General features: G+C 36.4%; 2 protein-coding genes, 1 long non-coding RNA gene and 3 other non-coding genes across 7 annotated transcripts; 2 read left to right on the top strand and 4 right to left on the bottom strand.

Moving 5' to 3' along the window:
* Positions 1-29,654: 29,654 nt before the first annotated feature.
* Positions 29,655-38,992, top strand: LOC120276314. 2 transcript variants are annotated; one of them, XR_005541210.1, is made up of 5 exons: positions 29,655-30,169; positions 30,257-30,501; positions 30,697-30,784; positions 38,398-38,474; positions 38,883-38,992. It is a non-coding gene; the product is annotated as an uncharacterized LOC120276314 (long non-coding RNA). The 2 variants fall into 2 exon arrangements; XR_005541209.1 differs by lacking the exon at positions 38,883-38,992 and having other exon boundaries at positions 38,398-38,833.
* Positions 38,993-48,705: 9,713 nt separating this feature from the next.
* LOC120275190 lies at positions 48,706-53,091 on the top strand. The gene is made up of 3 exons (XM_039281710.1): positions 48,706-48,853; positions 51,816-52,175; positions 52,272-53,091. The coding sequence occupies exons 2-3, from the start codon at positions 52,119-52,121 to the stop codon at positions 52,710-52,712; spliced, it is 498 nt and encodes a 165-aa protein (XP_039137644.1). The 5' UTR covers positions 48,706-48,853; positions 51,816-52,118; the 3' UTR covers positions 52,713-53,091.
* Positions 53,092-54,350: 1,259 nt separating this feature from the next.
* LOC120276471 (ubiquitin-60S ribosomal protein L40) lies at positions 54,351-57,396 on the bottom strand. Its single transcript, XM_039283223.1, has 5 exons — positions 57,248-57,396; positions 57,066-57,152; positions 56,804-56,906; positions 54,858-54,924; positions 54,351-54,594 (listed from the first exon to the last, which is right to left on the bottom strand). The coding sequence occupies exons 1-5, from the start codon at positions 57,348-57,350 to the stop codon at positions 54,568-54,570; spliced, it is 387 nt and encodes a 128-aa protein (XP_039139157.1). The 5' UTR covers positions 57,351-57,396; the 3' UTR covers positions 54,351-54,567.
* Positions 55,380-55,473, bottom strand: LOC120276586. The gene has a single exon (XR_005541301.1). It is a non-coding gene; the product is annotated as a small nucleolar RNA Z266 (small nucleolar RNA).
* LOC120276584 lies at positions 55,938-56,035 on the bottom strand. Its single transcript, XR_005541299.1, has one exon. It is a non-coding gene; the product is annotated as a small nucleolar RNA Z266 (small nucleolar RNA).
* On the bottom strand, positions 56,225-56,317 carry LOC120276585. Its single transcript, XR_005541300.1, has one exon. It is a non-coding gene; the product is annotated as a small nucleolar RNA Z266 (small nucleolar RNA).
* Positions 57,397-72,089: the final 14,693 nt, after the last annotated feature.

Genomic DNA, 72,089 nt, shown 5'->3' with positions numbered 1-72,089 from the left:
ACCATTCACTCTATTATGACCGCAAAGAACTCGAGGAACGGAGGTAGAATCTACCACATCGGAGGGGAAAGGGGACGCTCCTGTACCTCTCGACTCACCCTCTCAACCCTCTCCAACCTAGCTTTGTCTAACGCTCGTGGTGTGTCACTCACTCACAACATTACCAACAAGAACTCTCAACCCTAGTGTCACTCTAGGGGAAATGTTCATACAATCAAGCATTCAAGGTTGGAACTCACAATAAACATCAATTTATTGAAAGCATAATAAAGAGATTCAAAGAATCTAATACATACTAGGGTTCACAATACCCAAGTACCCACTAGGGGTTTAGCTCTCCATGGAGCTAAGTACAATCAAAGAAATAGAATGTAAAAGCAATGAATCCACAAATAAAACCCCCTCGATGGTCGTGTCGATGGTCTTGCGGAGAGTCCTCTACTCGTCGTCCAAGGATTCCCTCGTCCGGTATAGATACACCTCGATGGAAGCTCCCCTACCAACCTTCTTCCTAAGGAATGACGATGTCGGAGCCATAGAACCTCTACAAAACCCTAGCCAATACCCCTCAAAACCCTAGCCGCAGCCCTCTCTCAAGTTGGGGAAAAGATGGAGAAAAGAATACCAAAATCGGGGCTAAATCGGCTTTAAATAGGGCTGGAATCGGGCGATTACACGGGCGTGGATGCTCCACGCGCCTATGCGGAATTACCACACGGGCGTGGATAATTTCCACACGCCCGTGTGGATTCTCTGTTTCTCTGGTTTCTCGGCCGGCTGTGAGCAGTGCTCTACTACAGTATCCGACCTGAATAGCTTCCCAATTCCATACTTTCATCGTGGTAACGCAAACGGGCACACGTTCACGTCGTGGATCACTTGCTTCTTCAATGGTGTACACGTTGGTGGAGCTCTTGTTCTATGTGAATGTGACTGCCTTTGTGCCCCTCCAAATGGATGTGCCCACTCGAATACGAGGAGGTTGGCACACACTCTAGCATCTCACACCTGACCTATGTCTTCGCCTTTGAACCTTAACAAGATTTCCTCCAAAATTGGTGCATTATGATCCACATTGGCCTATTTCCTTCATTCTCGGCCTCACAACCCTACCTGCATAAAAGTAACATAAAAACACACATATTAGTGTAAAAACCCGAGAAACATAATGCTCAACATAAGGAATGAACGCTTCGCATTCGTATCGCACAAACACTTATCAAACTCCCCCACACTTAAGATTTTGCTTGTTCTCAAGAAAACATTAAAACATTTTGTGCATTAATGAAGAAAATATTGAAAGTGCTTGGCCTTAGGTTCACCAAGGTATACAACGAAAGTATTCTACAATGAAGGAAAATTTCAACACTAAATACGAAAAAATCAATGCTCTAGCTAAAAACTTGAATCAAAAAGGACAACAAACCCAAACTTCGTGTATGTGTGTGAACTCACTCAAAACAACCCAAGGTGTACTCCTCAAAGTTCTAAGTGCAAGGGACTTATTTATCTACAAAAGTGACAACAATTTCAAAGATGGTAGTAGCTTCACACATCCTCTAAGGCAGCTCTTTCCAAAGCGGCCGCTAAGGTGTCTTTCACACTTTCGAGGTGGTAGCTCTTTCTACCCGAGTGGTAGCTTTCACTCATCCTATGAGATAGCTCTTTCTCTCATTAGGGCATATCTAGTATCCGACTTATGAGAGTAGCTTCATACTTCATAGGTGGTAGCTCTTTCCACCCAACAGACATAAATAAACAATAAAACTATTTTGATCCTTCTTTTTCATTATAATTTAGCACAAGAAAATAAACCTAACTAGTCCCATTAACATCGAACATGAGTTTCCAATAGAGTTCAAAGAGTGAGTAGTGCACTAAGTGTAAATCAGGCAAAAATTCCTAAAAATTCCAGCAAGAACTAGAGCATGAAATCATTCAATGTTAACAATTCTCCTAGACTTAAGAATACAATCATTGCAACTAAGGTGAACCGCAATTGGCTATGTGAGCATATATCAATCAAGAATAATAGAAAAGATGTGCGCATTATGAAACTCCCCCCCACACTTAAGTTGTACATTGTCCTCAATGTACACATGCAAACTCACTCAAAATATATATATCATTCAAAAATAGATGTGGGGTAAGCAATCAAAACAATACTCCCCTGACTCCTAGTGTTGTGTTTGATGAAGCTAGTTCGTTGGGAGTAGTGTTCCAACGGGTTGTGAAGCTCACACGGCCAAGTGCCTCAGCACCTTGGCCGTTCCCATGACTAAACCTCAATTCCCAAGAAGACAAGACCACCTGTACGTATACACGAGGGGTTTCAGTGAAGCTCAATAAAGATAAAATAACTCGAGTGTATATAAAAGATGAAGCAATGAATACAACTCGATGATGCGAAAATGAAAATAAACTCAGAAGGGGAATCCTTTCTGAGTGAACAAGTCTAAAAACAAGAAAAATAAAATAAAATGCAAGAAAGTAAAGGAGAAGTCAAGTGTCGGTGCTGCTCTCAGACTCCTATGATGCTGCTGCTGCTGGAGACGCACATGGTGGGTCCACCGGTGCTGGGGTCGAGGATGGAGGTGTTGGAGGAACTGAGGGGGCCTGAGGAGTCCTCGGCCGCAATACAAATGATGAGGCGACGTCTCACTCTAAAATCTGTTGTAACACGTCAAAACGCGCCATGAACTCTGTGTATTGAGTAGCCTGCGTAGCCCTAATCTCGGCAACCTCAGCTCGGACCACCCCTATAGCATTCTCGAGCCTCTCAAAGCGATCATTGGCTCGAGATGGTGAAAACATACGCACTAGGGGTGGCTCTTCTGCCACTGGAGGTACCTCGGTCTCCATCGCTGCTGGCTGAGGCTTGGGAGTGGGCTGAGATGCTCTGACTTCATCACCCTCATCCTCGGCTATCTCTGTAGCTGGTACTACTAAAGCAAAAACCCCTGTCCGAACCCTGCGGACCATGCCCATCAATCACATCGTCTCTAGACTCAGGGGAGCAGGTACACTCGTCTTCTCGGCCCCACGAATCGAATCCAAGAGACCCATGCCCAGCACTAATCTCGTAATGTAGGGGCCCGAGAAGATCGCTCCCAGTCTAGCATAGTGTCCCTGATGTCTGATGTACTCTGCCAGGATGTGCCTTAAGTGAATCGGTACGCGCTGTACCATCGAGTACAAGTACAGTAGCTCCTGACGGCTCAGGACACCAGTGCTATCACCACGGCCATTCACCGAACTACTCATAATGGCATGCAAGTATCTATATGCAGGTCAGGAAAGGCACGTGTCCTTGGACACCCCCGTCTCGTACTGACCTTGACCACACAACACTCTGTAAGCTCTCTGCGTGGTCAAGGTTCCAGGGTAATCAGTCGGTAACTGCGCATATTACTCTTTATCTGTGAATGCCTCCTCGTACAAGCCAAGTAGTACTGAAAACTGCGTAATGCTCAAGCTATGGTGGTGTCCAAATACTCTGAACTGAATGGTGTCCACACTGTCGAAGCTCGCATACGATCTATCAAACTCAAATGATGATAGCACCTCCAGTGCAAACTCTCGGATGGCTGGCTCTCTAATCGTTAGCAACTGCCGCCAACCACCTTCTGAAACGAGATCCTCGATCTCATCAGCAAACTCATCTCCCTGCTGCAGATCTCGCAATATAGTCGTGTCTAAAAATCGAGTCTGCCCAAAACGGAGCCTCGACAAGCTCTCATAGCGAACCTGATGCTCTGGAATTGCAAACCGCATGCCCTCGGGCTCAGGAGATGACTCACGTGGTCTCTTATCAGCTTGCTTCTTTAAACTAGTTGCCATAATCTGCAAGATTTAAACGAAATTGATCAAACAAGTTGATAAACCAATGCTGCAGAAATCCACACGGTCGTGTGGAATTTCCGTACGCCCGTGTGGATCCACGGGGAGTGAGAACCACATGACCACGCTTCAACAATCCAAAAATACAACTTAATAGTACTTCTAACTTCGTTCTAAACCTAAATCGTCTTTCCAATTGACGAAACGAAGCATTATTAACCAGGTTAATCGATAGAAACCATGAATTGGCAAGGAAGATGATAAAAAAAAAACATACCGACGCGATGGAGTGAGAAAATGAAGAACCGGTCAGAAAACTTCACTAAAATCCCACCAAATTAGCACTCTGAACTCGGAGAATACTGTGAGAGTGTTTTCAGGCGAATAGAAGTCGTGAAGAGGGAGAGGAATTATCCTCTTTTAAACAGAGCCCATGACTTTTGGCGTTCTGTGCATCCACACGGGCGTGTGGAAATTCCCCACGCCGGTGCGCCTCACTTCAAAAGCACTACAGGGGCGTGCGCACGCCCCTGTGCTCTTTCAGGAAAATGCTCCTTTGACTCTGACTTCTCTCGCACGGGCGTGCGGAAAATATCCACGCCCGTGCCCCCGACCCACAGGGGCAGCCGCACGCCCCCTGTGGCTTCCCTGGACATCCGAGAAAAATACTAAGTGTTTCACACGCCCATGCGGAAATTCCCTACGGGCGTGGACATTCACATGCCAAACTCACAGGGGTAGCCGCACGCCCATGTGTCTTCTCGGGATGGAGAGAACTCATTTGCAGAGTTTCACACGGGCGTGCGGAAATTACCCACGCCCGTGCGTGGTTCACAAGGTCGCTCACAAGGGCGAGTCCACGCCCCTGTGTGCTCTCGGGAAATCTGCCCAACTCTGCAGGAATTCACACGCCCGTGCGGAAATTACCCACGGACGTGTGACAGTCGCATGGTCGTTCACAGGGGTAGCCGCATGCCCCTGTGCCTTCTCTGGATGAGCTCGCAGTGCAACCCCCACCGGCGTGTGGAAATTCCACACGCCAGTGTGTTTTCTCTAGATGATTTAGAAAAATCTGCAGGCTCTGCAGAAAATTTCTGAACATGTTTACACACTCAGAGCCTACCCTATTATGCAAATTACAACAGTGAAAAATATGAAATAGAGCTCAAACGACCAAACTTCGCCAATTCTACATGAAATCACACGATTAAAATTCAAAGTTCACAAGGAAATCTCAACACAAGCATCTAATAAATTAAGACACCAACACTTAACAATTTATTCATGCAAACAACTAAACTAAAGGATAAGAAAAACAGTAAACACTTGGGTTGCCTCCCAAGAAGCGCTTGTTTTACGTCACTAAGCTTGACGTACCTCTTCTTTACCTTATGGAGGCTTGAAAAGAGTATGTTCCTCCCGAATAGACATTGCATAGCTACTTCCCTTAAACCAAAAATTTGCTTGCCGGGGTGGAATATTTGTTGGAGAGTCCAACCATCTTACCTTTGGCCTCCAAGGAAACAATTTGGGTTGGGAATTGTCCAAGCTTAACATAGGTGGATCATTGGATGGTTTTAATCTCCTACCCACATCTTCTCCCAAACCCAAAATCTCTTTATTGCAATTTATGAATTGATCAATCCCAAAGAGTAATGCTTGTTCCATTACCTTAGGATTTACTTCTTCTTGTGTATTTTCAGCTTGAAAGGAACATGACACTAGCAAATCCCCTTGAAAAATTTTCTTGCTCACAAGCACAATCTTCATTCACACTGTCCAAAATTTCAAAATGGTATTCATCTTCTCCCTTTTTATTTTCTACACCAATGTACTCAATTTGCCCAACTTCTTCATTGTCGTTCACTACCACATCATCTCTACAAGGAACTTGAATTGCTTGCTCAAATGCTTGTTGTTCCTTGGAGAGTGTGTCAAGTATCCCTCCTAATTGATGCTCAAGGTTTTTAAAGGAGGCTTCATGACATCTTAGTGTGGTCTCCATATTTTTGGATGCGAGACATCGGATGCTTCAATGAAGTTAGCTAATACTCTTTTGCAAGCTGAAGTGCATCCTCTCCCGAGTATCTCACCCGTTTGACATTCCTCTTGAAGTGCCTCAAAATGTTGTTCACCATTATCCCATAATACGTTTGGGTAGCCCACTTCAATTGGATGATATGCATTGTAACATGGAATGTTACATTGTTGTGAAGCTAAAAATTCTATCAACTTTTTTTCACTCGAGCTTCAACTCGCAAATGTAGAGCAACGATCGGGTCAATCATCATTTAAAATTCTTGCAAGAAAAAGTAAGACATGACAAAAGAAAACAAATGAGAATGATGGAAGAATAAGAAAGTGTGAAATAATTTTTTTCTTTTTTTTTCTTTTAGAACAAATCAGAACGGTGATAGAGAAGATATGTAAAATAGAATGAAGGGTAAATAGCTAAGAAAACAAAGTGGAAAGTATCTTTAAACGCCTAGCTCCCCGGCAATGGCGTCAAAAACTTGACAAGATCCCCTTGCGTATATCCCGCAAGTGCACGGGTTTGTCGAAGTAATAATCCCGGGTGAGCGGGTATCGAATCCATAGGAAGTAGGGAATAAAAACACTTAATCTGCTTCTTAGCTATGTGAAAGATTAATAATGATGAGTGTGACAATGATTCAATTCTCCACAATAAAAGCAACAACTAAGAGGGCAAAAGTAAAGAAGGGGATAAGGTAATCGATAAAGATGGGGTACCCGGATAATGCTCCGCCTAGGATAATTGTTTTAAGTGCAAGAACCCTCTATTATGCTTCCTAATCAATGCAATGGTGAGTCGTGAAAATCCTTAATTATATAGTCCCAAATCTAAGGTCAACTATGCCTAACTCTATACATGTCCCGGAGGTAAAATCGAACAATCTCAACACCTCGCACTCGCATAGAGTTGCAATGAGCTCTAGGGATTCCAAGTGATAAATCTCTTCCTAATTATAAACCTAACCCTTTGGTCCAGGTGGAAGGTCTCTAACCACAATTGAGCCCTAGATACTAAGATCACCTCAACGCTTCACTCCGTTGCACGCGCAACTAAGCCCCAGCGGAAGTTCATCCCTTAGACCATTCACTCTATTATGACCGCAAAGAACTCGAGGAACGGAGGTAGAATCTATCATGTCGGAGGGGAAAAAGGACGCTCCTGTACCTCTCGACTCACCCTCTCAACCCTCTCCAACCTAGCTTTGTCTAACGCTCGTGGTGTGTCACTCACTCACAACATTACCAACAAAAACTCTCAACCCTACTGTCACTCTAGGGGAAATATTCATACAATCAAGCATTCAAGGTTGGAACTCACAATAAACATCAATTTATTGAAAGCATAATAAAGAGATTCAAAGAATCGAATACATACTAGGGTTCACAATACCCAAGTACCCACTAGGGGTTTAGCTCTCCATGGAGCTAAGTACAATCAAAGAAATAGAATGTAAAAGCAATGAATCCACAAATAAAACCCCCTCGATGGTCGTGTCGATGGTCTTGCGGAGAGTCCTCTACTCGTCGTCCAAGGATTCCCTCGTCCGGTATAGATACACCTCGATGGAAGCTCCCCTACCAACCTTCTTCCCTAAGGAATGGCGATGTCGGAGCCATAGAACCTCTACAAAAACCCTAGCCAATACCCCTCAAAAACCCTAGCCGCAGACCCTCTCTCAAGTTGGGGAAAAGATGGAGAAAAAGAATACCAAAAATCGGGGCTAAATCGGCTTTTAAATAGAGTTGGAATCGAGGCGATTACAGGCGTGGATGCTCCACGCGCCTATGCGGGAATTACCACACGGGCGTGGATAATTTCCACACGCCCGTGTGGATTCTGCTTTCTCTCGGTTTCTCGGCCGGGTCGTGAGCGGTGCTCTACTACGATGATCCGACACGAATAGCTTCCCAATTCCATACTTTCATCGTGGTAGCATAGCGGGCACTGCGTTCACGTCGTGGATCACTTGCTTCTTCAATGGTGTACACGTTGGTGGAGCTCTTGTTCTATGTGCATAAGTCGGAATGCTTGAATGTGACTGCCTTTGTGCCCTTCCAAATGGATGTGCCAACTCGAATACGAGGAGGTTGGCACACACTCTAGCATCTCACACCTGACCTATGTCTTCGCGTTTGAACCTTAGCAAGATTTCCTCCAAAATTAGTGTATTATGATCCACATTGGCCTATTTCCTTCATACTCGGCCTCACAACCTTACCTGCATAAAAGTAACATAAAAACACACATATTAGTGTAAAAACCCGAGAAAAGTAATGCTCAACATAAGGAATGAACGCTTCACATTCGTATCGCACAAACACTTATCAATTAGGCAAAGAAAAGAATACAAAATCCTTAAGTGTGCCACGCTACAATTAAAATCAACAATGCATAAAAAAAAAATTAAAAGTATGAAATCTGGTAGCCTATCTCATTCTAAACAAAACATTAATAACACTCATATCAAGGCAGACATTAGAATCAATACATTATGCTTTCTAGAATATAACCTAAGCTATAGTGATCATGCCAAAACAACCCCTTATATATATATATATATCCATCAATAGAGTCGAAGAGGTGAACATGTTCACAAATTTGACACACGAGTCTCTCATACACAGGATTCCAAGTAAGGATGGTCAATAAACAGAAATTGCCACCACGGGAACATCGAAATTTGCATGCAAAGAGTCTTATAACACAAAGCATGGAATAGTAAGGATCTACACAAATGCAAGCCTTTTCTAAAGAAAAATAGGAAAATCATTATCAAGATCTAAAAGAGAATAGAGACGATTCTACACTCGGCAAAAGATCCGATGAAGGGTATGCTTACCTCACAACATAAGTGACGCAAAACCCTTGACGAAGAGACCTATCCCCGTCCTCGCCGCCGGCACCACACACCAAAACAAAATAAAAAAAAAGAGGAAAAAAGAGGCTATATCTCTACCTCTTTCTTGATCCAAATGGGAATCTATATCGGAAAAAACTAAGAGACGTACGGCTAGGGTTTGGAAAACTAAAAAAAATAGAATATAAAAGGGTTTCCTTTTATTTATTTATTTTTTCAAATAGTGATCTAGACTGAAGGAGGTGAAGAGACTAGGGTTTCAAATAAAACTAAAAAAATTAAAATACAAAATTTAAACCCAAGTTAAACGTAACTTACCAATTAATGTTACAATTTACCAAAAAAAAAAATGGTGAGGCCACAACTACGGTGGGGCCCACACATACAACTACCATGTAGGCTAAACGTAGCTCTAATACCACTAAAGTAGCCGCAGGTCCAGGCGACACCGACACTATCGTCGCGACAGCCCGAGGGTGAGGCAGGGTGCGTTCTAACCCCAAATCACCTGAACGGCTATCCAGTGACCAAGTATGACCTTCATAACAAGAATATTATAAAATAATAACACAATAAACTAAGATATGCCCTTGGGCAACACCTAGACAAACAAAAATATCCATAACAATGTCTACAATAACACAAACTATAGTACAAACAAATACCTGGTAATCAACACAGATAGAAAACACATAATCCAAATACGATTCAAAATATAAGAGAGTGCATCACAAGTGTATCCCGCCGATATGCACATATGTCGATGAGGTGTAACATACACAAAAAGGAAATGCGAACCAAAGATTGATGCAGACTCTAGCCCAACCAGCCCGTCCGCACTGCTAGTGAGACCTATCACTTGGAAAAGGGATAGAGATGGGTAAGTAACTACGTTACTCATTGAGGGAAAAATGTATGGCATCCATATCATTTAAAGATACAAAATATACGGTGCAAACCTATTCCACAATTTTTGCAAAATACAAAATACGAAATGCAAGATTTACAACATTCCAAATCTCATTCTCGTACTTGAGTAATATCAATTTATCGAATAAAGTATCATATCCAAATATTACGAATCACATATCACAACATATAATAACTATTGTAATAACATACGAAAATATAATACGAACAATGTAGAGGAAACAACACCCACAAGTAAACATCTATATTCAAAATACAATATGATAATCGATTTCCAACCAAATAACGAGCACATGTATTAATCCACAGCCTTATTCTCATAACATAGTAGTTTAGCAAATAATAGAGTAAAACCAAGAACAAATAACCCACCTCAAAACCCTCTATCCCTAGCCATAGCTAAGGCTAGGTTCGAAGCCATGGAAGGTTACCCCCTTCGGCGTTGGTCTCTGAGAACCCGTGTGTTGACCCCAGGCTTTCAATCAAACACCGCCAAGACCGGGATCTCTACGCGCACGTCTCCCGCATGACTGAAATAATTAGGGACGGGGTGCCACGCCGCTATACAGACGGTTCGTGGCCCCGTCTTACTGGTAAGTAAGTAGCTAGGGTCGCAACCTTAAAAAATAACAATATATCACACTATCATGCTGATGGTAAAAAAGCAATATTTTTAAAACCGGATCAGGGAGTGAACCGGTCTCATATTTGGGTTACGGATCCATCGGTCCGACCGGATGACCCATTCCGGTTGGATCAGATGACGTCATAAATATATATTTAAAATAATATAAAATTATAAATATTTTTTTATAACAATTAAATAATATATATTAAAAGATATAATCATAACAACAAAGCTAATTTAAGATCAAACAACAAATATATAATCCTAGATAGTTTTTCAAATTTTTAAAAGAAAAAATATATCATTGATGCATCCTTCATTAAGCTGACAGACAGAATGAATATGATGTTGAACATGTATAAAACAACATTATAGCTGTCAAACCTGTGAGAAAATATACTCTCTTTTTTTTATGTGAATTACTCTCATACATCCATTAGAATATATAGAATGTTTGATGCATAACCTCATGAAAATTCATCAGCACAAAGCCTTCCATTGGTTAATAATATATAGTTCTCTGATTTAATTAATACATTGCTCAACATACTAATGATGAAAAGTTCACAGTAATCTATTATAAAAGATAAAGATTACAAGTGTTTATATGAAATTTTCAAATCCTAATTCTCTTAGGAATTTATTATTAAAGTAAAAGAAATAATAATAATAATAAGCTATATTTAAAAAATAATAAAAAAATATAAAAAATAAAAAAATAAAAAGAGAGAGAAAAGGGGATAAAAAAAAATAAAATAACATAAAATAAAATAAAGTTAAGGATAAGAATTAAGAAGTTTTGAATTTAAATTTTTGAAAAAACAATCTCCCGGGAGTTGGAGATTCTTCGGGGAGGTGTTGAGGATTTTTTGGGAAACAGAAGAAAAAAAACTAAAGAGAGAACAAGAGGAGAAAAAAAAATAGAGAAAAAAAGGAGACTGAAAAAAAACAACAAGAGAGACTGAGAAAAGAAAAAAAGAAGGGAAGAATGTTAGATTTTATATTTTGGTACTAGTGGGCCCTATATGGGCTTTATATGGGCTTAGGGGTCTTACACCAAAAAGTCTCAAGACTTAGTGGCTCAACCTCTATACCTATATATAAACCCATTATAGTTCTATTACACAACCGATGTGGTACTATATTTCCAACACCCTCTCTCAAGTTCCACTGCGGTCGAACTTGCACAGACTTGTACACCAGAGGTCTGTTTACCAGGACTTGTACACTACTTCGTGTCTCAGAGGTTTTACACACATGGACTTGTACACTACTTGTGTCTCAGAGGTCCTATTTTAACTTGACTTGTGTTCCTTCTGGAACCTCAGAGGTCTTTTACTAGGTCCCACTATAACTGTATTTGATCATTTTTTTTTCCTTGAAGCTCTGATACCACTGATAACTTAAAAGAAGAGATGAAGAAAACTGCACACTTTATTCATAATCATTGAAGCCTTTATAAAAGCAAAATTCTAAAAAAATAATCTCTACTAATTTGAGTTTTAATCAACACACAACTAACTTAAATATTTAAATCAAAGATATCCTAACCAAACTAAAATAAACATCATTATCTTAACACCCTCCCTTAAACTTATGTTTATCTCATAAGTTTAAAGTTATCTTCCTTGCATGAATGCTTTTCATTTTTTTGAATTGAAGTTCTTCAATAATATTTCTCAACCACTCCTACTTGAGAGGCACGTGTTGTTCTTTGCTACAAATTCAACCTCGATGAGTTGAAGGAATACCAATGTGTTGCTTCTTTGATAACCATGAGATAGCTCCAAAACCCATGATAAATACATAACCAGATGCGCTTTTCCGATCATCTAAATCTCCTGCATAATTAGTATATGTAAATCTAATCAAATCTAACATCTCTCCTTTCTTGTTTAATTTTGTTTTGTATGCCCACTTTAAAACAATTGTTTTTTGCCCTTTGGGAAGTTCAGTCAATTTTCATGTTTTATTTTTTTCAATGGATGCAATTTCATTATCCATAGCTTTTTTCCACTTTGAATGTTGGATAGCTTCTTCAAAAGATAAAGGATCACAATCTGAAAATAAAGCAAAGTGAGTAGCAAGGTCTTCAGATTGGTTGAAATCTGTTACTTCATAATCTGCCATCCAAGCCGGCCTTTTTCGGACACGAGTAATAGGGGATTTAGTTGATGTTTCTGTTGCTGTTTGTGAAAGTTTATTAGTAATTGAGGCTTCATTAGTTGAAATTTCTTGATGTTGGACTTGCTCTCCTTCTTCTTCGGCTTCATCACTAATTATAATTGAAGTAGGCTACTGCTCACTCCAATTCCAAGTGCTCTCCTCATCAAAAATAACATCCCTACTCACCACAATTTTCTTTGTTAATGGATCATACAATTTAAAAAGCTTTGGATATTTCACTAATCCCAAGAAAAAACACTTTTTGCCCTTTATCATCAAGCTTCTTTCTTTTCTCATCCGGAATATGTGCATACTGCAATGCAACCAAAAATTCTAAAGTGATCTATTGTTGGTCTTCTTCCACTCCATGCTTCCTCTGGTGTTTTTGTTTTGAACGACAAAAGTTGGACTTCTATTCAAGATATGAATGCTCCATTCACCGCTTCGGCCAAAAATTCTTCGAATTACGCCCTTTGTTAACAAGGTTCGCACCATATTGAGGATGGTTCGATTTTTTTCTTTCCGATACACCATTACATTGTGGGGAATAGGAAGTCGTGAGCTCTCTTCGGATGCCATGATAATTACAAAAAAACTTTCAAAAGTCTTTCGAGCAGTACTCTCCTCCACGATCGGTCTGAATTGTTTTAATAGGCTTCCCGATTTCACTTTCAACATATACCTTGAAGCTTTTTAAATGCACTAAAAGCTTCGATTTCTCCCTGTAAAAAAATAAACCCAAGTTTTTCCGAGAATAATCATCGATGAAAAGTAATAAAATATCTTTTACCTCCATTAGAAGTAGGATTTATTGGTCCACAAATATCGGAGTGAACAAGTTCTAAAACATCTTTTGCTCTCCAAGACTTTCCTTGAGAGAAAGGAGTACGATGTTGTTTGCCAACAACAAACTCTTCACAAACTTGGGAGGGAATAGTGATTTTAGGAAGCCCTATCACCATATCCTTTTCTTGGAGTGTCTTCAATCCACCAAAGTTCAAGTGACCATACCGATAATGCCATAGCCATGAAGGGTCTTTTTGTTTTTAGCCATCAAACAAGGTTGAGCACATTCAATCTTTATAGGAAACAACCTATTTGAACTCATTGGCACAATTGCAATTGCACCTCTACAAGGATCATATATTTCACAAGTACCTTTTTGAATAGTAATTGTATATCCCTTCTCTTGCAACTCGACCAAAGCACTCGATGAAGTTACTTTTTCAAGTCGGGAACATAAAAAAACATTAGAAATTTTTTTCTATAAAACCATTCTTGGTTTTTATATTAATATCACCCTTTCCCATCACATTCACCGTAGAAGCAATCTCCAAAGCTAACAAGTAGAGTGAAAAATCTTCATTTAAGTAAGAAAAAGAAGGACTTACTTCCACACATATGGTTGCTACAACCAAAGTGTCCACAAACCAAATATCCGACTTGTGAGATTCCCCGACTATCTTGAATTGTCATTAGCAAAGTCTCCGCTTCTTTATTTTCTCGCAAAAATTTGACTTTTTCTCCTTTGTCTTTTGTCATTAGGTACCTTGGTATAACATTCGAATCAGTAATGACCAAATCGATGACATCTAAAAACACTCAATTTTAGATTTATCAAATTGTTGACCTCGTCCTCTTCCTTTACTTTGTAGATAACCATCATCGATTTCATTGCCACTCCGTAGCCTCTATCCGCTCTTCCTCTTCCTCTACTTCCATCGTGACCTCTACCCTCGTAATATTGAGAAGTTGTTGGTTGTAGAGGCCTTCAAAGCTTGCTCCTCAAAGAATAAAATTACGGTTGATCTTCCGTTCATGAACTAATAAAAGAGCTTTGAAGTTCATCAATTGAGAGTGCATCTATGTCCTTTGATTCTTCAATCGAGCAAACTATGTAGTCAAATTTTTCGTCATCAAAGATCGCAATATCTTTTCAACAATAGTGACATCATCCATCTTCTCCCCACGAAACCGCATATTATTGGCCAATCCCATGGTTCTTGCAAAAATAATTGTTACATGATTCTCCATCCTTCATTTGTAGATTTTCAAAATCCCTTCTCAAGGCTTGAAGTTGTGCACGCTTCACCCTTGATGAGCCTTGATATTTTTTCTTCATCGAATCCCATATATCCTGGAGGTTTCTTTTGCAAAGAATCGTCTCCAAAAATAGATCGATCAATGGCCTCGAAATAAATAATTCTTAGCTTTCAAGTCTTTCAACTTTCTGCCTCAAGTTCCTTCCTCTCGTGTACAGAGGGTACTACTCCATCATCCGGGTTTTTGCCACTCCGAATTCAACAATATTCCAATACTCCTTGGATTTTTAAGAAATTTTTCCATCAACATGCTCCAATGATTGTAGTGACCATCAAAACGTGGAATAGATGGTTGCACAAAGTTGTCTGCAGACATTGTGAATTTCTTCACTACAAAAAACTCTCCCTTTTGTTGAAAACCTCGGCTCTTGATACCACTGATAGATTTTATATTTTGGTACTAGTGGGCCCTATATGGGCTTTATATGGGCTTAGGGGTCTTACACCAAAAAGTCTCAAGACTTAGTGGCTCAACCTCTATACCTATATATAAACCCATTATAGTTCTATTACACAACCGATGTAGTACTATATTTCCAACAAAGAAGAGGAGAAAGGAGGGAAAAAATATAGAGGATTTTGAAGGAAAAAGAAGGCAAGGAGAAGAAGGTGTGAAGAAGTCGAAGAGAGCTTGACGGACGACAAAAGAAAGCCTGTAGAAAACAACGGGATTATTTCCAACAGCAAAAAAAAAGGTACAATATTTGTTTTCTAAATGCTTCCCATATAAAAGATGAAAAGAGAAAAGAAAAGAAAAAAAAATAATAATAATAAAGGGTCTTATTTTTGCATGATGAATATGCCTAAGACCATGCATTTATATTCAACGGGCCCCACCTTTTAATAATTTTTTTGAATACATGTCATGAATGTATACGCTGCCCATGATCCATCTCTCATGCATTAAAAAAAGCAAAAAAAAAAATGCAGTAGGTCCCACCATTTGATAATTCTCTCATGCATTTAAAGGAAAAAAAAAGAAGAAAAAAGCACATACATGCATGTTTTTTTCCTCTCTTTCCTCCTTAGTACTCTCTTTTTTTCCCGTTGGCGAAAACTAGAGCGCTGTCATTTCTAACTTCTCTCTCATCATCTTCTCCAAAACACCGAATCTGATCGGCGACGGAGACGACGACGGCGGTGTGGACTCCTTCTAATAGGTCGAGAATATAGGATGCCGCCACGATTGCGATATATATCTTGAGATCATTGATCTATCCTTTCTCGGAACCTTGTGCTCAACCATGCCCGCTGTTGCTCCTCTTCCTCCTCTGCAGCAGCTGGCACCGTCAGTCTCTCCGACATCCATTCATCAACGCCGACAGATCACCGCCGCATGAGCTGAGCTCGAGCTTTGCCACCCCAGTTCGAAACCAGTTCGGTGGCAGAGCTCAATACGCTCTCGTTTGCACTCCTATGTCATGCCATCCTCTCCCTCTCTCTCTCTCTCTCTCTTTCTCTCGTCAACGGTTATCAATCTCTTCGATGGCGCTGGATCCTCGGATGAGGAGGTCCTAAGCTGGAGATCAACCATGAGTTTGCTCGCCGATTAGAGCGTAACAAGCGCTGCACCGCCCATTCACCGGTTGGAAAAGCTCAAGGTCCGTGGCATGGCCAAACCACGTCTGTCTCCTCCTCAGATGATGATGAGGATTTCAATGAATCAGAGAGTGGTGAGGAGATCGCTGGTGACTCCGGAAAGGACCTCAAGTTCTTTGGTGCTCTTGTTCACATTAAGATGCAGGGCCCTGTTCTCCATGAGAAAGACGCCAAGCTTTTCTTATCTGATGATGAAGAGTTTGATTAAAACATTGAGCCTTTGAAGAAGGAGAAGAGAGAGGGATCTCAGTGCTTGAAAGATGTCGTGGCAAGCCGAGAAGGAAGTATTGGGTTCTGATGATGACAAAGAGTCCTTCCCTGAGAAGGAAAAACATGGAAGTGAAACAGAGACTTAAGAATGAGATTGAGAAGAAGAGCTTCTCTGAAGTGATAACAAAGGCCATTATGCATTTGCAAGCTCAGTTTCTCAGGCCTCAACAGTTTTAGGGGGAGAATTTGGCCCGACCAAGTGATCTGAAGCTTAGATATGGTGGGATGTCGATGCTCTAGCAATAGTGTCCAATGATAAAGATGTTCAAAGTATGATGAAAGAATGCAGTGATCTTGGTGATGATGGTTCACAGAAGCTTAGGAGCTGGTTAAAGCTTGGATGGGCATGGGCTGGAAGTGTCCTTTGAGTTTATTCATTGCTCATGTTGAAGGATTGGTTGGCTCTAGACAGGTTATTTCCTTCCAAAGTTTTTTTTTTTATTATTACCATCATTTAGAAACTCAAAGCATGCCCTTTACAAAATCAGTCTAGGCTATATATATTGTTTTGATATGTTTCCATGTTTGACATATTTTAGAGAATAGTGATATTTTGTTTTAAAAAATATGAATGAGGAGTTTATTGGTGAGGAAGCATTTTTGGTAAAAAAAAATGATGAAAAAAAAGATGAAAAAATGAAATAAGAGTAAAAAAAAAAAGAGAGAAAAAAAAATGAAAGAAAGGAGATAAAAAAAATGATTAAAGGAGAGTGAAAAGAAAAGAAGAAAGGAAAGATGGAAAAATGAAGGGTGAGTAGAAAAAAAGAGAAAAAAATGGAAGGGTGAGTTAAAAAAGATGAAAATATATATATATATATATAAGGATATGGAAGGATGAGTAAAATAAGAGAAGAAAGGAAAAATATGGGAAAATGAAAGGTTAAAAAAAAGAGAGAGTAAAAAAAATGGAAAAACAATATAAAGGATAAATTTGAGTGGGGGTATTTTGGTAATTTTATTTTTTGCAAGGCCTCCTATAGAAAAATTCTATGGAATTTCTCTCATTCCACCATGAAGCTTGACTTTCTTGGGATAACGAGAATTTCTATGAAATTCCTCTCATTCCACCTTGAAGTCTTGACTTTCTTCGGGTAACGAGAATTTCAATGAAATTTCTCTCATTTCACCTTGAAGTCTTGACTTTCTTGTGGTAACGAGAAATTTTTTTCATAATTTCTCTAATTCCACCTTGAAGTCTTGACTTTCTTGGGGTAACGAGAATTTCTATGAAATTTCTCTCATTCCACCTTGAAGTTTTGACTTTCTTGGGGTAACGAGAAATTTTCTATAAATTTCTCTCATCCCACCTTAAAGTTTTGACTTTCTTGGGGTAACGAGAAATTTTCCTGATTTCTCTCATTCCACCTTGAAGTCTTAACTTTCTTGGGGTAACGAGAATTTCTATGAAATTTCTCTCATTTCACCTTGAAGTCTTGACTTTCTTGGGGTAATGAGAAATTTTTCATAATTTCTCTAATTCCACCTTGAAGTCTTGACACTCTTGGGGTAAAGAGAAATTTTTCATAAAAGAAATCAAGCCCTCTCTTCAAACTCACTTTGAGGTCTTTTGACACTCATTGGAGTAGTGAAATGAAAAGAAAAAATGAAAAAAATTCTTTGAAGTGAGAAAAAGAAAGAAAAAAATGAAGAGTTCACAAAAATATCTCTTGTCCACACTCATTAAAAAAAAAAACGAAGACTTGATTCTCGTTAGAGTGAAGAAAAAAAAAATCTTTTCTTGAAATGAAAGGAAGGGTAAAAAATGAAAGTTTCATAAAAAAATGATGATGAATAAAAAAAATGAATGAATGAAAATTTTCACAAAAAGAAGAAAAAGAAGAAAAATGTCTCTCGTCAACATTCATCGAAAAAGTTAAGTTGACAAAAAATTTTCTTGAAACCCATTATGAGGTCTCTTTCAAAAAATGAGTTTGAGATCCATTTTAAAAGCAAGTCAAAATTATCAAGTTAAGGACCTAACCATGTTGAAGGTCACGACTTAAAAAAATATCCAATGGTCAAGGCTCAAAATCATCGAAGAGTCAAGATCTAAATATCATATAAACGACAAATGCAACTCTGAAGTTTCAAGACACCAAGAAGTCAAAGGCTTGAGGAGTTCCACAAGTCAAGGAGCTGGAGATTTTACAAGCACAAAGAGCCAAAGTCTTCAGCGATAGAAAAAGCAAAAGCGACCAAGTAGGCAACTCGTAAATGTAGAGTGGCCGCAACTTGGACTAAGCTATGTGTCTAGATACAAACCCACATAAAAAAAGAAATCGAGGAGAGCCACATCCACAAAGCCAAAAGGATCGTCCGACATACTTTTAGTGAAGGAGCTAAGAGCATCAATCAAGCAAAAAAAAAATTTTGAAGAGCATGATAGAAATAGCTCTTTCTAAAAAAATCTCTTATTAAGCTTTCTTAGAGAATAACTCTTTTACTTTTATATTCCTGTCTATGATCATGTGTTCACATGCATCTTTGAAATTAATAAAAAATTATTATGTTTACTCAGTTACTTCTCATTCACACTTGTTTCTTAATCGGAGGTTCCCATGACATTGTCTAGGGTAATTAATATTAGGGGCTTGCCTCTAATAGGAGTCATGAACCCGCAATCATCTAAAATATAAAAAAAAATAAAAATTTTGATTTGTGATTTATGCTTTTTACCCGGTCAATCCTAATCAAAGGCCGGGTGGAAAGAAAGAAGCCCACAACAAGTTTATAAGAAAAGAAGTACAAATTCAACAGAAAAACAAAACCAACAGCTCCACATATAACCAGACCTCCAAGAAATAGGAGCACATGCTCTGTAATCTAAATGAGCCCATAAAAGCAGCATAAGTAATATATATATATATATATATACACACACACAACTTCATTAATGCCAAATTCTTTAACCAAATAAAGTAAAAAAAAATTAAAAATTAAAAAAACAACCACCCAACATGCCAACAATAAACACAAGAAGAAACAAAGACAAGGTCCACGAGCAAGAAGAACAAGAAGAAGAGATTGAGAGAGCTTGGCCTTTAAACCCAATTCAAAAAACTAATTTAAAAAAAAAAAAATCAAAAAACCGGGTTTTTCCCGGTTCCGGTTCAACTGGCCGGTTCTCCAGTTTTATCTGAGATTGACCGGTTTCAAACTTGGTCAAAAATCAGTATTAACTCGGACCGGATTGTGGTCCGGTTTCTAATTTTTCCAGTCGGACCAGCCGGTCCGGTCCGATTTTAAAAATATTGTAAAAAAGTCAAAGCGAATAATAAATATATCTTTTTAAAATATATTTACAGCTGTGAATAAATCATTTGAAGAATACAAATAATATTTCCAGCTTGGTTGGTATTTCAAAATCATTGATTTTATAAAATATTTCTGCACTCATCCCAATACATATCTATAATGCGAGGGCCCGTAATCGTTGCGCAAATCCAGTTTTGCTATGGCTTCTTGTCTGCACATTGGAATTAGGTGTTTACACATGTCTCATTGCCATATTTTTAATTGTATATTTGTATATAATGATAAGGATATCACCATTGAACATGATGCAACATTATTCTATGTTTAACTAATTTAAAAAAAAATGCACTATAAATTGAACTTATTTTATTAATAAATTGAATTTAGGTTTGAAAATTTTATCTTATTTATTAAAATGTTGAATTCATTTAATAATAAATGGGCCGCCCGACTTGACCTTCCTTCCCACACACAAATATATAATTTTATAAGATTCATTATAAATTTTTTTATATTTTTTTTAGAATTAATAAAAAAGTTTTGATTCAACAACATTAGTTTTACTGTAAAGTGCAATCTAAACATCCATCTCATTAATTATTAATTTTGCATAAACCTTTAAATTGGTCCATTTATAAAAACATTAATAATAAATTAAGAATTATATGTATTTTTTTGGGCATTTTTTTGCAAAATTTTTGTATTACATTTTAAAAGTTAAGAAGATCAAATTATATTAGGACCTTTCCCATTAAAATTTGGTTGACTGTAATCTAAAAAACATTAAATTAAATATAAAGACTAAAATTCCATTTAATTCCAAAAAAATTAAATGAGAAACCCAAAAAAAAGTCAATATTATTGAAATAATAACAATAAAAAAATGAAAATTTTCAAAACCGTTGAATATTTTGACAAATTTGTCAAAATTACAATCATAAAACCCCAAAATACCCTTCTCCTCATTCCCTCCTCCCTCCTTTAAAACACCAACCTCTCTTATGCTCCATCCTCCATTCTCTCTCTCTCTCTCTCTCTCTCTCTCTCTCTCTCTAAAAAGGTCTTTTTCTTTTCTCTGGCTAGATGCCACTATCGGATTTGGATCAAAACCCGGCCCTAATCGGATCCATTCCGGCTTCCCCAACGCCTTCGGATCAGGATCTTCCCGCCGAGTCAATCCTGATCCGAATCGATGACGGGTTCGATTGGTCGGACCTCAACGCCGCCGTCTTCACCCGCGAATACTCGACCAAAGGATCCACTAACCCGAAATCCATGATCCAATCGCACCCGAATCCGAATCCGAATCCGAACCCGTTATCCACGTCACAGCGTTTCTCCGCTAACCCCAAATTAATAGCTCCGATCATCGGCTTCTCCAACGTCGACTACGAGGGTTTGCGGCGGCGGAAGAGTTTTCCCGGTACGGCGCCGCCGCCGGCTTATTTGGAGCCGGCTTCGCCGAAGGTTTCGTGTTTGGGGAGAGTCTCGTCGGAGAGGTCGCGGGTTGATGGGAAGGTGCGGTGCTGGAGTGGTTTTCAGTCGTTTCGGAGGGTGAGGAGTGGAGTACGGCGAACGGAGGAGATGGATTAGAGCTGGGATTTCACTGGGAGTGTCAGTGTTCCGGCGATGTCGGCGGCGGAATTTGGAGGGCAATCGACGGTAGATAAGTGGTCTAATGTACACGTGGAGCTGCAGTGAACGTTGGATTGCTCAATGGAAAACTTTGTTTGATTGTGTGTATAGTTTTGTATAAGATAATGTTTTATTATTATTATTATTATTATTATTGTGATTATTATTATTTTAGTAATAAAAGTGGCTGCAAATTAAGAGAGGGCACGTAAGATTGGAGGGAATATGATCTATAATTTTGAGTCAAAAGAAAGGATTATATTTTGTCTTTTTTATAAATCATAAAGCTCATTATTGAGGTTTTTTTTGTTGGGAAAGTTTTGGTGAATATTTTGTAATGCATTGGTTTTCTCACGTGTTAAGTAAAGATGACTACCATTTATTTTTTTTATAAATCATTAAACTCAGTATAGAGTTTTTTTTTTTTGGGAAATGTTTGGTGAATATTTTATAATGCATTGGTTTTCTCACGTGTCAAGTAAAGATGCCCACCATATTCATGTTGGGAAGGCAATTTTATATTTAATATAATATTTTAGTACTTACAAAATAGTATTTTAAAATTTTGTATCTAATATAATAGTTTGGTATCTAAAAAATTATATTCTGGAATTTATCATTAAATAGGTGGTTGTTGTTAGGATTTCATACTTTTTTTTAAAAAATTTTAAAATAGGTTCAAAACTCAAAATAGTTTTCATAAAATATAACTCACCTACAATTACTTTGGATTAGGGTTTGAGAGCTCGTTTAACTTTTTAATCTGATAATCAAATTAGAGCCAACATAATACATGCTCTAGTTTTTTTTTTTTCCTTTTCTTCCAACTAATTAAGCTTTGCTCGTAGGAGATAATCTTTACAATTATGCCTTTATTACAGATACCATCGTTCTAGAAAGCCATGTTAGGCAAGTTTGTGAGCTAATGAGATTTACAATTTGGGTCTCAAATTGGTTACTTAACCTCGACCGAAATTATAATTAGCTCATTAGCTAATGAGCACTTAATCGGTCACGTACAAACCTCATTGAGCTAATGAGGTTTACAACTAATATTAAAGGATTAAGCTCAAATTTTACGACTTTGTGGTTATCATGTTAGTCGCTAAATTTTATATATGGGTTTATGTGTCAAATCTACTACCAAAAATCTCAATGATGTTAATTTTTTTTTTGTTACTATTGAAACCAAGCTAAGAGTATGAACAATAATGACCAAATTAAAGTTATTGTTTTATTATAAATCTTTTTTTAATAATATATCAATGTAATTTATTAATGTTAAGATTCATCTCATCTAAATACCAAAAAGTTTTGTTATTGCATATCATTATGCTCGTGTCATCACATCAATAAATTTTTTTAAATAAAATATATTATAGGTATGACATTCATTATAGTTAGGGGGCATTTGGATCTAGAATTAATGCCTTGGGAGTGGGAATCATATGCACCTTGACATTTCACTTCCATATTTGGTAATCAGAAAAAGAATGAACAATATATTTTTAATGGGATTGGGATTACTCAACTTGGGTGTTTTTCACTCTTGAGCAAATTGAGAGGTTTGATTCTCCATAGTTAGAAAAATACTATTATTTGAATCCGAGTATCTAGTAAAAAGCAGATTATTTGATGGAAAAACAGGGAATATGCCCTTCATTATAAAAAAAATTCTCTCGTTGCTTTCACTACATCTAGAAAACCATTCGGCTAAAACTCTGCAATTTGCCTTCTCCACCACCTCCACAGCCGCTTCACCGCATGAATCCTTCTCCTTGGCCACGCCGGTGTCAGCGCTTGCTTCATCATTCTTCTCGATGGCGGCTTCGTCGCCGACGGCAGCTTCAGGCTTGTCTTTGGAGTCCACAGCAGGGTCAAGTTAGCTTTGGGGTCGATTTTGGACCCTGCTTACGGCGCTAGCTCTGGGTTCTTCTCGGCCGGCTCTTGTTTGATGACGCTGGCGTGCTTTCCGATGTGCTTGTGGACATACTCCACCAACTCTGGCTCGGTGAACACTTCCTTCACTATCACTTGAGAGCTATTCAACTCTGCTTCCAGCTTGCATTTATGAATCCTTGAATAAAAATTTAAAATTTTTCGTTTTATTAGTTTTTTTTTAAGATCTTAGAGTTTTTAATTGAAGATTATGAATTTATTATTATTATTTTTTTATGAAGAACAAGATATATTTCAGAGTTAATTTTATCCGTTGAAAAGATTTAAAGAAGATAATGGGGAAAACAAGAGATTAATTAATTAATTAATTTAATAAACAAACAATTGTTAAATTATATTAATTGGTTAAAAAAATTTAATTACAATTAGAAAAAATAAATAACATATTAAAAATATTAAATAAAATTAAAACACTTTATTTATTTATTAATTAATAACAAATATATAATATTTCATTTTAATTAATTAAAATAAATAAGTAAATATATTGCAAATACTTAATAATAATAAATCATACTAATTATTTATTATTTATTATAATATATTAATTAGATGAAATATTTAATAACAATAAATTAAAATAAATAATGAAATATATTACAAATATTTAATAATAATCATGTTAATATTTACTATTAAATATAAACTATTGTTTTGTAAAATATTATTCTATTTATATAAAAGGGCATAAGTATAATTTTACTATATTTCTCTTTTTTACTTTTTATATTCTTAACTCTCATTCCCAACAACCAAATACCTTCATCATTATCCTCCATTTTTCCCCTAATCTCATTTCAATTCCTTCTTCTCATTCTCCCCTTTCCCATTCCTATTCTGCAATCTAAACGGCCTCTTAATTCTATATTGTCCTAAAATAAAATAAATATTTTGTGCCAATTTCACATAGAATAATATATTAGCTAGTTTGAATTCGAATTTGTTTAAATATATATTGTTTTCAAATTTAATAATAATAGAACAATATTAACTTTGTTATGTATTTTTAATATCTCAAATCTTATTGCAACTCTTTTGTAACTTTAGTTTTCTAATCTCGTTGTCCTCAAACTGGTTAATAATCTTAATTAATCAATATTTATCTTCAATAATATTTTATCTTTTATTAATTTATTAATTAATATTTTAACTAAAATATTTGGGTTTATGTTATTGGAACAAAATTTATTAGACATGCAGAAACTTTACAAAAGATTGAGGGCTACTGACAAAAGAAAATACTTCAATGCAATAAATATTGTTATAATAATTCATTACAATAATTCTTGTAGATATTATTACAATAGCAATTAAAAGATCAATCCTGTTTGGTTTAAATCTATTCATAATTTCAAAAAAAAATTAATTGTGATTTTATTTCAATATGAGGTTTAATAAAAAAAAATTAGTTATTAAAATTTACCCTTATTTCATTCATTGATTTAACACCATTAAGAGTCAACTTAACCATAGGGGCATATAAGCAAATATAATTGATTTGTAGGTCTATACAAGCAAATATCATTTTTATGAGGGTGCTTAAGCAAATTCATAATTTTATAGGGGTATGCAAGTAAAAATCCCTAAATGATATTGTCACAAAATAAACAGAATTTTAACCCAACTTGAATTTTTATTTGAATAAAAAAATTTCTTTATATAAACATTTAATACTAATTTTAATTTTTATATAAACCTAAATATAAATTCCAAAAGCTAAATGATATTGCCACAAAATAAATAGAATTTTAACCAAACCTGAATTTTTATTTGAATAAAACAATTTCTTTATATAAGCATTTAAAACAAATTTTAATTTTTATATAAATCTAAATATAAATTCCAAAAGCTAAATGATATTGCCACAAAATAAATAGAATTTTAACCAAACCTGAATTTTTATTTGAATAAAACAATTTCTTTATATAAGCATTTAAAACAAATTTTAATTTTTATATAAATCTAAATATAAATTCCAAAAGTTCTACATACAAAAATGCCCAACTTTGTTTTTCTCCTTCCCAATACTCTCTCTCTCACTCTCTCTCTCTCTCTCTCGGTGACCTCTTGGGCTCTCTCTTTTATGCACCAAAGAGAGACCTCTTGGGCTCTCTCTTTCGGTGACCTCTTGGGCTCTCTCTCTTATGCACCAAAGAGACCTCTTGGGCTCTCTCTTGTGCACTTGGTGATGATAATGGACGTCAAGACACTGCTGGCAAGGTTTTCCTAAAGGTACTATGCTTCATACTTCTTTAAGATATTTAGAGTTTTGTCCTTCAATACCCTCTTGTCTCCCTCTTTATATCTCTTTTCAAATAAGAGTTTCATGCAAACCTTAGTTTTGCCACTCATTTCCGATGTATTGGTTTCTTTACCCTTAGCTTCATGATTCTACCAATAATCGTGGTTTCTTTTTTTAGTTCTTTTTTTAAGATGTTGGTGAAAGATTGCATAGTAGAACAAGTAATTTCTCATTTGGAGTTTTGTATTTTTTTCCAACATAAAATATCTCTCTTTCTTGAATGAGAGTAGTTCTCACTTCTCATGTGGTAGTTGGTACTATGTATATGCCTTGGTGAGGGAAATCAAATCCACACACACTTCGGATTGCGAGTGTACAACCTAAAGAGGCTCAGGAAGAAAATGGAGATGATCAATATGACTGATAAGTGCTTGTGCGATATGAATGCGAAGCATTCTTTCCTTATGTTAAGCATTACCTTTCTCGGGTTTTTACACTAATATGTGTGTTTTTATTTTACTTTTATGCAGGTAGGGTTGTAAGGCCGATTATGAAGGAAAGAAGCCAATGTGGATCATAATGTACCGATTTTGGAGGGAATCTTGCTAAGGTTCAAACGCGAAGACATAGGTCGGCTGTGAGATGCTAGAGTGTGTGACAACCTCCTTGTATTTGAGTTAGTACAACTATTTGGAGGGGCACAAGGGCAGTCATACTCAAGCATTCCGACTTATGCATATAGAACAAGATCTCCACCAACTTTTCCATCATTGAAGAAGCAAAGCGATCCACAACGTGAACGTGTGCCCGTTTGCGTTACCTCGATGAAAGTATGGATTCAGAAAATATTTCAGGCTGGATACTGTAGCAAAAACTGCAGCAGCAATGCAGTAAAGTACTGTAGCAGCACTGTTCACAGCCAGCCGAGAAAGTTGCAGAACAGAGAAACCACAGGGGCTTGTGGATCCCCGATTCTAGCCCTATTTAAAGCCGATTCAACCCCGATTTCAGAATTCTTTTCTCCATCTTTTCCCCAACTTGAGAGAGGCCTTCGGCTAGGGTTTTGAGAGGTATTGGCTAGGGTTTTGGAGAGGTTCTACTGCTCCGACATCGTCATCTCTTTGGAAGAAGGTTGGTAGGGGAGTTTCCGTCGAGGCTAAATATTTTACCTCCCAAAAGGAAGCATGATCATCGAATCACTTTGAAGGAAGGTACAGATCCGATTAGTGTAAGACCCTACTACTACCTGGTATTTTTGAAGACAATTATGGAAGAACTGATCGCTGAGATGTTGAGCGAAGGAGTCATTGGACCAAGTTCAAGCCCATTCTCAGCACCAGTTGTATTGGTAAAAAAGAAGGACAATACATGGTGAATGTATATAGACTATCGGGCAATTAATGATAGAACAGTCAAAGACAAGTTCCCCATCCCTTTAATTGAAGAACTGCTGGATGAACTCAGTGGAGCTGAGTATTTCTCTAAGCTAGACCTTCGGTCCGGTTACCATCAAATCAGAATGACAACAGAAGATATGGAGAAAACACCCTTTCCAACACATGAAGGGAACTATGAATTCCTGGTTTTGCCCTTTGGTTTGACAAATGCACCCACTACATTTCAAGGGCTTATGAATGAAGTTTTTCGCCCATACTTGAGAAAATTTGTGCTGGCTTTCTTTGATGGCATCTTGGTGTACAGTAAGAGTAGGGAAACCCATCTAAATCAATTAGAGTTGGTGTTAAAAGTATTGAAGAACAACCACTTATTTGCCAAGAGAAGTAAATGCATAATTGCTGTCCGAAGCATTGAATACCTGGGGCATATAATAAGCCGCAAGGGAGTGGAGATGGATCATCAAAAAATGGAAGCCATTACAAATTGGCCTATATCCAAATTTCTTAAGGAGTTACGGGGGTTCTTACGTCTCGCTGGATATTACCGAAGTTTTATACAGGGGTTTGGGGTATTGTCAAGGCGTCTAACAAATCTACTGAAGAAGAATAATTTCCACTAGACCACAGATAGTACAGATGCTTTTCAGAAACTAAAAGAAGTTATGTGTTCAACACCATTACTAGCACTGCCTAACTTCAATGAAGAATTTATTGTTGAGACAGATGCTTGTGACGAAGGCATGGGAGCTATATTGATGCAAAATGGGAGACCTATTGCTTATCTAAATAAGGCATTATTAGAAAAACACAAGGCTTTATCAGTGTATGAAAAGGAAAAGTTGACTATTGTGATGGCTATACAGAAGTGGAGGCCCTATCTATTTGGAAGACATTTCAGAATCAAAACAAATCACCACAGCTTGAAATTTCTGCTTGAACAGAGATTTACAACACCCAGTCATCAAAAGTGGCTAGCTAAGTTACTCGGATATGACTTCTAGGTCTTGTATAAGAAGGGATGTGATAATTTGGCTACTGATGCATTGTCACGGGGGCCAATTTTACCAACTTTATTGGCAGTGACTTCAGAGATATGGCAACAAGTACAAGAAAGCTGGCAAGAAGACCCATCACTACAAAAATTAATCTCTCAGCTACAACTAGACCCATATAGCTTATCAGAATACACTTGGGTTTAGAATCAATTAAAGAAGAAAGGGAGGCTAGTTGTGGGCAATAATCACCAATTGAAATAGCTGCTTATAAAACAGTTTCATGCAAGCTTCATGGGGGGACACTCCAGTATTCAAGTTACTAAACTGAGGCTTGGAGACTATTTCTATTGGCAGGGCATGAAAAATGATGTTAAAACTTTCATTCAACGATGTGATATATGCCAGAAGAACAAGAGTGAGGATTCAACCCTTGCTGGATTACTACAGCCATTGCCTGTGCTAGAAGGCATCTGGGAGGAAATTAGTATGGATTTTGTTGAGGGATTACCAAAATCTGCTGGAAAATGCACGATATTTTGTTGAGGACCACATGAGCAAGTATGCCCACTTTATAGTCCTAGAACATCCCTATACGGCAATGGAGGTAGCCCAATTGTTCCTTGATCACATCTATCGGTTGCATGGACTGCTAAAGTCTATAGTAAGTGACCATGATCCAGTTTTTGCAAGCAAATTCTGGCATGAATTGGTTCGGCTACAAGGGGTGCAGTTGAATTTTTCTACCGCCTATCACCCACAGTTTGATGGCTAGACTGAGGTGGTCAATAGGTGTTTGTAACAATACTTACAATGCATGACTGGGGAGAAACCTAAGGAGTGGTTAAAGTGGTTACCTCTAGCTGAATGGTGGTACAACACTAGTTATCATTCCTCTATTAAGGCAAGTCCATTTGAAATTATGTATGGTCAGGGAGCACCTATCCATTTTCCATATCAAGCAGCTAATTCCAAGTTTGAGTTGCTCGATAGGAGTTTCTTGGCTAGGGAGGCCATTTTGAAGAATCTAAAGGAGAATCTTGCCAAAGCCAAGAACAGAATGAAGTAGTTAGTGGATAACCATAGATATGACCAAGAATTTGTAGTGGGAGATTCAGTCTACATCAAATTACAAACCTATAACCAGTTGTTAGTTGCTCAAAGGAAGAATTTCAAACTTTCTGCTAAGAACTTTGGTCCATATCTGGTGATAGAAAAATTGGGAAGGTTACATATCGGGTTTAATTACCTGACTCGGCAAAAATCCACAATGTTTTTCATGTTTCAACACTCAAGAAGAAGGTTGGGGATATTTAGGCAACTGCTGATTGGCTTGATTGTCTCAAGGTAATACTAAGGGTGAAAAGGACTCCAGTGGCAATTCTAGACAAGCAACTGGTGAAAAGGGCTAATAAGGCTACAGTCAAGTTACTAATTCAGTGGTCTGCTTCTTCGCCTGAAGAAGCAACATAGGAGTTTTATGATGATGTGCAAGCTAAATTTCCTGTTTTTTGTGCTTCCAATCCTTGAGGACAAGGATTATTTGAAGCAGGGGAGAAATGTTGCAGTCAGTGAGGAACAGCAGAGGTAGTAACACAAGAGCAGGGGGTAAAAGGGTAATTCCACGACTAGTGAGTGGAAAAGTCATTAGTGTGAGTGGAAAAGTCATTAGTTACCCTTAGGGTTACATGTAGGGGCTTCTATGAAGAGCTAGGCTGATTCGAACTGGATTCTCTCTCATTTTCCTCAATTTTCTCTAATGTTTTGTGACTGTACTAGGGTTAGATCTCCAGGCTCCAACCTTTAATCTCCAAATTATCTGTCTCCTTTCATCTTTTCTATGCAATTTCATGTTTTGTGGTGTTGGATCTTGTGGTTTGTGAGTCTAATTTGTAGGTTTAAGTGGAAGTTGCAGACAAGTTGCTACATCATCCGGCACCGTCTACCAGAGAAGTGCGGTTATTTCTCATCTCCTTCATGCTTAGTAGGCAGTAATCCCTCGTGCCCTACCACGCCAACGACCACTCCACCACCGACGAGGTCCTGCCCGAGATCAACGCCAACATTCACCTCATGTACCTTGCCAACAAGGGCAATCTCGAAGGCATCATCGACCTCTTGTACACCGGTGTCAATGTCAATTTCCTGGACATCGATGGTCGCACGGCGCTGCACGTCGCTGCTTGCCAGGGCCTCGCCAATGTCGAGCTACTGTTGAAAAGTGGCTCCAAGGTTGACCTAGAGGAATGCTAAGGAAACACAGTATGGCCTGATGCTTCTTTGAATGTTTTTTCATTGTTCTTATCTTGATTCTAGAGATTTGGTTTAGTCTGTTATTCTCTTCACCAGCCTCTTGCAGATGCAATACACTATAACAACAACAAGATGTCATCAAGATTTGGAGAAAATGGTGCCAGAATTAAGTATCATGTGTTATTTTCCACTTTCAACTTAGCTTTGTTAGTTTTATTCATGCTTGCGCTTTTCATCTTGTTCAAATTGCTCAAATGCATGTTAAGAATGCCCGTGAAGTTCCTAAATATGAGACAGATGCAAAAGAGCTTGATTTAAGCAATAGTGTTGGTATAACTAAGGTACCATTTGCCTCACTTTGCTCTATGAATTAATTTGGATGCTATGTTACCTTAATGCCTTTTAAGCATTCTATTTTTGTTAGATTTTGTGTTTAATCTTCTCAAGTTTATCCATGGTCTTCACTCTTATCATTCTTAGTGTCTTTGAGATTATCCATGTCTACCATTCAAGTATTCTGTGGTTTTGCATCATAGCATGTTCAAGTATCTGATGTTGACCTGTTGGGTTTCTCTCCAAGTATGGCATCTCTGACCGAGGTTTCACCCAATTTCTCTATGATCGGTACTGCAAATTGATTTTTCACTCGATTCATCTTCATCAACTTTAGCTGATAATTCATTTCTGTTAGTTCCGGCGATGTGGTTTGTGGTTTAGTGAACACTCACAACACTCAAAGAAAAACTCACACAAACCAAACAAGAAGGAGACACACAAGTTTGGTAACCCAGTTCGGCTTCCTCTTGCCTACGTCTGGGGGGCCAAGCCCGGAGAAAAACAATCCACTAAAAGAGGTGAAAATACATGAGTACAAAACACTTGTCACTCACTCACTCAACAATAATGAACACTACCCTCTCTAGATTGTCTGGTGCTCACACACTCTCCTCCAAGAGTTCCCCAAGAGTCACACTTACAATCTACGAGCAAGGTAGCTTATATAGACGCCTCAACGTCCCAAATATAGCACATACCTCTTTTAGAATCTCCGCGGCTACTAATTTAAAAACCTGCCAAAATTAGCTGTTGCAACTCCTGTTGTAACATAAGTTGCAACATGGCCCTGACTGCTGACTTGACTGAGTTCTGGTTACGTTGCGGACGACCTCAAGACCCATCAACCTCTCGGTCATGCTTAGTCCGAGTCGATGCAGCCAAACCTCCCGATCCCGACTGCCGGCAACTAGCCTACCTCCTCAGTTCCTCATCACGCAGTCCCCTCGCAAGGGGCGCACGTCCTTGTGCGTCTTCCATGAAACTTGCCAAACTTCGTCTTCAATTCACCTAAATTTGGTCTTCAAAGATTCTCCAAACTTGATCTTCAATTCACCCAAGTTTGGTCCTCAAATCTTGCCGTTAATAGACTTCAATGATTCTCATCAAGGATTCTTCAAATCATATCTCCTTCATTCACACCATGAATAGATCTTTCTTTAATTAAGCTCCACCATATTTAGTCTTCAATCAAATCACCTAAATATGGTCTTGATATGATCTTGTCTTCAAGTTGTAAGGCATTGCCAAAAATAACTCCACCAAGATCTTTAAGATAGCTTCACCATGATCTTCAAGATATTTGGCTCCATGTTAGAGACTTACTAAAAATATCTTCACCATGATCTTCAAGATGTTTGCCTTGCACTCCAAGTCTCCTTGCCATGTCACCATGCTTGCCACATCATCAATTATGCTTTGTCACCTTGGTTGCCACGTCACTTGGTCTAGGTGTCAAATCATGCCAATAAATAGTGCGGTTGCACTAACAATCTCCCCCTTTGGCATAATTTGACACAACTGCTTCTGCACCCAGACTGACTCCTGTTACAACTCCCTGTTACAACTCGACTGGGACACAGACTTTACAAAAAAAATCATCTAGTTGCTTACAAAAATATATGATTACACCGCAACTAGTGATGTACAAATTAAGCACAAAAAAATACACCCAGTCGGTTTGGAACTCGTGCATTAGGCAATTTCTCCCCCTTTGTGTCTGAATAGATGCCAAAGTCTTCACTGGTTGTTGCAAGTCTTGTTACAACTTCTTCTACAACTCCTCCTATCTTCAGAAATCCTGTTCATCAGCTCCCCCTGTCGTCAGAACTCCTTCTTTCTGCTGCAAACGACATTAATAAACTGTAGCAGATGCAGGTCGTTTGCAGTCCCCAATAGGTATTAAATTTGGCAAAGGCCAATTTCACCCCTCAACTTTTCGAATCTTGTAGCATCAAGGGGTTTGGTAAAGATGTCCGCCAATTGCTTTTCTGTTGCAACATAATCAATAACAACTGTCTTGTTTTCTACCAAATCTCGAATAAAGTGGTGTCGAAGATCAATATGTTTGGTACGGGAATGTTGAACTGGATTCTTGGATATATCAATTGCACTTTTGTTGTCACAAAATATAGTCAATAACCCTTGTTGTAAGCCATAGTCTTCAAGCATTTGCTTCATCCACAACAATTGAGTACAACAACTTCCTGACGCATGTATTCACCTACGCGTTGGAGAGTGAAATGGAACTTTGCTTCTTACTATACCATGTAACCAAGTTGTTACCAAGATAGAAACATCCTCCTGAAGTGCTTTTTCTATCATCAATGTTTCCCTGCCCTAATCTGCATCACTATACCCTGCAAGATGTGAGTTGGAGTCTTTTTGAATACCAAATTCCATATTCTAGCGATTACCATGAACATATCCGATGATACGTTTAATGATCGTCAAATGAGACTCCTTTGGTGTTGCTTGATATCTTGCACAAACTCCAACACTCGAAAGATATGTCCGGCACGCTAGGGCATGTGAGATAGAGTAAGCTTCCAATCATGCTTCTATAGAGACTTGGGTCTACATCTTTTTCCATGCTCATCTTTTGTCAACTCTGATTCACATTCATGGGTGTTCTCATATGTCTAGCCTTTTTCCAAGCCAAATCTTTTCACCAAATTCTGTGCATACTTGGTTTGAGAAATAAAAATTCCTTCTTTGCATTGTTTGATTTGGAAACCCAAAAAGTAGTTCAGTTCACCTACCATGCTCATCTCAAACTCTTCTTGCATTAGATGAACAAACTCATCCACTTGCCTTTGTGAGGTTGAACCAAATATGATATCATCAACATAAATTTGTGCCACCATAAGATCTGATTTAGACTTCTTTATGAATAAAGTCTTGTCTCGCTCCCCTCTTTGATAGCCCTTTTCAAGTAAGAATTTTTGTGAGCCTTTCATACCAAGCCCGAGGGAGCTTGCTTCAAGCCATAGAGTGCCTTCTTCAATTTGAATACATGATCTGAATGTTGAGGATCTTCAAAGCCTTTTTGGTTGCTCCACAAATACTTCTTCACTTAGAAAAACCATTAAGAAAAAGCACTCTTGACATCCATTTGATGTAGCTTGAACCCCATACAACATGCTACTGCTAACAATAATCGATGGATTCCAAGCGTGCAAGCCCCGGGTGCAAATGTTTTCATCAAAGTCAACTCCTTCAACTTGAGTATATCCTTGAGCCACTAGTCTTGCTTTATTTTTGGTGATGTTGCCTTTGTCATCAGTCTTGTTCTTGAAAAATCCACTTAGTTCCAATAACATTCACATCTTTTTGGCCTTGGGACCAATGTCCACACTTCATTTCGAACAAAGCGATTCAACTCTTCTTGCATTTGCTGCCATCCGAGTATTCATCAACTAAAGCTTCTTTGATATTCTTTGGTTCAATAAGAGATGTAACATGTGTAGCCGGCCAGTTCTCGATAATCTATCCTTTGAGTGCGTCTGGTTCTTCTTCCTTCAGTCACATTACCAATCACATTCTCAATAGGATGATTCTTCTTTATTCTTGAGGATGGTTCAAGACTGCTGTCTTCATTATCTTCTTCATCGTCATCTGATTCTGGAATGACTTCATCTGTTGTAACTTCAGTTGCGACATCAGTTATAACATGTTATCGTCATCGAAAACTCGAGGCGATTATGCATTGTTGCGGTTGGTGTTGTAACTCTGTGTTGCAACATTTTTCGACTGTAACTCTTCATCTCGCTAATTCGCTATTACGAGTGATATGCTTGTTTGGCTCACTTGATGTGCCTTGAGTCTCCATATCAGAGAAATCATCAACAGTAACATTAATGGTCTCCATCATCTTTTTGGTTCTTGAATTGAACACTCGATATGCTCTACTAGTTGTAGAATATCCCATGAATAATCCTTCATCACTTTTCTTGTCAAACTTTCCCAGCTGATCTCTATCATTCAGAATGTAACATTTGCTTCCAAAGATGTGAAAGTATTTGAGATTTGGCCTTTTACCTTTCCAAATTTCATATGGTGTCATGTTGGTTGAAGGCCGAATGTACACTCTATTGATGATGTAGCATGCCGTATTGATTGCTTCCGCCCAAAATCTTGTAGAGAGCTTCTTTGAATTCAACATAACTCTAGCCATTTCTTGGAGAGTGCGATTCTTCCTTTCAACCACTCCGTTTTTGTTGAGGGAGTTTTTGGTCTTGAAAAATTCATAGCCAGAATCCCATGTTTCTTTGCTAAATTCGAGCAAATTGAGCATTTTCAAACTCCCTTCCATGATCACTCCTGATTTTGACAATCTTTCCTATTTGACACTCTTTCTCATTTTGGAGTTGCAAGCATAACTTCTTGAAGGCTTCATAAGTTTCTGATTTTTCTTTCAAGAAGTCCACCCAAGTGTACCTAGAGTAGTCATCAACACACACAAATACATATCTTTTACCTGACAAGCTTTATGTTTGTGTGGGTCCAATAAGATCCATGTGCAAAAGTTCCAGCACTCTTGTTGTACCAATGTCTTGCACAACTTTGTGAGAAGCACGACTTTGTTTTCCCAGTTGACAAGGTCCGCATACACCATCTTTCCTTTTTGTAAGCTTGGGCACTCCCTTAACAGCTTTCATTTCTGTAATCTTCATCAGGTTCCTGTAATTCAGATGTCCAAGCTTCTGATGCCAAATTTCAGTGATGTTGCAAGATGTGTTATAACAGACTTCCAGTTTCTCTAGCAAATAGCAATTGTCTGAAGATCTTGAACCAGTTAGAACACAATGACCAGCTTCATCATAGACAACACACCTGTCATGAGTGAATTTTACCAACAGATTTCGATCACATAGTTGACTTATACTTAGAAGATTTGCTTTCAGCCCTTCTACATGCAGAATATTTTTCAATTTTGGATACCCAGGAATCATCAATGTTCCTTTTCCAACTACTTGACCTTTCTGACCATCTCCAAAAGTCACATGCCCAGTTGGACATTCTTTGTAATTCATCAAAAAACCTTTGTTGCCTGTCATATGTCGTGAACAACCACTGTCAAAATACCAGTTGTCTTCCGAGGATCTTTTTGATGAAGAGTACCCCACTAAATCTCCTTTTCTGACCCATACATTCTTGCTTTCTTTCTTCTTTTCTCTAGTATAGGGAGTCTGCCTCATATTTTTGTTTTCTTTTATGTCTTTCTTCATCTTCCAACATCTTGGGACGGATGTGCCCTTTGACACCACAATAGTGACATATCGGAATCCACTTCTTTGCTTTTTCCAAGTACTCTATGATTCCTCATATCTTCCTTCGATTGATGACACTTTGGTCTTATATGTCCTCTTCTTCCACAATGAAAAGCATGTAGGAACTTGTCTTCTATATTGTCTCTTCTCCATAGTTATACTTCACTTGGTTGTATTCATGAGCATTAGATAGAACACAATCGACTTCAACTTTGCATATCTTGTCTCCTCGATGTCTCTTCTATATGTTGTGAACTTGTTTTGAAAAAGGTAACTCATCAATCTTGGCTTTTCCTTTCTTCATATAGTTTATGGTCTTTTCAGCATTGTTCAACTTTTCTTGACATTCTTTTAACTCTTTTTCAAGACTCTTGTTTTGTATGAGCATCTTGTCAAGTTTTTTCAGCACAAGTTGGTACCCATGAAGAAGATTGTTTTCAGTCACTTCTTCACAAACAGCTTCTTCAGGTGTTGCAACTGATGTTATAACAGGACTTGCAAAAGCACTGAAATTCCTGAAATCTCTGTCAGTTGGTATAGAAGTGTGAGTATTGACTGCATCTTCCGCTTTGTCTTCTTCCTGAATTTTTCTGAAGTATCTGCACAGTTTCTTGGCCAAAAGGGCAATTTCTCCTTCTTCTTCTATGTCTTCAGTCTGTTGCATCTCTTTTGGGCTTGTTGCTTCAATTTTTAGAGCTATATCTTCTTCTCTTCTACCTGGATTCAGATTCATCTCATATGCTTGTAGAGATCCCATCAACTCATCAAGTCTCATAGTTGTGATATCTTTTGCTTCTTCTATTGCAGTAACTTTAGCATCAAATCTTCTTGGGAGAGATCTAAGTGTCTTCCGGACTAGCTTCTTATCTGAATACTCCTTGCCGAGCTGGTAGGCCTGATTTGCTATGTCCATCAATTTTGCATTGAACATGGCTATTGTCTCTTCTTCTCTCATCACGAGATTCTCGAACATAGTTGTTAGCATTTGGAGTTTAGATTCTCTTACCAAGTTGGTCCCTTCATGAATGGTTTGAAGAATCTCCCAAGCTTTCTTGGCACTCTCGCATGTTGCAATATACTTGAGCTCGGGTTCTCATCAACACCTCCAAAAAAATTGCATTTTAGAGCTTTTTCCATTAGCATTAGCTTTCGCATGTCTTCGACACTCCAACGACTTTTTCTTCTTCATGATCACGTTCTCGTCTTCATCAACTAGAGTAGGAAGAGACCATCCTTCTTCTACAGAAATCCATGCACTCTCATCAATAGACTTGATAAACGCCTTCATGCGAGCCTTCCAATATGGATAGTTGGATCCATTAAGCAACGGTGGTCGTGTGACGGAAGCTCCTTCTTTTCCGGCCATCAATGGAATTTGTTAGGGACCTCGCCCGACTTTGAAACCAAAGGAAAAAGCGGCGACCAAAGCTCGATACCACTTGTTAGTTCCGGCGATGTGGTTTTGTGGTTTTAGTGAACACTCACAACACTCAAAGAAAAACTCACACAAACCAAACAAGAAGGAGACACACAAGTTTGGTAACCCAGTTCGGCTTCCTCTTGCCTACGTCTGGGGGGCCAAGCCCGGAGAAAAACAATCCACTAAAAGAGGTGAAAATACATGAGTACAAAAACACTTGTCACTCACTCACTCAACAATAATGAACACTACCCTCTCTAGATTGTCCGGGTGCTCACACACTCTCCTCCAAGAGTTCCCCAAGAGTCACACTTACAATCTACGAGCAAGGTAGCTTATATAGACGCCTCAACGTCCCAAATATAGCACATACCTCTTTTAGAATCTCCGCGGCTACTAATTTAAAAACCTGCCAAAATTAGCTGTTGCGACTCCTGTTGTAACATAAGTTGCAACATGGCCCCTGACTCACCGACTTGACCGAGTTCCGTTACGCTATGGACGACCTCAAGACCCATCAACCTCTCGGGTCATGCTTAGTCCGAGTCGATGCAGCCCAAACCTCCCGATCCCGATCGCGGCAACTAGCCTACCTCCTCAGTTCCTCATCACGCAGTCCCCTCGCAAGGGGCGCACGTCCTTGTGCGTCTTCCATGAAACTTGCCAAACTTCGTCTTCAATTCACCTAAATTTGGTCTTCAAAGATTCTCCAAACTTGATCTTCAATTCACCCAAGTTTGGTCCTCAAATCTTGCCGTTAATAGACTTCAATGATTCTCATCAAGGATTCTTCAAATCATATCTCCTTCATTCACACCATGAATAGATCTTTCTTTAATTAAGCTCCACCATATTTTGTCTTCAATCAAATCACCTAAATATGGTCTTGATATGATCTTGTCTTCAAGTTGTAAGGCATTGCCAAAAATAACTCCACCAAGATCTTTAAGATAGCTTCACCATGATCTTCAAGATATTTGGCTCCATGTTAGAGACTTACTAAAAATATCTTCACCATGATCTTCAAGATGTTTGCCTTGCACTCCAAGTCTCCTTGCCATGTCACCATGCTTGCCACATCATCAATTATGCTTTGTCACCTTGGTTGCCACGTCACTTGGTCTAGGTGTCAAATCATGCCAATAAATAGTGCGGTTGCACTAACAATTTCTTTTCCTGAGAATGAGATTTCTTAATGTTTGCTTTTGAAGTTCAGGCATAAGGCATTGATGGACCGCAAGGCTGAGTTGTTTTCTCGGTTCCTTGATGTTTCAGTCGCCTCTTCAGGGTTTGCTTTCTATCATCTCTTTCATCATTGTCCTATTTGGAATCTCTGTAGTGCAACTAATCTTTTGTGGTCTTGCTTATTAATTTTGCTTTCTTTTGATGCATGAAGACTAATTTCATGCTAGGGCATAATTCTTTGTTATTTTCTTTCTTGAATTATAAATTCCTTTGTTGTGTTGGTTGTGTCTGTAATTTCATGTTGTTCTTTTGAATTATCTGCATAAATGCAATCCTCTTATCATTCATCCAGATCTGAAATCATTGAACCTGTTAGTAGATAAAAATTGGACTGTGAAGGTTGCTTTATTATATTCGAATTTATCCGTTTATAAAATAACTTCAATGATTTTGTTGATGTTCTTGCCTAATCTAATATGCTCTAACTTTCGTTAGTTGCAATAGCACTAAGGTTGTCAACACATGCTCCTTCACCAATGGATTCCAACGTTGGAGGCCCTTTGCCATGCAAATATGCAATCATTTGATGAATTGTTAGTTGTTATATTCTGGAGGATTGATCTCGTGTAACTTAAATATTATGTTATGATATTTTATTATTGTCTCAAAAGCATGTCTGTTTTTAGCAATTCAGTTGGTTAAGCCTTCACAAAATAAAATACACTTTTATTTTTTAGCATAACTGTAATTTATATGGATTAAAGATGGATTAAAGAAATAAAAATATTATTTTATTTTATTTTCTAGTGCTTGAGATTTAGGAATGAATTATGAACACATTAATCTATTTAAAATTGTAGTTTAATTTAATTTAATTTTTTATTTGTAACAGATTAAAAATCAAAACAATTTTGTTTCTAATTTGAGAAACAAATTTAAAATGAAAATAATCAGTTTTTAATATATTTTTAATTTGTTTCTAAACTCTGAAATGGATTAGAAATAAAAATTAGAAACAGATTTAATTTCATTGTTTTTTAAAATTTAGAAATTGCGAACAATGTTTTTAAAATCGGAAAAAATTTGTTTTTAATTCATTTTTTAAATGAATTACCAACGGATTAAAAACGAAAATAGTTGTTTCTAAATTATATTTTTCTCGTAGTGACCCCAGATCCCCATAAGATGCCAGCAAAATTCCAATCCTTTTGTTGATTTGGAAAATAGTGCATTTGTTATCTGCACCAAGAGAGGTTTACAATGTGTTGGCTTTTCTCGGTGGCAAAAAATAATATTTGGCAGAGGAAGACAATTACATTTATCCTATTTTTGATTAAAGTTGTTTTTATTGGTTGATGGACGTACTTGAGTTCCTGAAGAAGTAAATTAACATTATGAGAAATGTTGTACAACACTACAAGAAAAAATTGCTATTTCCGGCACATGAATTTATGGCACGTAAAAATTTTGCAAATTTGCAACACAAATTGCAATAATTTATGACAAAAAACCAGAAATGTTGCAGAAAAAATCAAATTGCGTCTCTAAAAATGACCATTCAAAAACATTGCAAAATGTATAGTATAATTTTGGGATTCATCATGTAATTGATTTACGAGACAAATTGCGACACATTATTTCCAACGATTTATTAGCGTCACAAAATGTGTCACAAAATTTTGGAATAATTAGTTTGCGACACATTATTTGCAATGATCTATTAACGTCACAAAATGTGTCGCAATGTTTAACAATAAAAAAACTTATATTTCCTCTAGCCAAAAAAGAGGGTTTTGGTTTGTGGATAATTGCCAGACAACTTTTCCATAAACCCCTTATTTTCAGCCCTCTACCTTCACTCTTCTTCACTTTCTTCATTTTGATAGAACTCATCCCTAAAAATTCTCTCAATTTGAGTGTGTACCCCCACTAAAATCGTAGTTATTTGCATAGAGATTCATTTGTCTCACATACACAAAAAAAAATTGTAAATTATATGAACCACTTTTACAAATGTTAATTTTTAAAAGTGGTTCATATTAAAAAAAAAAACAATTTTTTTAAATGACCCCACCGGTTGAGTGCTCAATGGTCACTGAACCCTTTTAGTGAGGATGCTTTTTGTTAAATGTTCATTGAGCGTAAGATGCATCCCCACTAAAGATGCTTTGAGATGAATAGTTTATCCACTCTATTTTTTTTATAAAAAAAAAACTAAGATTGACCCAAAACAAATTTAATTTTTTAACTTATCACTAATAGAAAAAAACAATCTACATGGAATATCTCCTCACCATGCATATCATTAAATTCAAAATAAATAATTAATTTAATAAAAAAAGTGAAAATTGCCAAAAACACCCCCTAACTTTGCAATATGCACAAAAACAACCCCTTAATTTGTATATCCCTAAAAACACCTTCCTTTTAAAGTCAATGATTTTCAAACCCCCAAAGGTTGTAACCGGCATTAACAGAGTTACTTTTGAATTTTATGAATAAAATTGCCCCTTGCATGGGAAGTGTGGCAGTGCAATCATATTTCTAGTTTCAGAGGAAGCGGCGGGTTATTTTTTTTCGGTAATCCCTAGAGACAACCTAGGGACAACCATTACTGCAGCCGGTTATATTTTTTTTCCTCTCTTCACCTCTTCAGCTTTTCCATTTCGAAAGTTGTCTCTGCTTGGGCATCCTTGTCTCAAAAAAGAAACTTCGTTTTCCACCATTGTCTCGAAGAAGAATTCCCACTCAAGTATTCGGCATTTCATCAGTTTGCAGTCTAAGGTATTCAGCCGAGGTGGACGCCGTTGAAGAAGTTGTGATTATGGTTTTATTTGTAAAGTATTCTGTTAGAAAGAAAGATTTTTTATTTTGATTTGTGGTTCTGTTTTTATTGGATGATATGGAAGTCTGCAGGGAGATTTCTCGGCTAGGGTTTTGTTTTGTTTTTTATTTTCATTTGTGTACACGATCGAAAGAGATTTTTCGATTGTTATGTTGTGTAATGCTTATAATGTATGTTTCCCTTTTACTTTGATATGGTTGCAGTTTTAGAAATGAGGTTTCCATTTAAGTAATGGGATTTTATTTAAACATTTGATGTTTCTGTTTAAGAGTTGTTGTTTTTGTTTAAATATTTATGTTTCCATTTAAGAATTTAGGTTACCATTTAAAAAGCTTTGCTTTTCACTTAAATTTATCTGATACTGTTTAATGTATGGCATGGTTATTGTCGCAGGCTTGTGATTATAGCGGTCAACCTAGTTAATGGGTAATGTTACTTGGCACCGGTAGTGGAAACTGTGGTTGAGTTGAAAGTTCACATGAGTGGACGACATTGAGAGATAATTTGGAGGGCACCATTTGCAGCATTCATCAAGATTGAAGCTGTGTTCCAAGAGAGGGCCCTCCTTGATTTTTTGCTACAGAGATTTGATGGCCGCATCAACAAATTTAGGATCGTGGTAAGTTTCAGGCCAAAAGATGTGGCTCTCATTCTTGGACTGCGTTGCGATGGAGATGCAGTTGTATTTCAGAAGAAGAAGAAGAAAGCATGCTCCGCTTTTGAAGATAGATATTTTTCCAAAACCTACAAGAGATACAGAGACTCCATCAAGAGAACAGTTAAGCCGCTTGTTCAGCAAAGAGGAGAAGAAGAAAATTTTGTCAAACTCCTGATGGTGTACCTCATGGGTAGACCTGTCCATGGGCCGGGCCGGGCCGGGTTCGGGCCGGGCTTGAATCAAAATTACTAAAATTCAACATTGCCCAAGCCCGGCCCGGCCCGAAAATTCGGGCCTTAATCCTTGTCCAAGTCCGCCCAAATTTAATGATCTCTACCCAAAGCCCGCCCAAGCCCGCCCAAATAGTTTTTATTAAATAATATATAAATTATAAAAAAAAAATTAACAATATTATTAATATGTGGATATGACCAAATATTATTCTACAAAATACTTAAAAGTTAAAATACCAAATATAAATCTTTATTTAATTAAAACCACTAAAATTCAAATCATTATAATTAATGGCAATCAAATATATATATATATATATATATATATATATATATATATATATAAATCATTATAATTAATGGCAATCAAATATATATATATATATATATTGTATAAGTATATACCAACTTAATTAATAAATATATTTTATAATACGGGCCGGGCCGGGCCAGGTCGGGCTTTTAACAACAAAACCCAAACCCGGCCCATTTTTTAAACGGGCTTCTTTTTTTGTCCAAGGCCCGGACATCGGGCCTTATATATTTGTCCAAACCCGCCCAAATTTCGGGCGGGCCTTCGGGCTTGGGCGGGTAGCCCGGCCCTTGGACAGGTCTACTCATGGGTATAATCCTCTTCCCAAACACATCTTGCTCGATTCCGAATTGGATCGTTGACTATGTCGATGACCTACCTGCCATGGGACGATATGCATGGATGCAAACGACGCACAAGTGGCTGATAGTGGACGTCCCACAAGCGACCGCTCGAGTGCAAGCAAGATGCGCCGGGAAGAAGACGAACACGGGGGTACGTCAAAGGTTGCTCGGTCGCACTGAACATTTGGTTTTATGACCTGACCCACACCGGAAAGAATGTGCGATTTGGCAAGACCACAAGGATGCTGTACTACGATGTAAATAGTTACCAGAAGCAAGCGTCGATAGAAGCCATATTGGCATCGCTCGAAAAAAAGGAGGTAATAAATCATGAGTTTCTGTTTAAATATCAAACAATTCTTTTTAAAACTATGATTTAGTGTTTAAAATAGTGGTTTTCTGTTTAAATATTTGGGATATCATTTTAAAACCTAAGTAAACTATTTAAATAATTGAGTTAACTATTTAAAACCATTTGTTATTATTTAAATTGAATGCTTTCACTTATATTGTGTTGTTTAACTATGTTAGTTTCCTGAGCTGGTCGCACCAAATGCGGATGAAAAAATCTTCGTTCGGGTCATCCGCCGGGGGGATGCTATTACTCTTGAACCATTGAATCGAAGGTAGGATGAGAGGCAATCCTCTTTAAGGCGTCCTGGACGTCGTTCAACTAATGACAACCCACCCCGCGCATGAATTCCTTGGCGCCAGAGGAGTCCCGCCCTACCCAGCCCGGCCGAAACACCCCCTCTCCCGACGGCAACATCCCCTCCTACTAAAATAGCCCCCTCGATCACAATAGCCCCCAGATAGCTACGGTCCCCCTTGGCGACGATGTCACCGCACGTCTGCTGCAGGCGTTTTAGAACTGATGATCGAGTTCCCTCGGCTTGTTGCTTGAGTGGAGGCATTGGAAGGACGGCACAATCGAATGTGCCATCCCTACAAACAAATAAAGCACCCGGCAAGGACGCCACCTGGAAAAGCTCGGATGCAGCTGAGGTAGCCCTAGTGATTGCCAGTGACTTCAGTGGGATGGTGTCAGATTTTGATAACGACGATGTCATTGGGCTGCCCATTCGAAGAGGGTCACATTTAAAGAGAATCGGCAAAAGAAGAAAAACAATAATGTCTTTCCCTCCACCGGCCGATGATGAAACAATAGCAGCACCACCTGCGATTGATTGGTCGGCTACAACAGTAGTATCTGAGAAAATTTCTCTAGAAAAAGCTGCAGTTGTAGTCGATACGATGGCCAAAGAGAACCAACAGTGCCACGTCGAAGGTAGACACAATCCCTAAACAACAAGAACCAGCAAAGATTGTCTCCAGTTGATGTTGTCATCATGCATGCGATTGACAAGATCGTTGACAGCATTGTCAACAAAAGACCTGTCTCGGTCGAATCGGCAGACGACATCTTTGCATCGAAGAGAGAAACTCTCCCACAACCGTCAACAACAACACCTGGTGATGAATCGAAAGCTGCTTCCAACTAGGGGCAAGAAAACCTCAGTGAAAAACAACTACCGATGCTACGGTTGACAGTATGGTCCTCGCCAACTAACAATACAAGGAAGTGCGGACGGACTTTCGACCGAAGAAGAAAAGATACCCCAGATAGGGCGCCTCAACGTGTTCGAGCAGGAGTTATTAAAGATCTTCCTGAATTGCTGGATGGATTCGTAAGTATCAAGTATTTCCGTTATACTTTAAATATATATGATATCATTTAACTTTATAAGTTACCGTTTAACTATGTTAGTTTCCATTTAATTATTTACGTTACAGTTTAAATTTATTAGTTACCACTTAAATTATTTTGTTTCCGTTTAACTTTATCTTTTATCATTAAACCACAATACTGTCGTATGGAAGAATGACTATGTTAGCACCACACCAGGCAGCCTATACATGATGGTGGACGGGGAAGATAATGGTGACAGATAATGTGATGAACGCATTCATTTACATAATCCTGAAATCTCTGACGAGAGTACCATATTCATATATGAAGCGCGCCTCCATCACATGACCGTTGGTACTATTCATGTCCAAGCAAGAGGACTCAAGTGAAACGGCTCTCACTATGATGGGAGATGTCACGCATAACCTACATGATGTTGACATAGTCATCCTGCCAATTATCATGAATGGCCACTTTCATTTGGTCGTTCTTGATAACGACAAGCAAGAATACATGCACTATACTTCTACAGAAAGTAAGGAGTATGGCAAAGACGCCGAGAGATGGTAAGTGTTATTGATAACTAGAGTTTTATAAATAGTGCTCTCTTAGTCGGGATTCTAACATCAAATTTTAAATCTCGACAGCGGAGACTATTCGACTATTGTGTCGATATAGACCTCAGCGAGTCGGCGACTCTAACGTACCCCCTTGTTTATGACACTGACACTCCAAGGCAGAACGAGGAAGTGTCAACTGCGCTATCTATGTCATGTGGTTTATTAAACAGCTAATCGACGGTGAAAAGCTACGGCTACGGCAAGCGGGCGTCCCTTACTTGCGCTTAAAGTATGTTTCCCGCATACTTAAGGAAGGGAGCGCAGCCGGCATTACTGAGAAAGGGGATTCATCGACCGGGATAAAAAAAGATTAATTGTAATTATGTAAAGCAGAATTACCATGTAAATAACATTTATATCATTTAAATATCATTGTTTTTGTTTAAATATCATTGTCACTATTTAATATCTAAGTTTCTCCGTTTAAATTCTTTATTTTATGTTTATCTTTTAGAGTTACCGTGTAAATAACATTGTCTCCCTGTTTAAATATCATTGTTTTAGTTTAATATCATTGTCTCTGTTTAAATTCTAAGAGTTTTTATTTAACTTTTTGTTTATTTATAATGCCATTTGTTTCTCAAAATGTTTAAGTAAACTGTTTAAGAGACAATGTCTCTGTTTAAATATCAAAGTTTACACTCAAATAAGTTTGTTTCTTTTTAAATATTTATTTATTTATAATGCCTAGTCGGCGACAGTTACATTGCAAGATCTATGATTGTGATCAGACGCGTGGCAATGGCTGCAACGTAACTCGAGTACCTCGGACATTTGCGACTCGATCCTCTTTTGTCTAGGACGCCCAGGTTGCCTTCTCGCCATAGGCGGTTACAAACGCAGTTCGCGATTTTTGTCTGTAGGCTTCTCATTGTCGGGTATGGGGAGAATAGCTTTTTTATACTCCAGTATGTAATTGTCGACGGTGAAGTAGCCGCTAATAAATCAATGAACGTTGGTGTCTATCTCCATTATTGTAGTGCAAGCGTATTTGCACGGGATACCATAAACTTGCAATCTGCGACATAAGCAAGTTCTATTGGCAAGATCTACAAAGTTACTGCACTTATCAATCACTTCATAATGATCATCGACACAACAACTAACATGAAGATTTCAGCTTTCCGCAACAAGCATCTCTACCTTCGAATGTAAGTCTAGGCATAAGTAGTCTCCCATTTGTTCGCTTGCTCACGGTGGTTGCATAACATGCGCATCAACTTGAACCTATACAGCGTAAAACACTAACACTTAAACAAGGTTAAGCAAAGACACTGATATTTAAACAGAAACAAATATTTTTAAAGGGTAGGATACGAAATTAAATGAAGAGCCAGATAGTTAAACACAAACAATGATGTTTGTATAGTAAGGAAAACATTTTAAAGGATGAGAATAATTCTTGAGCGTTAAATAAAATCAACATTCGAATACCTTATGGAGTCGACCATTATTTTCGTCACCGATTAATGCCAAGCTTCTTTGATCCACGCATTGAACGACTCCGTGATATTTGAATACATCTCACCCCAGCGTTCACCTCTGAATAAATAATTTAACCAATGTGACATATCCGATTTATGAATCAACCACTGATAAGCTTCTGGTGATGTGGCATGTAATTCATTCACGGTATCATCGAATTCTTTAGCAGTGGTTGCTCACGCAATAAGAAAGTATATGGACTAGCACTCCTCACTCAATGCCATCCCAAGTCTACCCATTGGCTTTTATAAAATTGGCCTCCAAGTCTTGAAGACAGTATACATATGGGGAAGAAGGGAAGACCCATGCAATGGCGTTCACAAGGCCCTCAGACTTATCTGACACAAATGTAATTATCTCTTCATAGTCTCCTTCATCGTATAAAGCATCACCTAACTTGGAAATGAACCATGTTTACTTGGCATCAGTCTCGTTGTCAACAATACCGAAGGTGACATAGAAAAAACCATTGTTTCCATCTTTGCCTGTGGCACTCAATAGAGTACCCCGATACTTTCCAAGGAGGTGGGTACCATCGAGAAATAGCATCGGCCTGCAAGCCTCTTGAATCCCATGATACACGTACTGAAAGAAAAAAATATACGTTTAAAACACTCACTGTTTCTTTCCACAATCACAATGTTGTCGGGGTTTATCTCAACCATCTTATCCATGTACGATCACCTTGTACAAGGGCCGGTCCTTGAGCTTCTGAATCACTCGTGCGCTTACCCATTTTTTGGACGCTTTTGGATGTGACGCCGATCTAATTCCACCACCGCAAGTGTTTGACGGGTGCATTGTCTTGATTATAAAAGTATTTTTTATTATATTCATTTGATGCATGAAGGCGCCATTGACAACCATCGGTAGCGCATTCCACAGTCACCCAGTGTTTTTCGTTCCTTATGAATTTGAAGCCAAAATTCCGCTTGATTGAAAAATTTTGAAGTGCATCTCTGAAATGTTTAATACCTTGAAAACGTTGTCCGATATCCAACGACAATACTTCAAATTGATCTAACGAGGAAGGAAGGCGTGCCACACCGTCAGAGTCGCCATGAGGTGGAACGGAAGCGCTCGTGAATCCGAATTCCTGCCAACACTTTAGTTTAAATGAAAATGATCAATATTTTAAGCAGAAACATAAAATTTTTAAATGATAACTAGAAAATTTAAAATTAAAACAAATATTTAAACAGAAACAAAATAATTTAAACGGAGAAGACAATTTTTAAATGGAAACTTGATATATTTAAACAGAAACTGGGATAATTAAACAATAATTAACTTCTATAACTAGGTAAACATAAAAGAGAAGAACTTTACAATGAAAAGAAATCATTTTCAATAGGATACGACAATGGAACATCATCTGTCTCAACAACAAGATCGAGTACAGCGCATTTGAAGATGGAGTACATGTGACACATGCGCTGGAAGCCAACCTTGTTTTCCTAACATTGACCTAGTTGAACTGACTGATAAGGGGTACAAGGGAACTTAAAAAATAATGGAAGGATTGTTCGGGGTGTGCAGAAGTTGGAAGGGATGTTTATGAATATTTTAAATTCATGAGGGGTAAACAGTAATTTTCCCTAAAAAATGATGAGTTTTTATATTTAAAAAATAAAAAATACACAACTGATTTTAATATAATAATGTGTTTTTTTAATACATTTTGTCTCTCATATGCAATATAAGATATATTTATATAAATAAAACAGAAAAAAAAATTAAATTCCTTCATTATTTTTCACGAAATGGCAAATAAAACCACAGATTGGATTCAGGTTTACAGATTGGGACTTGTTTAAACAAAGATATTCTAAACACACCCAAGCGGATTCGGGCTTGGCGGGAAAATCCAAACGGATCAAATCCAAATCCGTTAAACGCTAATCCAGATACAAAGACATGCTCATTTGGGGGAAAGTGCTGGGGAAGTGGGGGAAGTGGGCTAACTTCCCCCACTTCATGTGTTCATTTGTCCTGAAGTGGGGGAAGTGACACTTCCCCCACTTTCACCAAGAAGTCATAACATAACTAGACCCACTTCAGTGAATTTTACACTGAAGTGGGTGAAGTGGGCTCCATATAAATAATGAGTTCCTTCCACTTCCCCCACCCTAATGAGCTCCTTGGAAGTGAGACTTCCTCATCATCCCTAACCTTTTCACCACTCTTCCTGTCTGGATATTTTAGACCTTCAAATGCATCACAACAACAATGGCGGAACTGCTGACTACCAACCTTGACCATTGGCAATGTTGTTTTTGGGTTGTTTTCTAAAGGTAAATTTTTTTTTTCCCCTTTTCTTCCTCATCATCCCTATCTCTTCCTTCCTTTTCACCACTATTCTTCTCTAGATCTGACATATCTTGACACGTTTATCATTGCCGGCGGATCTGATAGATCTTTTCAAACCTTCACCAAGCACATTATAATATTCATATCATTGATACAAAGTATTATTCCGTTAATTGTCATGAAATTAAGGCTTGGTCTCTTCCAAGCTTCTCTTAAAATTAAATAACATGATCTCAATTACTTTGATCATTCCCATAATATAAAAATCATCTTAGAGATATGTGTCTTTTTATTTATAATTAATGTAAGGTAATCATAGGTTATATATGACATGGTAATAGTCTAACTAATTGGTCACAAGTGACTGAGTCTAACTTTGAAGTCAATTAATGAATTGGCCTAATTAATATCAAGGTGAGATATTAATCTTATTCCCTAAAGATGTTAGACTTCTTCTTTTCAAAGTTTTTTTATCATTTCATGATTGCATTGATGCATACCAATCTTTATTTAATTGAAGTAAACAACACTTCAAATATGAAGATAAGAAGTAGTTCAAGGAGACACATCATGAGAAAAAGTATTCAATGTCAAGGACTAGTTAAAAAAAAAATCCATTGTTTAATTTCATTGTGTGTACAGTTTCCACAATATATATATATATATATATATATATATATATATATATATATATATATATATATATATATATATATATATATATATATATATATGTATATATTATTTACTTGATTTGTGGTCTTGATGGGCAACAAAATTGCAATTCTGGCACCTATATGTCTGTAGTTTAGACTATAGACAGAGATGAATATTGATTGTTGAATATAGTTGTTCCATTATTTACTTGAGCATTCCTGAACGCATGATTGCATCTAAAGGAAGAAGTGCTTATTGATGGGCCTCATTTAATTATATTAAGAAAAGTATTTTATGGTTTTTGCATGGAATATGATTATATTTAATGGGTGTTATATTTGATATTCATGGTTAAATATATTAGGGGAAAACATTAATTACTCAGATACTTCAAATACTTTTGAATCATTTTATATATTATATTTTTAAGAGTATTTCATGTGATGAAATTTGGTCCCTGTTTTATACTTCAGATACTTTAAATATTCATGATTATATATTTGTCCCTGTTTTGTTTTTGATGAAATTTGTTGCTAGCTGCATGTTATTCAGATACTTCTGAATCATTTTATATGTTATATTTTTAAAAGTATTTCATGTGAAATGTTTGTAATATTGATGATAGCCATGATGGTGTTATAGCAATCCAATATTAAGATATGATATTCTATGTTCATAAACCCTTTTTCCAATCTCGCATAGGAATACAATGGCTAATAATAGTTTGGATGAACTTATTTTCATCGACGCACCAGTTCTAGAAACTATAGCTATTATTTTAGTCATGATGTCTAACCGTGCAAGGTGACAAACACTTCCTCGAGAGCCGTACTTGGTTAGAAATTCTCAAAGTAATGCACATATGGCTCGTATACTAGACGGAAGGGTCCATAACTGTGTTGAATATTTACGAATGACCAAAGACACTTTCCTTAGACTATGCGCTATGTTACGGGAATGTGTTCATTTGACTGATACGATTCACGTTGGAGTGGAGGAACAAGTGGCGATTTTTGGCCACATAGTTGGCCATCATACAAAAAATCGGGCAATGAAAATTGACTTTGTTAGGTCGGGTGCAACAGTGAGCCGATTTTTCTATTGATGTTCTCAGAGCTATTTGTTCTATTAGAAGTATGTTTGTCAAACAACCAGATGCATCAATACATCCCGATGTATAACTCAACCCAAACTACTATCCTTTTTTCAAGGTATCACATATTATTTTCTATTTCCATAGCTTGTTAAAATTATGACATAGTTTGAAAACATCTAATAAAATTTATAATTACAGGATTGTATCGGTTTCATTGATGGAACTCATATTGATGCAAGAGTTAGTGCAAATCTAATTGATAAATTTCGAGGACGCAAGGGAATCACACAAAATGTACTTGCCGCATGCGATTTTGACTTAAAATTTACATATGTTCTTGCCGGTTGGGAAGGTTCAGCAAATGACTATCTAGTCCTTAAAGACGCATTGTCAAAACCACCGCCTTATGGTTTGCATACTCCTCAAGGTTTAATAATATAATAAATTTATATAGTTTATGATTAATTATACAAACTTGTATAAAATATGTTGAGAGTTTTGTCTGTTTTTTAATATAGAAAAATACTATCTTGTCGATGCTGGGTACACAACAACATATGGATTGATAAGTCCTTATAGGAAAGTTAGATATCATCTAAAAGAGCACGTGGGTCGAAGACCCCAAAATGCGAAGGAGTTGTTTAATCTTCGTCATTCCCAACTTAGATCCAGAATCGAAAGAGCATTTGGGATTCTAAAGAATCGGTTTAGGATCTTGGACACAAAATCATTCTACCCTTTTATAACTCAAGTGGATATTGTCCATGCTTGTTGTGTGTTGCACAATTTTATAAAAAGAAGTAGATCTTAGTGACATATTGCTAAATGCAGATGTTCCAATTGTGGAGGAAGTGTCTACACAGGAAAGACCTATCACATATGGTGAATGACGAGAGGCACAAGTGCAATGCGCGGGAACTTTGTGAGAAAATTGCGGGTGACATGTGGCTTGACTATGTTAGACGGGGGTGTACTTTAGAATAATATTGTGTTTGTGTTTGTGTTTTTTGGGTATGTTTTGTTTTGACATTGAGGTTTTGGGTTAAAATGGATGTAGTTTTAAATTATGGCTATACAAGTAAAACTAAGTTTGTAATGCCATTTATTTGATTGTGTTAATGCTATCAATTTTTGAAATGAAATAACACATGATTTAACTTTTATTTTGTATCTTTCTCTTGGTATTATATAAGATGTCAAGTTCACGACACAATGTTGATGGGCACCAAGTGAAAAGCGAAAAGGAACACCAAATAAACAATGGAAAAAAGAAATGGATAATGTGTTAATACCATTTCTTGCGGACATGGCAAAGAGTGGTTTGAAGGTGGATAAGTCATTCAAACGTCAAGCATTTATTGAAGCCGCAAATGTTGTCAACAATAGATTCCCCAATGCTTGCATGGACGCAGATAATGTGGAGAACCACATGCGCACCTTGAAGCAAAAATACCAAGACATCAAAAAATTAATGAATCTTAGTGGTGTTGGGTGGAATGACTAAGAAAAAAATGCTAGTGCTTGATGATGAGACATACCGTACATATGTGGAGGTATTTGAATGAATTTAATTTATTTCAAATCTTTTTTTGTAATTCATACATATAACATATGTTTGATGATTTTGATTTAATTTATTTTTTTTAAAGGGACATCAAAAAGCCAAAGAGTACTTGAACAAGCCCATACCTTTATTTGAGGAGTTACGTTTGGTTGCTGGAGATGACCATGCCACCGGTGATTATGCACGATCAATCTATGACCAATTTGGTGGTACAATCCATGAAGATAAACATGATACAATCCCTGATAATGTTCCTGCACCTAATGACCCAATGGACTGTGAAGCTTTTGAGCAAAATAGTAGAAGACATGAAGTATTAAGGTCAAATTCAAGTAAGTCAACCGCTAGGTCTAGTCGCACAATAAGGACCATGGGTGAAAATGGTGCAATGGAGATTGTTGGCGATAAATTGGGTCAATTGGCAACATCAATTGACCGAGGAAAAAAAAACATGAAAGGAAAAACTATCAGACGCTCTATGGGACATGGAAGGTTACGACGATTAGGACATGAGAATGGTATTTGACAAATTAATGACTAACAAAGCACAAGCTGAATTGTTCTACTTAAGGAAGCCATCTCTCCGAACAATATGGTTGGATGAATATATTGAATCTATAAAGAATTCTAGCTGTTGATGTTAACATCAAAGGTAAGGATTGCATATGCATTATTTAATACAAACTGAATACTGAGTTGGATTTAATATGATTGCTTGTTTTGTATGACGCAAACCTTGGATGGTGTTTCTTGTGATGCAAAACTTGGAACATATAAATGGTGTAAACCTTGGATGATTTTGTAATATGTTTCTTATAACTGTTGTTTGTCATGAAAACCTTGGAATATTGTATGGTGTTTCTTATATTTGTGATGCAAACCTTGGATGGTGTTTCTTGTTTCCTTGGATCATTTTGTGATGCAAACCTTGAAACATTGTATTGGTGCTTGTAATGAACCCCTTTTAATGCAAACCTTGGAATGGTGTTTCTTTATCTAATTTTCCTATGAAACTTGAAACATTGTATTGGTACTTGTAATGAACACCTTGTCCTGGTTGAATTAATTTATAATGAAAACCTTGTTTTTCTATTGATTTTATGATGCAAACCTTGTGTCAATGTTTCTATATTTGCACTTGTGGATTTTATATGTATGAGATTATTGAATGAATGAATTTTTTTTTTCACTATGCATAATTTGAGATCATTTTAAAAGCATAAAAATAAAACTTCATTTCATTCTCATATTTTTTTCTTTAATTTGTAAAAAAATTGTTTTATATTTGCACTTGTGGATTTTATATGTATGAGATTATTGAATGAATGAATTTTTTTAGTTTATATGTATGAGATTATTGAATGAATGAATTTTTTTTAGCTATGCATAATTTGAGATCATTTTAAAAGCATAAAAATAAAACTTCATTTCATTCTCATATTTTTTTTCTTTAATTTGTAAAAAAATTGTTTTATATCTATTTTCTTGAATTATGTATATAATAATATTGATCAAAATAATAACAACAATATTATTTTATAGGTATTATTATTGTTATACTTTATCATTATAATTTATTCCACTCACTTCCCTCACTTTCGTAGAAAGAAACATGTTAAGGAAGTCAATCCTAAAGTGATCCCACTTCCTCACAAATGAACATAGGAAGTGAAAAACTGGACACTTCAAGAAAGTGTCACTTCAGCCCAAATAAACATATGAATAACCAGAAGTGACACCACTTCATGAAAGTGCCACTAATTCATGGAAGTGCCACTTCCTACACATCATGACTTCCATTGAGTTCAGCCCAAATATGAGAGAGAAAATAAGATGACATGGATAAAATCAGGAAAATTTCTCGGAGGAATCACATCGAGAAAGCTACCATCTTATTTATATATAATCAAAAACAAGTTTATAATATTTACTTTACATTTTTAAACTGAATTATTTCAAACCCAATTTTGAACTGAACCATAAACTAGAATCTTGACCTATAGAGATTTTTGTGATGGTAATTTCGGGCAAAATTATGACAATTCAAGGAGATTCCACAAGGGCATAAATAGTTAGTGAGCCTTAAATAGACAGAACTAACTTAACAAGTATCTTTGCTTACCCACAGCAAAATGTTAACAAATGCAGGCTTCCATTTGCAATCTTGTCAAAAAGGTTGATTAGCCTTTAGAATATTAAGTATACTTGAGAACAAAACTCATGAGACAAACAAATCAATCCAAGTTCCTGCTCATGATTGATCAGAGTTCAATTTAAAAAACCAATAGATAAGATCAACAAAAGTAATGCTGACTGGCGTACACAAAACTAATGGAAATTGATCTCAAAATTCAAGCCAGGCAAACAACAACAGCCTTTGTTTACTTGATCTTCTTCTTGGGTCTCAGCTGCAGAAGAAGAAAGACATTTCAGTAAGGTATTCACTAAAAATTACTCAAAGCACCCGATATAAGCAAACTGAATTGACTTTCAACAAGGGACGAAATCACTATAAAGAAACAATTAAAGAATAATAAATGCATCTATGGACACTTTGGAGTTCTTTCATAATGTGTCTCAAAAACTAAAGGCATGCAAGCCTCAACACAAGCCAAACCAATAGGAACTGGAATTCCTGGAAGTAATGGTTCTAGTAAAAAACTAGACTTACTTGATTGCTGTGGCCGCACTTCTTCTTTCGGCAGTTCACAGCCCTTGGATGCAGGCGGGCATAGCATCTATGACATGAACCAATTAGATGGTTGTAAACAAACATAAGACCCTTCAAGCATAACAGGATGAACAAACTGGATGGTTGTAAGCAAATAAAAGACCCATCAAGCATAACAGGATGAAAAAATAACAAATAGAAAGACGGAAAAAAAAAAAACATAACAAAAGTGCATGCAAGGCAAATACCACATTCCACAAATTTGTGAGATTTTCAAATTCCCATTCATATGTGAGAACTCAATAAGGAGCACTAGAACATAACTTGCTATTATATTTATCACTGTAAATTACACTTAGTTCGAATTTAGTGATGCCATGAAGTGCAAGTGAAGGGCAAAACAGTGATTGAACTAAAGTAGAGTAATGGTGCACTGATCTGAAACCTCATTGAAAATGAAGACAAATTTACTATGCTCCATTAATTAAAAGGCATGAACTTCATTGAAAATTGAAGGCACAAGAATAGCAGGTCAGAATATCAATAAGCCTCCAGAAATGAGTTCATGGGAGGATCTCCCATCACACTTCTAATAGATTCCTCATTCCTGCCAACTTTCCATTCTTGGAAAGCAATCCTATCGAATAAGTAATCAACATTGTTTCTGATGTGTTGCAAACTTAACAGATTACCATCGAAGCACTTATTAATAGCACTTTTTGTCCAGAGGCAATTAAGAGAAAAATCCAATGCTAAATCAAACCAAAAACCAAACAAAAAAAAAAAATAATAATAATAATAGTAATAAATAAAATTAAAAATACTAATGCAAACAAAAGGAGCAAAAATTACCAATAACCAAAAAGACAACTCTAAACTCTTGATAAAGAAAATCAAAATACTAACGCAAACAAAAGGGGCAACAGCTTATAATGCGAAAGTAGATTTGTCACAGCAAATGACAATTATCTCAAAGTTGGGAGTGAAAGAATGAAGCACAAGTGAAGAAAACAGTATTTTGAGTAAAGCTGAAGCATAGTACGCTTATCTGAATACTTTAGCTTCCTTAAAGCACAGATAGTTTAGCAGGTCAGAATATCAATAAACCTCAAAAATATAAGTTCATTCGAGAACATATCTCCTTCACATATCTAATTCAGTCATCATTCCTGCCAATTGACTTGTGCCTCTACATTTAGTATAAAAAACCACTAGACTTAAAAAATAAAAAAGCCAATCTCTGCTCAACTTTACATTTGATTTAATAGTTATAACCAAATTTAATTATTAATATGAACAAATTCAAGTCACACCATTAATTAGAAGGAATTCTAAAAGGCATTCAAATTCATTGAGATTGAAAACAAAAAACGCAGGTCAGAATATCAATAAGCCTCAACAAATGAGTTCATGGGGTGAACCCCATCACACATCTAATTGATTCATCATTCCTGGCACCAATTTACTAATCTTGCAAAGCAATCCCATTACATAACTAAAAAATGTTGTTTCTGCCGCATTGCAAACTCAATAGGTAACCTACTCTAATTAAGAGTTTTTTTTAACTAAATTGCTAAATCAACCAACTACCAAAAACCGTGTCTTCATAAAAACAAAATGCTAATAATGCAAGTAAAAATGCAGAGCCAAGAAATTTCTCAATCCCCCAAAAGATAAAAAGAAAGAAAGAAATCCCAACGACAATCATATAAGTATAATTAACAACAAATACGCAAAGTCATTTCCCAGCTATAGCAAACAAGTATGCGTGCACTCCTACTCGATCACATGCCTTTAAAAAAGGCACACATGCTATCAAAAACATGCATAAACAATTAGGTTTACAATAAAAAAAACAAAGTAGAACTCATCAACAAGCAAAAGATCCAATAACCACCATCAAAACAAAATTAAGAATAAACATAGGCATGCAACAAAAAACATACTTTCTACAGATCATCTTGTCCTGGTTGTACTTCCTGGCCAACGCCATAAGCGATGGCTCAATGATCCCTCCTCGCAACCTCAGCACCAGATGCAGCGTTGATTCTTCAAACAAAAACAGCAAATAATAATAATAATAATAATAATAATAATAATAATAATAATAATAATAATCACAAAAAAATAAAAACACATAGAAACAAAAAGATTAAAAGAAACCAAATCCAACAAAAAAAAAAAAATCACTGAAATCAAAATCACTACCTTTCTGGATGTTATAATCTGCAAGAGTTCTCCCATCCTCCAGCTGTTTGCCGGCAAAGATGAGGCGCTGCTGATCCGGCGGGATTCCTGACCATAAATTAAGAGAAATCTTAGAAACAACCACTGAATCGAAGAAGACGATGAGAGGAATGGGAAAAGAAAGGATCGAATCGAATGAGCACCTTCCTTGTCTTGGATCTTTGCCTTGACATTGTCAATGGTGTCACTGCTCTCAACCTCGAGGGTTATTGTTTTCCCGGTTAGGGTTTTCACGAAGATCTGCATCTTCGCAAAGCCTGGGCACTCGGAGCAGCTTCGAGCTTGAGGTCGGACATCAATATATAGACATACTTGTCATCAATCAAAGGTTAGGGTTTTCTTATGTTAAATGACAAGTTCACCCTTCTGTGTATTGGGTTGTAACCAGGGCTGTACATACTGGTGTGGCCCACCCACAGCTCCAAACAGTGATGGCAATAATCATCAAACCCGACCCGACTAGAGTTTGAGGGGAAAAATCCGGTTTGACCGGGTTTTGGGTCAGGTTCGAGTAAAACCCGACTAATATAAAGTGAGACGCGGGTGCGGGTATGGGAATCCTGACACCCAATCTGAACCTAAACCTAAACCCGAACCCGACCCAAAATTCAATTAACAAATATACCCAATTATATATAATCAGTTTTTTTTTTGTTAGGATTTTTTTACAATCAACCCCTATCAATCTCCCCAAATCTATTTTGTGTTGGATTTGCCTATTTTGTGTTGCTTTAAATGTCAATTTTCAATTTTTACTCTATAGTGTTCATTCAAACAAAAAAAAACTATGATTTTGGATTGATATTTTTAATTTCTACTTGGTATTTTAATTTCATTTTAAACATTTTTAAATAGGGTCATGGCGGGACGGGTATACTCGCAAGTACCCGATTCCTCGTAGGGTGCGGGTATGGGTTGGGGTTTTAAAAACCAGTCAAGTTCAGGTTCGGGTTTGAGTTCGGGTTCAGGTGTGGGATAGCGGGTACGGGTATGGCAAAACCCACACCCGACTAAACCCGTTGCCATCCCTAGCTCCAAATCAGCTCAAAGCCAATTATTATTATCATCATTATTATTATTTAAACAAATACAATAAACATAATCAGTGGATGAGAGAGAAGGGAGCACCTCCGGTCATCTGAGAAACCCTCCTCTCTCTCTCTTTTAATACTCTCTCGCTTGGTTTTTGATTTTTAATTTTTAAAAAAATATCTTTCTCTGGTTTATATGGTTTTTAAAAAAAATATTAATTTTGTTTTTACAAATTAATACATACAGTTTAAAAGATAATAATTTTAAAAAAAATTACAAAAATTTATTATATTTTATAAATTACTTTATGTATCATTTTTTTTAAATCTATGTTTTAGTTTTTGGTCTTTTATGAATTATTTTGTATAATATATAAAAAGGAACATTCATTATTATTGTTATTTAAACAAATACAATAAACACAATCAGTGGCTAAGAGAGAAGGGAGCACCCCTTGTCGTCTGAGAAACCCTCATCTCTTTCTTTTAATACTCTCTCTCTCTCTTGGTTTTTAATTTTTATTTTTTAAAAAATATCTTTCTTTGGTTTTTATGGTTTTTTAAAAAAATATCAATTTTGTTTTTACAAATTAATACATATAGTTTAAAAGATATTAATTTTTAAAAAATTACAAAAATTTATTATCTGCTCTATTGATAATTTATAAATTACTTTATGTATCATTTTTTTAAATCTATGTTTTAGTTTTTGGTCTTTTATGAATTAGTTTATATAATATATAAAAAGGACTATTCATCTATGGACGTCCATAGATAAGAAATCTATGGATGTACAATTTCTGACTCCGTCCCTAAGTACAATTAATATTGTCGTACACACAAGCCAAAAATTGATCATTCCTTTCATATACCCTCAACTAGTGACGTAAGGTTTTAAGCTGACATTGGGAGCTCGACATCATCACATGTGCGTGGTGGGACTTGGACTCAAGACATTGCAAAGCTCAAAAATAATTTGTTCAAATTTTAAATGCTCGGATGAACCTTATTTAATTTATAGTTAGAATTGAATGTAGAATTCAAATTCAGTTTAATTTACCTCAAAACTAAAACTTTGTTTATATGTTATTATTTTTTTGGTTGTAATAATAAATAATACAAATTATATGATATGTATTGTATATACAATTAATAATTCATTCTCAATATATATATATATATATAGATTTCCATGATTATACTATAGTTATAAAGAATAATAATAAAGAGGAAGAGTAAATATAAGAATAAAGAGAAAGAGTAAATACTGAACACCTTGGATTATACTTCAACTTTTCTTATTCCTTCTTCTCTAACTCTTTCACATATTATTTACAACATAAAGGGGGTATTTATAGGCATTTAAGAGATAAATGGACTGTTAGGATTAATTCGATCTTACAATCCAAAATGCATGGGTAAGTGGAATAGTAACAGTGCTTGTGGTTACTACAATAAATTATGGATGACTTCTACAATAATGCCGAATGCCACAGTATCATTGCATGTTATAGTGCCATCAATTTCTACAAAAGGAATCCACTATTTTTTATAGTATTCATAACACTCTCCCTTGGATTCCTACGACCAAAAAGATATGCCTCATTAAAACCTTCCTAAGAAAAACCTAGTGGGATAAAAACCTAGTTAATGAAAAAGAGTACACTATCCTTGGTGTATTTGAGGGTTACTGCTTCATTAAAAATCTTGCCTCGGAAAAAACCCATTGGGATAAAAATCGTGACGAAGGGAAAAAGAGTACAGATCCTCAAATAACTTTTAATTTATTTAAAAGTACTTACATCTTTGAGTCTTCTCATCTTGATTTTATGTTTAAGTCTTTAGTGAGTGCACTTGCGAAGTGATTTTGTGAATAGATCGGCTTGATTCTCATTAGATTGAATCTTATGAACTTTTATGACACCTTCTTTCTGAAGGTCATGGATGTAGAAATATTTTAGTGATATATGCTTTGTTCTATCACCTTTAATATAACCTCCTTGTATCTGAGAAATACAAGCACTATTGTCTTCATAAATTACTGTAGCATATGTTGTAATAGATGGTAATATGCATGATGACTTTATATGTTCGATCATAAAATGCAACCACTGGCACTCGCGACTTGCTTCATTAAAGGCTAGGATTTTAGCATGATTTGATGAAGTAGTTGTAAGAGTTTGTTTTGTGGAATGCAATGAGATAGTCGTACTATTGTAAGAGAATATGTATCCAATTAAAGATCACCCTTGGTGAGGATTAGATAGATATCCGGCATCAGCGAAGTTTGTGAGGTTGGAGGACCGTTCCTATGGATAAAATAAACCCAAATATGTAGTTCCTTGTAAATAACGTAGTACATCCTTTATTCCTTTCTAGTGTCTTTGTATCGATGTAGAGTTGTACCTTGCTAAAAGATTTACTGCAAAAGCTATATTTGGTCTTGTATTATTTGCAAGATACATTAATGCGCCAATTGCACTTAAAAACGGAGTTTTTGGACCAAGAATAATCTCTCTTTCTTCAAGTGGATGAAATGGATCTTTTTGAACATCAAGTGTCTGGACAACCATTGGAGTACTCAATGGATAAGCCTTCTCCATATTAATTCTCTTCAAGACCTTTTTCTATATAGGTTGACTGATGGACAAATATTCCAGAAGGTAAGTGCTCAATTTGTATACCAAGACAAAATCTTGTCCATATCCTTCATTTCAAATTCCTTCCTCAAATATGATGTTGTAATTGCAATTTCATGAGGAGTACCTACAAGATTTAAATCATCCACATATATTACTATCATAACAAAGCCATTAGTAGAACTTTTAATAAATACACATAGACAAATATTATCATTTTGGTATTATTTTTTTTATAAGATATTCATTGAGACAGTTATGCCATATCTGTCCAAATTGTTTTAACCCATAAAGAGATCTCTGTAATTTAATAGAGTATAAGTGTTGTTGATTTGTAATATCTATTATTTTATATCCTTAAGGGATTTTCATATATGTCATTTTCAAGTAATCCATATAGCTCAAACACCTCACATTTTGATGGAAAATTTAGCTCAAACTGGATAGCTTCTTTCCATTTTGGCCAATCATTTCATTGTCGACATTCATTAATAAATCATGGCTCTTGATTATCATTTGTATTTATTTCTATATCTATAGCCACATTGTAGATGAATATGTTATTTATTTATGTCTCATGGCGATTTATTAATTTACCATCATCTTCATAACAAATTGAATTTTTAGTAATTTTAGAAATGTCATTCCCCATTGATTCTTTTCATTATCATGCTCTGAGGGTTTTATATTTTCCTCTCCCTTCTCACATGGAAGATCCCCTCTTCATGAGCCTTATTTTTCTGCTTCCTTTTGCTAGAAACTGAATCTTTAATTTGGCGCCTATTGGTCTTCCACGTTTTTGTCATAGTTTATTTTCTACTTGTTTTTCTTTCAATGGGTCTTAGGAATCTTGATTCTTGCAGGAGCATTAACAACTGGTATATATAACTTGGTTACCCCTTTTAATATAAGTGAATGAATCAGGTATTTCATATGGAATATTTCTATTATTATGGCTATACATGCCTTTCCCATTGATAAGGAGATAAAATATATTTTTCTTGTCAAAATTGTATGCGTTGTCTGCAATCAATAATGCATTCATCCATATTTTCTAACAAAGCAAAAGAAAATATCTTTAACATAATTTTAATAAAACATATTTATAAAGGTACATTACAAATTTAGTCCATTAGAAAATCAAATACATCTAAAAATGTATTTTTTGTTATATCATTAGTAGAATTATTCTCAACGTTGTTAACTATAGGGTTGTCAGCAAAATTTGTCTCTAAATCTTTACCCTTCTTATTTTTGAGTGATTCTTGATAAAGATGGATAAAATGCATAGGGGTCCTGCGAATTCTGGACCAATGGCCTTCCAGTCCACAACAATGGTAGGTATCCCTTTTTGTCTCTAACCCCATGTTGTGGCATTATAGTTTATGTTGATGTACATCAATTTTGCCATGAGCTTTTCCTGGAGGTTTATGTAAACCACTACTAAATTCAGTAATGGCGGCGGGTATAACGACGATTTTCTCTTCGCAGAGGTTGTCTCTAAAACCACCACAAAATGCAGGCATTTAGCGGCCATTTGGACTCAATCGGCGGTAATTGCATGCATTTCACGCCAGTTTTGTGACAACCGCCCCGACATATGTGCAGTTTGCGGCAGTTCTACAAAAAACTGCCACTAAATGAATGTATTTTGTGGCAATTTTAATCAAACGACAGTGAATAGCAAGTTATGACAATTTTTTATTTTAGTCCCAATTATTATTATTTATCTTATTATTTTGCATTGAGAATGGGATCATTAAATTGAATCAAATTAAGCATATCAGTATACATTAATTAATCCCTCATTAATTATAGGTCGAATTGATATGTCCATAGCCACTTTTTTATATTATTAATCAAATCAATAATGTTAGTATAGACTCTGAATTTGTTGATCCTCTACATTATATGCATATATATACACTAAAATAAACATAATTTCTATTGCAAGATGCTCTCATATAATAGAATAGGTAATTTCATTTAATAACATTGTTTTTCATAATTATTGTAATATAAATAAATATAATTATTTGAATTATATATACAAAATAATAAAATAAATTTAATTGAAGTTTACGTAATTTATGTAATCTGCTTAGACATTTTCATTTTGCTTAGTTGATTTACATTTTAATTATTTACCTGTTTTTTATGTTAAAAAAAAAAGGAGAAACCGTAAATCCTTAATCTCTAGACTGTTATCCCTCTCCAACCCAGCGGACTCTTCTATATTAGATCAACCCGTGTAGATCACTTTAGGTATACATTAAAATGATCCAATCTTGTTCGTGTTTTCAACCTCCCTAGTATGTATTATTATAATTTTGAAAAGATATAATTAAACACTATATATGATCCAATTTTTTGTAGATGCATATTAATTGGTTTGACAGCTCCGTGAGAATTTGACTATCTTTAGAGACACATACAAGTTTTGAAAATTTTTATATAGGATTGACCCATTTTGACTTGATAAATATTAAGTATAATTAAATATATTTATTTTAATAATTATTATGTTTTATTAACAATTTTTGTGAATAACCGGTGATGTTTTGTTGGAAAATCAATTTTCCCCTTATGTCAATGGGTTTATTCCAATTAAACATGAATAAATAAAATAAAATAAAATAAAATAAAACTTAAAATGTTTGTGTGACAATCACAAGGCAAAACTGAAGGCTAGGATTGCATGAACCACTTGTGGTTTACTAGAGATCCTGCTTGGAGCTTGATAGCTCATCATCAGTTCACCCTAAAACTCTGCCCTTTTCACCCAAAAACCAGAACCAACGTTAGGATTTCTCACTATGATTACGAAAGAGGAATCGAATGGCTGCTGCTTAGTTGGACCAGTCCTTTCGAGCATCGCCATCTGGGATGGTGTCATGCTAGGACACTGCCGCTTAGTTTATTATTATTTTTTTTTGGTTGTATTTGATTTTCTATCGGATGTTTGGATTTGGCATTTTATTTTGGAGTTGTGTTTAGATTCTTGGATTGGTTTTCCTAGTTTTGGACTTAGGATGCGTTGAATGTACATGTTTGTTAATCTTTTCCTTGTGATGCATTGAATCTTTGATGGAAGATCCCTAAACATGTCTTTAATGCTTTTTGTCTCATTTCTGTTGATGTGTTTGATAAAGATGCATGAATTGATTGTATTTATTTCACAAAATATTGCATTGATATATGAATTTTTACTTTGTGAGCATTGATATGGGGAAATTTGCTGAAATATTGGAGCTTAATTGGTTGCTAAATAATTCTTTAAGCTCTTGGTTATTATGCTGGACAAATTCAAGATTTTATTACTATGGATCTCATTTGTTTAGCTTGCACTTTTGTTTGTGCAAATACGGGTCCCAGCTATTGGGAGATGTTCATCACAAGCTAGTCATTCGGTGAACGACAAACTTAATTCAAACACTGTAGGACGACCACATATTGGAAGTTGAATAATCTTTTTTTTATGCTTTATGTACTTGAAAAAATGAAATGTATTTTTCATATGTTATTTGTTTGATTGAGTCTATTGTTTGGGGCTTGCTAACAAGTTTGCATCTTTTTATTGTCACTGAGTATGCCACAGATGGCAAGCTCTTTTTATTTACTATTGCATCTTATTATGACATTATGTTTTTGGCTATTGTTATCTTCTATTTGATAGACAATTACTAATTTTCTATTGTTCCTATTTCTATGTTGAACTGTAGTGCTTATATGAGATCCAGTCTTACATTTTGGTTGACTAGAACAATGTGTTTACTTTCCTAACATACATGAAGATTACTTATGAGTTTAATGTGTGTGGTTTTATATGTATATAAATACAATAATTGCTTTGGAAGATGGCATGAAGATAACATACATGAAAATTGCTTTGTTTTGGACGGTTTTATGTTTTAATAATGTTCTATGTGATTTTTACATATATATAACTCTTGTTATAAAGCAAAGTTTAATACAAATATGAAAATTGAATGATGTGGAAATGGTCATGCTCTTGATTTATTGATGATCAAGTATATGAAGTACTTAATATATATATATATATATATATATATATATATATATATATATATATATATATTGTTTGTAGAATAAGTATGTCGGGGAGATGGATGAGGATAAACAAAGGTTGTTGCACATGAATGGATTAAATTTGATGGATAAGACTATGGTGGTTAGATGAGCTTGTATTGTTTTTAGTAGTTGGAAGGTTTTGTGGGATTAAGTTATTGATTTTCTCTTGTGTGATTTTATATATGGATTTATGGGAATCATTCTTTGCTCTAATCAATTAATGAGAGATCTATTGTTTATGTAGGTAATAACAAGTGCAAAGGCCATGAATGCAACACTATTATTGTTAAGTGCAAAATATAACATAAATGTAAACAAAAAGCTAGTCACATTGATGTAATTGTTCAATTGAACTAATGCTCAATCTTTTGTACTTATGTTTTGATAATTTATGAATCTAATTTTAATTTTTTTTTATTTTAAATTGAATGGAGTGTAATTGTAACAAAAATGGGTATTTATAAAATAAATAATAAATTAAAAAAACTTAGTTCGCACTTTTCATGCGGTTTTGAATTGTCAGGAAATGCAACATATGGCAATTCATAGTGAAATGTACAATTCGAGGAGGTTTTAGTTGCTACCAAAACCATCAGGAAGTGCAATAGAATACAATGATGTTACATTCGTGGCAGTTATGAAGTGCTATGAAATGATTATTTTGCGGCGGTTCAAACAACCACCAAAATTGCCGGGAAATGAAAACGTCGCCTTTCGTGGCTTTGCAAATGCCGCGAAAGTCTCACTTGGCGGCTCTCTTAACTATCGGAAATGCAATATATGAAGGGATGTGATTACAATTAGCGGCAGGTATAACTTCCGCATAAACCACAATACATATTGCACTTAGCGGTGGTTGTTCTTGCAATTACTAAAAACTGCCGTAAAATGAGTTTCGATGCCATTATACAGAGCAGTTATAAAACCACCACACAAATACTTTCACAACAGGTAAAAGCACCACGAAATGACTTAAAACCACTGTCAAATGCTTGTTTTCTTGTAGTGCATGTTGTCCTCAACCACGACGATATCCTTGCCCACCATGGTTTTTAAAACCGTTACCGCGACCACACCATTTTATATGCCTGTAATTAATTTCATGCAGTGATACTAATCCAAATGGTCAAGATTGATAATTCTAGATCAACAATTCATTGTTTTACTCCACCACAAGGAGACAATGAATTAGTTCAGAGAATTTTGTAAAATTTTTTTCTCTATATTGTTGTTGCAATATAACATTTCGAGTATAAAATGTTGTGAATGTTTTCTCGAGCATCATTTCTTTGGTCACTATTTCGCCATAGAGATATAACACCGAAACTATTTTAAATAGCTTGGAATTATATTCTTGCATGGTCTTAAACTCTTGGAACCTGATATCTGACCAATCATTGCATGCTTTGGGCAAATAGACCATTCTAAGATGTTGAAATTTCTCTTTTAGGGATAACCACAATTCCTATGGATCCTCAATGGTCAAATTTTCAGTTTTCAGACCATCATCAAGATGATACCTTATAATTTTTAAGGCTTTTGTCTTGCAATCATTGGGCTCATTATTATTAACCTCAATAGTTTTGCCCAGGTTCCTTGTCTTCAAACGAAGCTTGACATCATGGCTCCATGAGATATAATTGCTCCTAAAAATATGTAAATCCTTGAATTCCTTTGTTGAGATATTTGCCATTAAATTCAAACTCTAGAAAATATAGTAAGTGATTAGAAGAAAGATTAAAGGAAAAGAAAAATGTGAATACTTGATATAAAGTTAAATTAAAGATAAATGAAAAATGTAGAACAAAATTAGGAACATATTCATGCTGATAACGAGAAAGATATACATATAAATTTCTATGATTATACTACATATGCAACTAATAACTCATCCTCAATATAAATATAGCCATATATATATATATATATATGTCCATTATTATAGTGTAATTATAAAGAATAATGATAGTTCCGGTGGGTTAGTGTGTTTCGGAGAGTCACTCAATCTCACAAGAATATAAAGCACACACACACAAACAATCAAGCAAGAGAAAAAAGATACACAAGTCGATAACCCAGTTCGGCACAACCTTGCCTACATTTGGGGGGCCAAGCCTGGAGAAACAATCCACTAAAAGAGATGATAGGATAAAGATTACAACACTCCCTTACTCACTCAAGATAAAAAATACCCTCTTAAGATTGCTCGATGCCCACTCTCCTCAACCTTCACCAAAGGGTCTCTCACTTGTGGCTCATCCTAAATCTTCAAGTAGAATATCTTATATAAAAGCACCTACATCGACTTGATCCTTCCTCTTTTAGAATTCTCCATGACTTTCTAGCTTAAACACCTTCCAGTTGCAACACTGTCCACCTTACTGAACATGACTGAGTTCTAGCCGACTGCACCTGAACCTGCGACACCTTCAACCCTCCCAGTTCCTTCAGTCCACTTCATAGCAGTTGACTCACCCCGAGCTCCTCTTGCCTCTAACCATTTCTTTCCTCACGTCACTTCGACAGGTCTCCTCTCCCGAGGAACGCGCCTACCAAGGCACACACAACCATCTCACCAAAGATGGTCACTGAAGATCTCCCGAACTCCTTTCCAAACTTGGTCCATGTTTAGTCTTCCTATGTGACGGAAATATTGTTACTAAACTTGATCTTATCTCATCTAAGTTTAGCCTTCAATATCTTCAAGCATGATCTCCAATCATCCATGCTTGGCTCTTCAAATCTTCAATCAAATCTGTAGTAATCTTCAATCAATCTTCCTACATGATTTGTCTCCTTGAATAGCTCCGCCCATAATTAGCTCTTAGATCTTCCTTCAAATTGTGTTGCTAAATATGGTCTTGATAATCATCTTGGCTTCTCATTGCCTAACTTAGTTTGTGTCTTCAAATAGCTTCACACCAAACTAAGCTCCATGCAATCTTCATGATGATCTTTATTCTTGCCAACAATAAAACATTCCTCTCACTCTCTTTGAGGTAGATCTTTCCTAAAAAGAGTTTACCAAGGATATGATTTATCATCCTGGATCTTACCAAGGATAGATAAACATTCCTAAAATAAAACTTGCCCTTTTTGAAGAGATCTTCCTAACTTGATGTGTTTTACAAAATTAGTTAATCATCATATGAACCATTGAGAGGAATTTCTTCTAAACATAGTCTCCAAACATGATCTTCTAATCTTCATATCTTCATATGCCATGACACCAAGCTTGTCACGTCATCATTTCCACGTCATCTCTCTTTTTTCCATGTCACCTCTTGGCTTGTCACGTTATGCCAATCCATGTCATCAGACTTAACAATCTCTCCCTTTGCATTATTTGACACAACCTTTTCGACTCTGCGTTTGTCAGACTGGTGCCTGTTACAACACCCTGTTACAACATAAACTCACAACTGGATATGATCTAATGACTATTACAGGACTGATGTTATGACTTATTACAATATCTAGTTGATGACTGAACATCACATAATCAAAGAACAACCAACTAGAGATTGTCATAATACAACCCATAAATATAAATCAGTCCAGTCAGACAGACAACATAAAAAAAAATAAAATTGTTCACAAACTTAATAGAACATAAAAAAAAGAAAATCAGCATACACTATCTCCCTCTTTGTGTCAGATTATGGCAAAGTGGTAGTTTGAACTCCCTCTAAGTTGCTGGAGTACTGCTGGAGGCTCCCCCTTGCTTCTGCCTGATAGCTTGAAATTGAACTTTGATGCAGTGCTTTTGTTGAGAGATAATAACCTGTTCAGCCACTAGTGCTTTTTGCCTCCTCTCAAAATCTTCAAACTATTGTTCCAGCAATTTCTCACAGTCTTCTGACATGGGAGTGCTTGAGTCTTCATTTCCTACAAACAGTGATGATTGTCTTCCAACTGGTAGATCAATAACTTTTCCAACACTAAAGATCTTTGGGGATATTTTCAACTTCTTGATTCTAGATACCAATTCAGCCTTCTCCATTTGAACCTTGTTCTACAACAAATACTGAGTGATCAGAGCTGGATAACCAATATGACTAACAGTTGAGGTGACATTTATCACGTCAGTGATCCTGTCAAAAATAAATTGCCCAAGATTAAACTGCCTCCTAGCAATCATGGCATACAACAAAATCGCCATTTCTTTTAGAATGCTGGAGGTGTGGGTTGTTGGAAACCAATTACATGAACCCAATTTGAGCTGGACATTATACTTGACTGTCAATTTTGAAGTAAAGAGTCTTGACTCTGGTCCCCAGGTGTTGCACTTCCCTCTAGTTATGGCTTCTACTATCTCCTCAGAGTATTCGAAGTCTTCATCATACACATATATCCTATTTTTAACTCTAGTGGGACACTCCAAAAAATCATTGATGCTGTCTGGTGAGAACTTCACCATCTTTCTTCTGACAAATACTTGATGATAGCTACTAGGCCTTGGAGACTTAATATCTCAAGACAAATTGCTGTAGAATTCCTGCACAAGAGAGGGATTGTAGTGCTTTCCAAATGTGGCTAATTTGATTAGCCTTTTTTTGGTCAGAAACTCAGTCAGACCATATTGATCAAAAGTAGACTCATCAATTACCCTTTCTTCAATTATTCCTCTCTTTCTTATGACATTCCACTTTTTTACACAATCTACATTCACAAACTTCTTTTTGTTGGGTATAAGAGATTTCTTCCTGTTTTTGGAAGGGGTGGAGGTTTTCTTAGCAGATGGCTTGGGTGAGCTGCTAGATTCTTCCTTAGCCTCTTTATTTCAGCCTTCTTTCGGTTCTAAGAACGGGCCCTTCCTTTCTTTTTATCCCACTTCTATCTTTCTTCTTTTTCTTCCTCAGTTCCTCTACCTTGCTTTTCAAGGGAACATCCTTTGAACTGTGAGAACTCTCTGATGTTGTAATAGGAGTTGGGACATATTCAGTGTCTTCAACATCAGGCTTCTTTCTAGACTTTTTTTTTAACTTTACCAGAATCTTCTGTATTGCCTCCTCGAGATCTTTATCAAATTCAGACCTGTGACTTCCAGAGGAATCACTTGATTCTTCTTCTATCTCTTCAATCAGAGTTTCTCTTCCTTTGGCATTGTCTGGAATGTCTTCAATACCATATTCTTGTACTCCTTCTTCCTCTTGAAGTATTTTCGACCCAAACTGTGTTGCAACATCTTCAGCAGTCACTTCAGAACTGAACTGCTTCACCAACTTTTGAGCCTTCTCAATTTTCGAAAAGTCATGAAACAAATCTTTCTTCCAATCATATGCAAACTTGCTCTTTTTACTTGAACTCGAGCCAACAAGATTGATTTTGAAAGATCCTTCCTTCTGAGATCTTAAATCGCTCTTTCCTTTAGAAATGCCTTGAAAGGCATCATTCATCCATCCATAAGGATCATTTGAAGAGTCCTTACCTTTCGAGGACGAGTCTCTAGTCCCTTTGCCTTTTCTGAATAATTCTAGAAATCTCCTAATAAGCCAAGCCAAAAGATTTCTCCTTTCTTCATCAGTCGTCCCTGGATAGGCTTCGTTCAGAGGAAGAGAAGGAATATATAGAACTATCACCATGGACAAGTCCTCTTGCACTTCAACAGCCGGATCGCTACCATCACTTGATGTCTTCATCCCTTGAGAAGAATTCCCCAACTCCTACTTCTTTTTAGGAACTTTGTGAGCCGCCCTTTTAAACTTCATCTTGATTTTCTTCCTTCGATCTGAAAACGGTGAGACCTTTGGAATTTGAGGTTAGGGTTTTGAAAACCCTCTTTTGAATGTTGGAAGTTGTAACCAAATAACTTCCCTCATTAACCAAACTCCCCCTTTTTATACATATATATATATATATGAGAGTTCTTTAATTATTTTTTCTTTTTTCTAAAAAAAGACAAAAATCACTGTGGTTCAAAACCTTTCACCCCACAAAATTTTTCCGAAAATTTGACTGTTGAGATGCTTGGTCAATGGCATGGTTTTTTTTTATTTCTTTAGCACAAAGTTTCACTGAATCTTCTTTCACTTTGTAGTCTCTTCTAAACCAAATCTTCTTGATCACTATCATCTTTCCTATGATTTTTCTTTTTATAATTTTTTGCTCATATCCAATGATTTTCCCTTCCTTCAAATCTTCTTTCAACTTGTCACACTTGGGCTGGATATGTCCACTTTCTCCACAATGAAAACAGGTGAGGACTTCTCTTTTATTCTTTTCTGCTTGTTGAGGATGAGACTTCACAAAAACCTTTTCTAATTTAGCTTTCTTAACTCATGAGATTCTCCAATGTAACCGATGCCACACTTTGCTTTTTGAGGTCTTTGAGTAGACAAGATTTTGTCCAGTTTCATTATTCCTTTGTTCATAGAGTTGATAGCTTCTTCGGCATGAATCAGTTTCTTCTCACATTCAGTCATCTTTCTTTGTATATTTTCCTTCTCTTTCTTGAGACGTTTGTTCTGTAAGATCATTTTGTCAAATTTTCTCAACATTAACTCATACCCTTTCATCAGATCTTTTTCACTTATACCTTTGCAACTGTTGTCACTGTTTTCAGATGTTGCTTCATGGTATGCAACACTATTGCTTTTGATGGAGAGTATTGCAGGAAACCCGATATAGTGACTTATCAGTCATTTTGATTCTTCTTCATTATCTACCTAGCTTCCTTCGGATTCATCACTCCATGTAGCTTTCAGAGACTTTTTCTTTTTCTTTAAGGTATTGGCACATTCACTCCTAATGTGTCCAATGCCACCATATTCTCGGCACTTGATACTTCTGCTTCTTTTTACTGTTCTCCTCTTCATCCTTTTTATCTTCTTCATTGTAGTTTTCTTTCTAAAACCTTCTATTCCAGGTCTGGTATTGTCTGAGCATTTTATGAAGTTTCTTTGACACTAAAGCAATTTCTTCTTCACAGTCATATTTATGTTGTAACTCCCCATGTTGCAACATCTTCTGCATCTCAGCTTCAACTTTTAGTGCCATCCCTTCTTCTCTTCTATCCATCTTCTGATTCATCTCATATGCTTAGAGTGAACCCATTAGCTTATCTAGGCGCATAGTCATGATGTCTTGAGCTTCTTCTATTGCTGCCACTTTTGCTTCAAATCTCTTTGATAGTGACCTAAAAGTCTTTTGAATTAACTTCTCATATGAGTATCTTTTTTCGAGCTGAAAGGCTTGGTTTGCTATGTCCATCAGTTTGGCAT

This window comes from Dioscorea cayenensis, chromosome 14 (assembly GCF_009730915.1).
Source record: "Dioscorea cayenensis subsp. rotundata cultivar TDr96_F1 chromosome 14, TDr96_F1_v2_PseudoChromosome.rev07_lg8_w22 25.fasta, whole genome shotgun sequence".
NCBI lineage: Eukaryota > Viridiplantae > Streptophyta > Magnoliopsida > Dioscoreales > Dioscoreaceae > Dioscorea > Dioscorea cayenensis.
This window is presented reverse-complemented; position numbering and strand designations above follow the sequence as displayed.

Coding starts and splice junctions, on each gene's coding strand:
- LOC120275190 (XM_039281710.1), top strand. CDS start 52,119: ATGACTAAGAAAAAAATGCTAGTGCTTGATGATGAGACATACCGTACA. Junction 52,176..52,271: donor CATACCGTACATATGTGGAG/GTATTTGAATGA, acceptor TTTTTTTTAAAG/GGACATCAAAAAGCCAAAGA.
- LOC120276471 (XM_039283223.1), bottom strand. CDS start 57,350: ATGCAGATCTTCGTGAAAACCCTAACCGGGAAAACAATAACCCTCGAG. Junction 54,925..56,803: donor GACAAGATGATCTGTAGAAA/GTATGTTTTTTG, acceptor TTCATGTCATAG/ATGCTATGCCCGCCTGCATC. Junction 54,595..54,857: donor AGTGCGGCCACAGCAATCAA/GTAAGTCTAGTT, acceptor CTTCTTCTGCAG/CTGAGACCCAAGAAGAAGAT.